The 72,089-nt window shown below is 39.1% G+C and overlaps 3 protein-coding genes across 3 annotated transcripts; all 3 read left to right on the forward strand.

Moving 5' to 3' along the window:
- The first annotated feature begins 29,966 nt into the window (after positions 1–29,966).
- Positions 29,967–32,884, forward strand: LOC110913903. Its single transcript, XM_035984372.1, has 6 exons — positions 29,967–30,111; positions 30,849–30,917; positions 31,017–31,036; positions 31,167–31,262; positions 31,380–31,731; positions 31,830–32,884. The coding sequence occupies exons 1-6, from the start codon at positions 29,967–29,969 to the stop codon at positions 31,937–31,939; spliced, it is 792 nt and encodes a 263-aa protein (XP_035840265.1). The 3' UTR covers positions 31,940–32,884.
- A 242-nt stretch (positions 32,885–33,126) lies between these two features.
- Positions 33,127–34,272, forward strand: LOC110913904 (wall-associated receptor kinase-like 8). Its single transcript, XM_022158722.2, has 2 exons — positions 33,127–33,986; positions 34,076–34,272. The coding sequence occupies exons 1-2, from the start codon at positions 33,152–33,154 to the stop codon at positions 34,270–34,272; spliced, it is 1,032 nt and encodes a 343-aa protein (XP_022014414.1). The 5' UTR covers positions 33,127–33,151.
- A 5,124-nt stretch (positions 34,273–39,396) lies between these two features.
- Positions 39,397–40,639, forward strand: LOC110913905 (wall-associated receptor kinase-like 9). The gene has a single exon (XM_022158723.2). It carries the CDS (start codon positions 39,397–39,399, stop codon positions 40,570–40,572), a length of 1,176 nt encoding a protein of 391 aa, XP_022014415.1. The 3' UTR covers positions 40,573–40,639.
- Positions 40,640–72,089: the final 31,450 nt, after the last annotated feature.

Consider the following 72,089-nt stretch of genomic DNA (forward strand, 5'->3'; position numbering starts at 1 on the left):
ATTTTCGAAAAGTCCTTGATAAACCTTCTATAGAATCCGGCATGCCCTAGGAAACTTCTGATTGCTCGCACGGAGGATGGAGGAGGTAATCGAGATATAGTCTCTATTTTTGCTCGATCAACTTCCATTCCTTCGCTTGAGATTTTATGTCCGAGTACTATTCCCTCTGTTACCATGAAATGGCATTTTTCCCAGTTAAGGGCGAGGTTAGTTTCCTCACATCGGGATAGCATTCGTTCAAGATTATCGAGGCATTGATCATATGAGTCTCCAAAGATGGAAAAGTCATCCATGAAAACTTCCATGGTTTTTTCAATCATATCATGGAAAATGGCGACCATACAACGTTGGAATGTTGCAGGCGCATTACATAGACCGAATGGCATGCGTCGATATGCAAAAGTTCCGTAGGGGCATGTGAAAGTTGTTTTCTCTTGGTCTTCTGGTGCTATCGGTATTTGGAAGTAACCTGAAAAACCATCTAAGAAACAATAAAATTTATGACCGGATAATCTTTCTAACATTTGATCAATGAAGGGCAAAGGAAAGTGGTCTTTCCTTGTTGCTTCATTTAATCTCCTATAGTCTATACAGACTCTCCATCCTGTGACGGTTCTCGTGGGTATTAATTCATTTTTCTCGTTAGTTATTACCGTCATACCTCCTTTCTTTGGGACTACTTGGACGGGACTTACCCACGGGCTATCGGAGATAGGGTAGATTAGTCCGGCGTCGAGTAGTTTGATGACTTCATTTTTAACCACTTCTTGAACATTGGGGTTCACTCTTCGTTGTGGTTGAATCACCGTTTTGTAGTCATCATTCATTAAAATTTTGTGCGTGCACATGGAAGGACTTATTCCCTTAATATCTACAAGCTTCCAAGCGATCGCATTTTTGTGTTTTTTAAGTAGGTTAACTAATTTTTCTTTTTCTATGCTAGTTAATTTAGACGAAATAATCACAGGTAAACTACCATCTTTGCCTAGAAAAGCATATTCCAAACCTTTAGGGAGTTCTTTGAGCTCAATGGGTGGGTCTTTAGGAGACACCTTATTTTGTGGCTCATCTAGATCAAGAACTTTAAAAGTTTGTTCTATGGCTACCTCTTCGTCGACAAAGTGGTCTTCCTCGTGGGTTGTATCGGGTGGCTCAGCTTCATCTTCAATTAGGGGGTCATTGTTGCCAAAAGGATATTTCATTGAGCGCTCAAGATCTATGCTCCTTTTGAATGCCCCTAATTGAAGAGGTAGATTGTTGAATTTCCGGTTTTTCAAAGCTTTGTGAGTTTGTACAAAAGGTTTTCCCAAGACTAGGGGGGCATCATCTAAGATGACGAAGTCGGTTGGGATTACCATTTGATTTGTTTGAACCAAAATATCTTCGACTACACCGATTGATTTCATTACTTTTCGGTCGGATAGAAAAATGGGTATTTGAAGTGGAGTAAAATCACTAATACTTAACTTTTCAAAAATGTAGTTAGGCATTATGTTAACACAAAGATCTTTATCAATAGTGATATTACTAATAAACGAATTTTGAAAGAAACATGGAACCGGTGTGATGTTAATTTCAAAAGGATCTTCCTTTATTAGCGAGGTTTGATCATTAGTCAACTTAACACTTACTAGGTCATTGATTTTAGCATTAGTGTTTAACTCTTTTAAAAACTTGGCATGAGGGGTTATTAAACAATGATTTTCGAAAGTAGGTGACAAGAGAATAATTTCCTCTAAATTAGACTCTTCTTGAATTTTAACATTATCGGACTCACCATTTTCGTTGTTTAACTCATGTGTCTGTTTTTCACTTTCTTGTTCTTCCATTTTTACACTTTCAACTATCTCTACGTTATTATCGTTTTTTAACTCTTCTCTTGCGCGGGATTCTTTTTCCCTTGCGCGAGATTCCTTCATGCAACGTTCGATAGTTTTAATGTGTTCTAATATCCTATTAGTTACTTCGGTGAGATTGAAAGAATTTGGATCCTCAAAGCTTGAATCCGGTTGTTCGATCCTTGGTTCCTCATAGTACTCATATGAAGTAGATGGTTCACACCATTGTTCTTCATTGTAAGCATATGATGGATAAGGGTCGAAACTTTGATCTTCATAGTACTCATATGAGGTGGGTTGTTCACGCCATGGTTCCTCATAATAAGAATATGAAGGTGGTGGCTCATATCTTGAGTCTTCAAAGTATGAGTATGAAGGCTCATACCTTGGTTCATCAAAATATAAGTATGAGGGAGGAGGTTCATACCTTGGGTCTTCATAGGATGTGTATGAAGTTGATGGCTCGTACCTGGGCTCCTCATAGTGGTTGTATGAATTGGATGGTTGATATGAAGTATTATATTGAACCGAGCGTGCGTTACGACAACTAGTGCAATAATTACCCCTATAATCATCCTCATCATAAGTGTAGTTGTAACCTCTTGAGTATTGATCCATAAGAATCACTCAACAGACCACAACTGAGTCTCGGGACCAGAAAACACAAATAAGACGGAAACAGAAGCTGGACACGGCCCCGTGTTGAGTGAACACGGCCCCGTGTTCAGGGTCTGTATCTGGGCGTTTTAATTAAAGTTACTGGTCACGTTGAGCACGGGGGCGTGTTCAGCGAGCACGGCCCCGTGGTCAGACTCTGTATCTGGGTATCTACTCTAAAAGTATGCAGCACGGGGGCGTGTTCAGCGAGCACGGCCCCGTGTTCAGGCTACTGTAAATGCAAAATTAAACTAAAATGCAGAAAAATGCGCGCGTTTTGAAAAGGTTTTTGAAAAACTGATTAGGCCGTCGATTTTAAGCTTTCTTAAAATCCTTGTGTCCCCGGCAGTGGCGCCAAAAACTTGATGCGTGTGTAGTGTAATATAATTTTAGATGTATAATTAAGCCCTTTTTTTTACACTTTTAGCCAAGTTTTAAATTTATAAAACACGATATTTACTAACACTAAACACACATATGGGCAAGTGCACCCATCGTGGACGTAATATAGTGTTGGTAAGATACCGAGGTCGTCCAAGGACACAAGAGCTTTTAATACCGGTTTATCCTCAACGTCTAACCAAATCAAAAAGTTAGAAAAATGTTTTTAAACTAAGAAAAATAAAAACTAACTAAATGCTGAAAAATAAAATAAAATAAAAACAGATAGACAAGATGAATCACTTGGATCCGACACGTGTATTAGTATAACCTTTGATTATTTTCGCACTTTTGCACTTGTTTAAGAGATTATCTTAGTTATTGTAGTAGGCCCCTCTTTTGAAGGCGACGTTACCCTCAACCCAGTAGTTTGAGTCAGCAAGGATACAATCCTAAAGGGTCGGATTATTGAAAGATAATGAATTAAGTTATTAATGCAAATTATGGTAGGCCCCGCTTTTGGCGGTGACGTTACCCTCGGCTAAGTAGTCTGAGTCAGCAGGGATACAGTCCTAAATAGCCGGGTTATAGTATTAATAGTAGTTAGCTTATGAGGGGGTCAAAGAGTTTGGATCCCCGCCATCCAATACCTATGGGCATTGAAGGAGATCCTACTAAATTTGACCCAGGTCCCAAGCAGGACCTCTAAACGCTGAACAAGGGCAAGACCCTTACCAAACCGTTCCCTTAACCCCCGACCAGGTAGCCAACATACCTCCATATAGACCGTGGAGATATGAATGGTGAAAATCTTTTATTTTATATAGACAGTAAAATAATGCCAAGACACCACGGACAAACGATAAGGAAAGATCACCTTCAACATAAGTAACTAGTTATTAAAGTCATTAATACAAAACCAAATAAAAAGTGCAAAAGATTAAAAATAAAAAGTATTATACTAAACACTTGTCTTCACCAAGTGATGTAAGAGACTTAGGCAATCATGGCCTTGATTGTCAAGAACTCTTACGATCAATCTTGGATCCCGAGACGACTCACACACTCTATGATGGACAATGGATGATGGTGGTGGATGATGGTGTTATGGTGGTGATGGGTGGTGGATGAAGTGTGAGAGAGGTGGTGTGCCAAGGGATGAGAGAGAATGAAACCAAGCTCCTCTATTTATAGGCTGGACAGAACGCTGGACACGGCCCCGTGTCCGCTGGACACGGCCCCGTGCCCGTCTGACACTCTCTCTCTTCATTAATTGTAATTGCGAATTACAATTAATGCGCCTGCTGTACTTTCAACACGCCCCCGTGCCCGCTGGGCACGGCCCCGTGGTGGGCAATGGAAGCTTCTACTGGTTTGTCTTTTCTGCTGCTTCCTGGGCACGCCCCCGTGTTCGCTGGACACGGGGCGTGTTCAGACTCTGTTCTCTTCTCTTTGTCTTGGGAGGTGCCGTTGAGGGTCCGGGCAGTCCACTTTTGTTCCTTTTCTTGTATTTATGGTAGAATTAGTGGTCTTTTTGCTTCTTTTGTGATTTTGAGCTCATTTCATCCTGAAAATACAAAAGGAAGACAAAAACACTCTTTTTCCAACATTAGTACTTAAAAAGGGTTAGTTTTATGCCTTAATTGATGTGTTTTATATGTTGCATTTTACACACATCAAATACCCCCACACTTGAACTTTTGCTTGTCCTCAAGCAAAACTCTTTTAATGTGGCTTACACTCCCAAATGGAATAGGTAGAAGAGAAGTTTTTTAACTTGTCCTAGAGTGTCGGGAATCCAAGGCTTGTATAGGTTTTATTTTTATTTTATTTACAATCTTATTCGTCATGGTTTATTTTGAACTTTTCATAAGATAAACTACTTATTTGGGCATAGCATGCCTTATTAAAATTCCATTTATAAACAAGTTCACATACCTCACGGGAGATCACTCAATCACTCGGCCGAAGGTGTATATTTAAGTGAATCGCTCGAGAGCGGCACGGACTTACATTTTCCATATGCTTGCCAAGCGATCAATCCTCCTCCTTTTTAACTTTTTTACCTTTGTAAATATCAAGAGGACTTTTGGGGTGAAGGCTTGGGTTTAAAGGTGGGTGGTTGGTTAGTGGTTAGTAAAAAGGGCGAAAATCGTAACAAGTGTTGGTTTTCATAAAATACCTTATTTTTAGTGACATTTATTTTTGAAGTATTTCTCCAAACAAGCTTTTGTAGCTTTTGTTTGTTTTTGACTTCATTATTCATATATATATATATATATATATATATTTTTTCGTCACGTAGAGGGTATGTTTATGAAAAACCGAGTTTGTTACTAAAATAAAGGTGAAAAAATGAAAAAGGTTTTTGGTGGGTAAAAAAAAAAATTGTTTTGGGGGTAATGAAATGAAAGGTTTAGGCTCAAAGGGGTTTTTCTAGGGGGATTTTGGGTAGGTAAAAAAAAATGAAAAATAATGGTTTTGAAAGAAAAATAGTTAGTCCTAATGCCTCCATCATTTACTTACTTGGGTTTAAGTTGGTAAGGACCGGGAATGTATCGTCGTGGCAAGTTCTAGATTTGTAAAGACCGAGCGGCTATTCACACAAGAAACGAAAAATGAGCATTTAATCTAAATATGTTATTTTTATGCTCAATAAAGGCTCAAAACTCACTTTTTGTGGGAATGGGTTTTTAATGTGACCAAGCATATATAATCGAATTTTAGCTAGACTTGTTATACCATTTCATAATTTTCTTATGTTAGTTCTTTTTATCACGACGCTATCGGTTGTAAGTTTGTAAAAATATAACCCTTTTATAACTTGTTATTCCCAACTTAAACTAAGACAAGTAAATAAAAAAAAATGAAAAAGTTTTTGAAAAAATTTGGGGTGTTTTAGCGGTTCCAATAGAGTTTTGTGTAAGGCTTGTTTTAGGATTTTGCAAAATTTCAAGGTTTTAGCATCCCCCCACACTTAAATTACACATTGTCCTCAATGTGTCCAAAAATAAAGTTTTTGGTTGATTAGAATGTGAAAAAGTGTGTTTAAAAACAAAGATTTGTGTTACTGGCGCTCTGGACACGGCCCCGTGTCCATTGGACACGGCCCCGTGGCGAACTGCCAGTAACGAAAAACTTACAGAGGGTGAACACGGGGGCGTGTTGGGTGAACACGGCCACGTGTCCGGCAAAAATCTGCAGGTCAGTAGCCAAACAGCAGAACTGGGAGATGGACACGGGGGCGTGTCGGCTGGACACGTCCCCGTGTGGACAGTCTGTTAGCCAGAAAAATAGGGTTTTTTCCCGGTTTCTTCATCCTAGGGCTGCGAGTGCTAATGTTTAGCACTCTAACCCTTGCATTGCACCTGTTCAAGCATTCACACGTCCCCAGTGTGAAGGCCTCTAGGCCGACGACCTTCAGGTCAGTTACTGACCTCTCCTTGTCTCTTACACTTGATGCTGTCCGTCTGAGGGCACAAAGGAGCAAGGAGGCTGAAAAGCGAAAACGTGAGGATGATACCTCACGAAAGTCTGGGAAAAAGCACCGTGGAAACGGTGAGGGCAAGGGGGGGTCGGAGGCAAAGAAGGAGGGGCAAGCTGATGGAAGACCTCACTGCAAGGTCTGCAAGAAACCTCACTCCGGGAAGTGTAGGTTTGCGCCTGGTTCGCAGTCGCAACAAAAGACTCCATCCTGTGGGCTATGCAAGTCCAAGGATCACAAGACCGTGGAGTGCAAAAAGATAAAGGATGCAACCTGCTATAATTGTAATGAAAAGGGGCACATAAAGAGTAATTGCCCGAAGTATGCCAAGAAGGCGGAAGAGACGAAGAAATCAAATGCGAGAGTTTTCCGCTTGGATGCAAAGGAAGCGGTCAAGGACGACAATGTGCTTACAGGTACTTTTCTCGTAAATAATATATTTGCAAGAGTACTATTCGATTCTGGCGCTGATAAATCCTTTGTAGACCAGAAATTTTGCCAACTACTAAATATGCCAATCAAAACCCTCGACGTGAAATACGAAGTAGAGTTAGCAGACGGCACGATAGAAACCGTCTCTACTGTTCTAGAAGGATGTGAAATGTCCATTAGGAACCATTCTTTTCCTTTATCTCTACTTCCTTTCAAACTGGCGGGTTTTGACATCGTGCTAGGCATGGACTGGTTATCCCGTAATCAGGCCCAAATCATTTGCGGCAAAAGACAAATAGTTTTAAAAACTCCGAGTGGTGAATCTCTTACCATTCGAGGTGATACGCATTACGGATTGCCCGAAGACGTATCTATGCTGAAAGCTTCAAGGTGTTTGAACAGAGGCTGTGTAATTTACATGGCTCAGGTAATAATTGAAGAACCAAAGCCGAAGATCGAGGATCTTCCCGTCATTTCTGAATACCCCGAGGTTTTTCCTGAAGAACTACCTGGTTTGCCACCAGATAGACAAGTGGAGCTCAGAATTGACATCATACCGGGAGCAGCTCCGATAGCAAGAGCACCTTACAGATTGGCTCCGACGGAAATGAAAGAACTGAGGACCCAGTTGGATGAACTGCTGGCGAAAGGTTTTATCAGACCTAGTTCATCTCCCTGGGGAGCTCCTGTCCTATTTGTAAAGAAGAAGGACGGATCGATGCGGTTGTGCATCGACTATAGAGAACTGAATAAAGTTACCATAAAGAATAGATATCCTTTACCAAGGATCGATGATCTATTCGATCAGCTGCAAGGAGCAAGCTACTTCTCCAAGATCGACTTAAGGTCGGGTTATCATCAACTAAGGGTCAGAGATGAAGATGTACACAAGACTGCATTTAGGACTCGCTATGGTCATTACGAGTTCCTAGTGATGCCTTTTGGGCTCACAAATGCACCGGCTGCGTTCATGGATCTCATGAACCGCGTTTGCAAGCCGTACTTGGACAAATTCGTCATAGTCTTCATCGACGATATCCTTATCTATTCCAAGAATCAAGCTGACCACGAGAAGCACCTCCGTTGCATTCTCGAATTACTACAGCGTGAGAAACTCTACGCCAAATTCTCGAAATGCGAATTCTGGCTACGAGAAGTTCAATTCTTAGGGCACGTTGTGAGTGAGCATGGTATCCAAGTGGATCCCGCTAAGGTAGAGGCAGTCATGAACTGGCAAGAGCCAAAGACGCCTACCGAAATTCGTAGTTTCCTGGGGTTAGCAGGGTACTACCGGAGATTTATTGAAAATTTTTCGAGGATTGCTGCGCCCTTGACTTCCTTGACCAAGAAGAAAGAAAAGTACATTTGGGGCCCAAAGCAGCAAGAGTCCTTCGAAATACTAAAGCAAAAGCTAAGCAACGCACCTGTGTTGACCTTACCTGAGGGTACAGATGAATTCGTAGTTTACTGCGATGCATCACACACAGGCATGGGGTGTGTTCTTATGCAGAAGGGCAAGGTGATTGCCTATGCTTCAAGGCAATTAAAGGTGCATGAAAAGAATTACACCACCCATGATTTGGAGTTGGGTGCCGTTGTATTTGCACTTAAGTTGTGGAGGCACTACCTTTATGGCATTAAATTTGTAGTTTATTCTGATCACAAAAGCCTCCAGCACCTGTTCAACCAGAAGGAGTTGAACATGAGGCAACGCCGTTGGATGGAAACCCTGAATGATTATGACTGTGAAATCAGGTACCATCCCGGCAAGGCGAATGTGGTCGCCGATGCCTTGAGCAGGAAGGAAAGGGTAAAACCCATTCGAATCAATGCCAAGAGCATTGAGGTTAAGAATAATTTGATGGAAAGGATATTAGCTGCGCAGCGTGAGGCTGTGTTGGAAGCTAATTATCCTAATGAAAAGCTGGGAGGAACTGAGGAGCAGTTGACTCTTAGCAAGGATGGAATCCTTAGACTGAACGGACGTATATGGGTTCCGATATATGGAGGACTACGAGATGTTGTTCTCCAGGAAGCCCATAGTTCCAAATACTCAGTCCATCCTGGTGCTGACAAGATGTACCAAGACTTAAAGGCAAATTATTGGTGGATAGGCTTGAAAAAGTCTGTAGCCGCCCATGTAGCAAAGTGCTTGACTTGTGCTCAAGTCAAAGCCGAGCACCAAAAGCCATCTGGCTTGCTACAACAGCCTGAACTTCCCGAGTGGAAGTGGGAATGCGTAACTATGGACTTCATAACCAAGTTACCCAAAACCAGGAAAGGAAACGATACAATATGGGTCATAGTCGATAGGCTGACTAAATCAGCTCATTTTCTACCCATCAAGGAGACGTATAGCTCCGATATGTTAGCCCAACTTTATGTTGATAAGATTGTAGCCTTACACGGCATACCTGTGTCTATTATCTCCGACAGGGATACTAGATACACATCTCACTTCTGGAAAAGTTTCCAGCAATCTTTGGGCACGCGTTTAAACTTTAGTACGGCTTACCATCCATAGACGGACAGTCAAAGTGAGCGTACTATCCAAACACTAGAAGACATGCTTCGTGCATGTGCGATCGATTTAGGTGGTAACTGGGATAAGAACCTACCCCTGATCGAATTCTCCTACAATAATAGCTACCACACCAGCATAAAGGCTGCGCCTTTTGAGGCATTATATGGTAGGAAATGCAGATCGCCTGTTTGTTGGGCGGAAGTAGGAGAGGTCCAACTATCAGGACCAGAGATTGTTTTCCAAACAACGGACAAGATTGTCCAGATCCGGGAACGTCTCAAGGCTGCCCGCGATAGGCAGAAGAGCTACGCTGATCCAAAGCGTAAGGATTTTCACTTCGAAGTGGGTGAAAAGGTATTACTTAAGGTATCACCCTGGAAGGGGGTGATGCGTTTCGGCAAGAAAGGCAAACTGAGTCCGAGATACATAGGACCTTTTGAGGTCATTGAACGGGTCGGATCAGTTGCCTATAAGTTGAACTTGCCTGAAGAGCTCAATGGAATTCACAATGTGTTCCACATCTGCAATCTCAAAAAGTGCTTCGCCGACGAATCGTTGGTGATTCCACACACAGATGTGCATATAGATGAGAGCTTAAAGTTCATAGAAAAACCTTTGTCGATTGAAAATCGACAGGTGAAGAAGCTTCGCAGAAAGCACGTACCGATTGTAAAAGTCAAATGGGATGCTCGTAGAGGTCCTGAATATACGTGGGAAGTCGAAGCTACAATGAAAGAAAAGTACCCCTATTTATTTGAGTAAATCTCGGGTCGAGATTTATTTTAAGGGGGTGAGGATGTAACACCTCGAATTTTTGTGTCCAATGATGTGTTAACACGTGTCATTTGTTTACACGTGGCACCTATAATAAATAAAGGACTAATTTTGACAAACCTTGAAAGTATATAAATTCGAGGGTTATAAATGTCAACAAGGGTAATATACTGTATAGTAACCCTAAATAAATGCTTGTACCTTCAAACGAATAAATCATAAAACGTACGGAAGCGAAACGCGGAAGAAAGTGAGAGATTACGAGCTACAGGGGTTAACTGTGTCAACATGTTTAATATTACCTCTGAGTGACCCTTTAACGTTCCCAAGACTTCGTAACAATATTATACGCTCACTAGAATATACTGTATAACTTCCGCGAAGCTCCATTTTAAAACGAAAGAGTTATACTCAAATTCGTATGAGAAGGGTTAAAAGCGTCAATAATGAAAGTTAAGGCTTTCTGAATAATTAATAAACTAACCGGGGACTTAATAATGCGGGTAAATAACACGAGGCCCCTATCGGTAAATAACCGAGGGCCAAACCGCAAAGTTACCCCTTCAAACCCGAAAGGTCAGGTAAATCATTACGAAAGATTTCGTTATTAATGGCCAGATTCTGTAATCATAACAAAAGATTTAAAAATTCTAAAATCTTAACCTCTCGCGACCCGCGTGAAGGTTATGTTTAAGTTGAGGCGGGCCGCGAGCCACCTCAAATACGCGTCTGATTTCTTAAACTCAAGCGACCCGCGTTAAAGTGCATGGGAACTCCCATGCGGGCCGCGTAAAGTGCCCAGATGCAGAATTGTTGTAACTACTTGGCCTTTGGACCATTTGAACGACCAACAACCAATTAATGGGGCATGGGCACCCTACACTTGACCCATATCACTCAGGGGACATCTACCCATCATCATGATCAGTAGTAGCATGTTGTGTAATGATCTTAGGCCTTGTTCTTGGCTACAAATAGCACCATTGTGCTCACAACATTCATCACACTCAAAACTCACTCATCTGATCATTCCAAGAGCTCTAAAGCATTCCTCTGTGTTCTTAAGTCTTCTCTTAAGCTTCTGTAAGTAATTCAACCTTTGTGGTTCCACATTTGCTTAGTATTTAGCTAAAAACCGAACCGTCGTAAATACGGTTTGACATTAAAATAACTCAGTGATGGTTCAGTCTTATGACGAATCAAAAGTAGTTATAAGTTGGTATTTATGTGGGTAATAAACCTCTAAAAGGGTTCCCTCTGATCACCACTTTAACTATGTCAAATATCGAGTCAAACGTGCGGTTAAAAAGTCAACAGAAAGCTATTTTAGCGATTTATGCATAATCTGTAATGTATATGTTATGGAACCTGTTTTGACAATCATAAAACATGATAATAAGTATATAAACCTGTTTGCGCTCGTTTGAATCGATCATTTACTATATTGAACCGGTTCGGAACCAAATGTCGCAAAAGTTTGACTTTTGCTTTGACTTCAGTTCTGACCCGTTTTAGTGAGGTATAAATATACCTTAGGACGCTCTTAGGACCAGGTCACATGTTGGTATAAACCTCTGTGGTCGGTTCATGAGTTATCCGAGTCTTTTGCGCAATTCCGTCATTCGCCTAAAAGTTGACCGTAACGGCCTTTTAAAATTAAAACGAGTATTTCGGACACGTGAACGGACCAAAACCTTGCTTATTAAATTATGAGCATGTCCTTAAAGTTTCACGTCAATCCGAGGTCTAGAATGAGAGTTATGCTAATTAGCGCAATTTAAATAAACTTTAGTAATTAACGGCGCAATTAGCGTAACGCCTATCTAAACCAAGATTTCGTCACCAAATCTTTTACCCACTGTATTAAAATAATATTTTGGGAATTTTAAGGATTTTTAATAAATTTTACCTCGCTCATAACCTGCGGTTATGGCTACGGTTCGGTAAATACCGAATATGCCCTTTTCGGCCAAAACATGAGTTCTACAAGGTCTTTTGACCCGATTTCAATTGCCACTGGTTTTAAATAATAAATAAAGTATTTTAAGCTTTATAAGCTGTTCGGGAAACTCAGATTTCCTGTAGAACTCGAAAAGCCCTTTCTAAAGCCTTTAAAATGACCGAAAAGTCCCTACGGGGCATATTAATAACTTAAACCCGTTACGGGCGTCACGGAAGGTATCGTACTGATACCAAAATACTTTTAAGGCATATTGACTTAGGAAATAAGCGTAGGACACTTATGGTTAACCGTTTCGCCTATTTGCGCACACGGTACGGCTCATGGAACTAGTTTTCGTGCAATAGCCGATATGGGTCAAATTATATCATTTGAACCCCAAAATCCAGAGTATGAACTATAAACCCATATAAAACAAGTCACTGAACTTGTTGGGTCCAAATCATACTCCATTCTCGGTTTTCGCCTTTTCGTGCGAATTAACCATATCTATGTATCGGAATCAACCGGTTTAAGCTACGGCTAATATAAGGACCGTTAGGATTCTAAGAGGTTAATTAAAACCTTCGTTCCAGATTAGGAGCCCCAGTAAAAGCTATCGGTGACTTAATCTATAAAAATGACTATACTTGCAAAGGTAAATACTTTAACTTATTTCCCCTATATGGGCTTGGGTTACGGTATATTAATACCGCTTGATTGAGCATTATATAATTCCATCGCTTAGGTGGTTAATTGATTAAATATGATTGGCTCATTTAAACAGTTTTGTTGCTTATAAGCCTTTGGGGGGTTTAATGACCGTTGTCCCGGATATCCTTGGCATCATTTTACGAAATGGCCACGACCATCGACATTCCGGTGTAGGCGTACACCCGGTATAAAGTGTCGACATTAAATTTAAAAGACGTAGCCGTTGGTTTCTATACTACGGTTTTACGCAAACGTGGTGCGTCTATAAATCTTTAACCCGGCACGACCCGGGCTACTGAACGCATAAAAGAACATGTAAAACGTTCACAAGATTTTATTATAATTTTCCCAAGTTATAAAAGAGTTTGTGCCTTGTGCATTCAAATCAATTTTAATAAACATTTTCAAATGTGTCAGTTGAATGTATTTACCAGTGTAAACTGACGTATTTTCCCCAAAAGATTAAGTGCAGGTACCTAAACGTAAATTGGCTGGTATTAGCTCCCTAGCGTCGTGATAAGTCTCGCAAGCTTGATTGCAGTATCTGATGGAACAATACTTTATCTGTATTTACGATCCACTGTGGATATTCAACTTCTGTAATACATTGATATTATCCCCAGAGGTTGAAATATATATTTATCTTATGCTTCCGCTGTGCATTATATAATTGTGTGGTTTGACTATATTGTTGCCAACATCGTCACGGTAATCCCCCACCGGGCCCACCGGTGAGACACGTGGAATTCGGGGTGTGACATTAAACCAGTCACACATCATACACTTCCGTAAAATACAGGGTGTGACAGTTTGGTATCAGAGCTTCGATTGTAGTGAACTAGGATTCCTTCTCGAGTCTAGACTACAATCACTAGAGTTCTCTCACGAAAACATTTTACAAAAAAGTTTTCATTGCATTCACGTAAGCGTCAAGATCCACGAGTCAAACACTTTTCAGAAAGAGACAAGGCAAGGACATTAGTAGGGAATACCCTCAAGATAAGGTGCCAATTAAGGCATAGTCTACACGAGTTAGATTTGCCAAAACTAAAATACACTCTTGGTGATAACTAGTACCAAGTAGTGTTTTTGTCGTGAGTCGACAACTAGAAAAAAAATGACCCCCCCCCCAAAAAAAAAAAAAAACGAGAGTTATATGTAATATGATGCATCGAATTGCCTGTAATGCTAAGTAACATATTTGTTTATCAATACATACATACAAATAAGTGTACGGAATAAATATTGACGTGAATACATACGAATAAGTGTATGGAATAATTATTGACGTGAACAAGATACTTTCGACTCTGACTCCTATTACGATACGTAACTCGCACGATGAAGCTATCGACCTCTCGTTCATTGCAAAGATCATAGCTAGAGTGATTACCAAACAAGATTCTGAACTTTCTTCCGTAGGAAATGGCTGCTCTTCCTTCTCGATCGTGAAGGTGCCCGACTACGGTGATGATGACGAGGCAGAGGCGGCAACCTTGAACGAATTCTTAATCAACGGGACGAGATCCCTGCGGCTTATGTGAAGAAAAAATTGACGACACACTTAACTAGACAAGAAAGATGAAGTATTCATCCTGAAGGTGCCCCTCCAACTACTAGGAATTCTCTTTATTCCTATTTCATTTAATCATCGTGCCTATGCGCGCGTAACGATAATGAGTGTTAGCGCGTGGACCATTGCAATGGTCCTTTTCCATAACAGAGGTATAAGGACAGTAGTGTCCCCCTCATTAATTGGTCATCTGCTTGGACGGGAGAAAACTGGGGTAACTTAGCAAGACAATTTATTATTACGGGGGCCCACGTAATAACGATTTGTAGTGCATGGGAATCCTGGTGGACTCTGCGGGTCGAGCTAACGATCACTACACAAAAATAAACTCTAGGTGTTCACACCTTCAAATGGTAAAACCATACCTAGATCAGTGCTTTAACACTTTATAAAGTAGGAAACCTGTCTTGCCTCTTCGTGTCTACCCGTGTACGAGACATTTGAGAAACAATATTTAAGCAAAAGAAGAGGAATAACATTCAGAAAGAAGCAGCGACGTTACACCCTCTATCACCCCTACATGAACAACCCCATCTCTGGGAAATTATACACATCAGTAAAACTAAAGACCTAAGAAAACCAGTGTAGCAGGAAATAACTGAAACTTGAATGACCAAGGCATTATAACCACGAGTTCATTAGTTCCAAATAATAAGCCAAGTTACCAAGCCTATGTGAAGGCTCAGTAATTGTTCCCTCGCTCATACATTGTTGATTATATATACATGTGAAATTGGGTGATTACATGATGGCTTATGGTGCTATGTACCTCATAGACAATTATGGAATGATTGTCTAACCTACTTCATAACTTTTGACAGAAAAGGGATGCCGCCCAGACGTGACACAAACACCAGTACGTTACCAAGAACAGAAGCCGAGCTTCAAGAACGAATCTCACAGGCAATTGCATGACATGAAGCCCTCCGCTCTGAACACAGCGGTGGCACTACCGGAAATAACCCTCCGACTGGCTGCACCTATAAACAATTCCTGGACTGCAAGCTAATGAACTTTGATGGCATAGGAGGTGCTGTTGCATTTTTCCATTGGTCAGAAAAGACTGACTCCATTCTAAGAATGAGTAACTGTTCGCCCCAACAGAGTGTTACCTATATCTGAGGGTTGTTTTTGGATGGCGCACTCTCCTGGTGGAACCTTCATGTTCAGACCCTTGGTGTAGATGCTGCTTATGCACTGAGCTGGGATGAGCTCAAGGAAATGATGGAAAAGAAATACTGTTCTAGGGCTGAAATCCAGAAGCTTGAGGTGGAGTTCTGGAATTTGAAAATGGACGAACTGAAGATTCTTGAATATGTCTAGCAATTTCACGACTTGTCTAGGGTCGTCCCCTACTTAGTCAAACCGGAATTCAAAAGGGTTGAACGATTCATTTGGGGACTTGCACCTCAAATTAGGAGCTTGGTTATTACCTCAAGGCCTCCAACCGTCGCAGAGGCTATCGATTTAAGCGTTACGCTTACTGAAGAAGCTCTACGTTTGGGAAAATTTTCGAAATCTGAGGATAACAAGAAAGAGACTCATGTGGAGTCATCAGGCAACAAGAAAAGGAAGTCTTCAAACCTAAAGATGGGCACACAAGTCGGCTATGGAAGCTCTAAAGCAAACAAAAGAAAGAAAGTGAATCCGCCGCATGGTAGGAAAACTGATGGAGCCACTAATAAGGTCGGTGGAAAATTTTACTCGGGGACTAAGCCGAGGTGCGGGGAATGCAATTTTCACCATGAAGGTCGATGTCTGAGGCCTAAGTGCGAAAAGTGTGGGAAAGAAGGGCACAGCAAGGACGCCTGTTGGGCGAAGGACCCAGATGGAAGAGATAAGAGAGTACCAGGTTGCTACAGATGTGGTGAAGCAGGGCACTTTAGGAAAGATTGCCCTAGGAAGAAACAAGCAAGAAAGGGCCTTCACGATCGAAGCTCGTGAAGCACGCCAGGATCCAGATGCGGTTACGGGTACGTTCCCTATTAACCAACCTTATGCATCTATTTTTGATTAATACTGGCGTCAACTTTAACCTTGCATGCTTAGAACTTAAGAAACTGTTTGGCCTAGTTTCGAGTAAAATAGACGTCCCGTATTCATTAGAAATGGGCATATAGAAGGCTAGTTTAAGCAGACGAAGCAATTAAGGATTGTATTTAGGGACTGAGAAGGCCAAAACCTTCTGTTACCGTTGACTTGAGAAGTCATAATATGATAGTCAGCATGGATTAGATGTCCAAGTATAGAGCTTGAGAACATCCCCATTATGGAAGAAGTTCCAGAAGCCTTTTCTGAAGACTTGCCAGGAACGACCCCCCCCCCCCACAACAACAAGAGGAGTTAGGATAAACCTCGTGCCAAGAACGGAACCAGTACCGAATGACGTCTTACCGAATAGCTTCTCCGCGAAGCATGAGCTTCTGATATAACTGCAAAAGCTGCTAGACAGAGGGAGTCAAGGACACGAGGAGAAAGTTGACAGTTCCATTTTGCATAAATTCCAGAGAATTGAAAATTAGAATCCTTTGCCTAGGATTGAGGACATGAACAGACAAATCGTAAGGTTCTAGTTACTATTCGAATACCGAATTGAGGACAAGATGCCCGCCATTGTGAATACAAGAGGAAAATACCCCTAAAACGACCTTTAGGACTCGCTTCAAACATTACGAGTTCCTTGTCGCACCATTTGGCTTAACACATGCATCGACAATATTCATGGACCTCATGAATCGAACGTGTAAGCCATACCTGGATAAATCATGATTATACTACATTCTTATATGGCCAACGACCAAGGAAGGTCGTGAGCAACAGCTGCAATTTTACCTCGCAACTCTTAGAGAAAGAACAGTATATGCTATGATAACGAAAAGCGGATTTCAAATTCGTGAGGTAAGAACTTTAAGATACATGATGGACAAAGAACGAGATTCATGCCAACCCTGCAACCAAGAGCTAAGGTGTTACAGTTGCAGTTATGTGACGCTTCTCGACAAAGTCTCGAATGCACGTCGATGCAACGAGACCACAACATTGCATACGCGGCACATTGATTAAAGAATCATAATAAGAAACCATGATCTAGATACAGTGATTGCGCGCCACGAATTTGACAACATTACTTGTAAGAAAACACTACACGACCTTTACTGAACACAAGGGTTGCAGCACACCGTTGATCGTAAAAACTTGAATGTTAACATAGAGGGACTAAGCTACTGAACGATGCAGACTGTATGAACACAATAAGTGCATGTGTGATAAACTTTGATAAAAAGTTGGAACACTCACTTGCCCTTAGTAGAGTTTTTCCACAACAGTATTTATCACACCGCCGTCTAAACCGCTTCGTGTGAAGTTTTAGATGGAACATAATAAGTAGATCCCCGTCGTGTTGATCAGAGACCGGGAATAAACAATCTACTGGCCCGAGTTAGCTCGGGAAGAACTAGAGGCAAACCGTTTAGATATGTAAACATATCAAGGCAGCCCGCAGAATACAGAAAGATTGCGCCGATGAGCAGCGGAAATCGTAGGAATTTGAAACAAGAAGTATGGCTTTAATGAGAGCCTTGCCAAGAGAAGGCGTAGTGTGATTTGGAAAACTAAAAGGGTCGAATCCCCGATGTAGGGATCGGAACCATTGTTCACAAGATGGAACTTCCAGAAAAAGATGAGCTGTGATCGCGACACATTCATATGTCTAGTCTTTAAAGGAGTCTGACTCAAGGAACAATCGTAATTCCCACAAATAAGATTCACGTCAATAACAAACGACAAAACACTATAAAACCTGTTAAGGTTTCGGACCAAGAGTCCACAATACTATAAAAACCTGTTAAGGTTACGGACCAAGAGTCCACAAGACACAGAAAAGACATAATTGATTTACTTGAGTACAATAGAATTCATAACATGACCCAGAGTACATGGAAACTTGAAGGCAAATCATGAACCTAAGTGACCACATTCGATTCACAACTCCCCTGCGACCAATGGCATCGCTTGAATTTTGGAATGAAATTCTTTTAACGGGGGGAGACTGTGACAACCGTCACTTTTCCATACATTTCGTACACTAATTAAACAGTAATCTGTGCTTAAATAATTGTGCATGATCTAGTTTACGAGACAAATGAAATTTTGATTACTGTTATATATATATACAATGGCATTTCATGATACAAGACTTTATTCGTTGCTACATGCAACACGAGATAGTTCAGGTGATACACAGAATAAAATTGGCACCATTACTAGACAAACTACATATGCTGACGAAGTTCAGTACATAGACGAACAATATAATGAGGCCCAATATAAGCCAGAGATGATGTATTACACTAGTATAGTGTCTAGGGAAGTAAGGACCACAAAACTGCTTTTCTAGGTGATAGATAAAGTGCCGGAAAGTGCCTAAAACACACTAAAAGTGCAGAATTCTGTAGAAAATAACCAAAATTCAGCTATTTTCAGCATTTAAACTCCAAAATATAATGCAAAATTATGATATAATGGTCCAGAATACTTTCCTAAGTGTCAGGAATCGAAACTGTCATAAAAGACTACATAAAGCACACTAAACTGCGCAACTTAGCACTGTAACAAACAGTAACGAACCGAACAACCGGACATTACCCGAAACACTAAAATATTACTAGAAGCATTGTTTTATTATTTTTGAGCTAGTTATGATCACCAAACACCATATTAGACCCTAAAACACTATAACCCACTTAAACCCCTAACTTAACAATTAAACACTAACTAGTTTATGTAACTAGCAATTGAAACCCAACTAGAACCCCCCCCCCCCCCCCCCATTCTTGATGACCGGTTAGGGACATGGGTCCCACATGAGATTTGATTACTATATTTATTAGATTGTGTCTAGGAATATGCCAACACAAGATACCTTATACCACCTAATTTCTTTTATAAATCTAAAGAATATAACCTACTTTCCATTCATCTCCTTCAACAAAAACACCTTCTTCCTTCCTCCCAAAAGCTACGGCCCAAACCCCACACACATACCCTCCATTTTCAAGCTTCAATCTATCCATTCCATGGTGATTCTAAGGTGCTAGGAGCTAAGTTAGGAAGCTTGGAGGCGTTGGAACTTGAAGGACCTCTCTCTAGTGCTATTAACCACCTCATCTTCATCTTGTGATCATCCCTAGTCTTGAGCTAGTAGTAAGATTATCTACATCCATTTTTACTTCATATTATGTTGGTTAAAAGATGATACAAGTTGTTAAACATAAAGATCATGAGAAACATAAGCATAAACATGAACATAAAGCTAAATAACATGAAAAAATAAGATGTTTAAGTGTATGCAATCTACTTGATGGTTGATTTCTTGTGTTTATGATGTTGATCATCATAAGAATCTTGCTAGATTGTGATTAAACACATGATCTAGCAAGAATGAGGATGATTCTTGAGAAAATCATAATGATCATCCTTTATGTTAAACATGAACTTGAAAATAAACTTGATTGAGTGTATGATGATTTGTGATACATGTTATAAGGCTTGAAAATAAAAGATTTCAAGAATAATATTTTCAAGAAACTAAAGTTATTTACAAGATTTACAAGATCATGACTTTTAAAGAAACTAATCATATTTTTAGTGGTTAATCAAGTCTAGAAATATATATTTAACAAGAAAAATTCAAGAAGAAATATTTTTAGAAAATCATCCTGTAAGTTGTAAAGGACTAGATCTTTCAAGAATGTGATTATTAAACAAATAACCATGTTTTAGAGGGTAACTTAACCTACTAAATAACATGTTAAGTTACTACAACTTTTTACAAAAATTCAAGTTCATGACAAAGTGTAAATTTCATATTTTTGACATATGGTAAGTGTTGAATGATTGCTGATGATTGGTGATGATTTTACAAAAGAAAATGATATGCTTGAAAGCATAGAAACCTCCATTTTTAGGGGAAACTAGGGCAATATTTTCTTAAAATACCAACACTTAGAAAATATTTTCTAAATAAGTGTTTACAAGTGTATTTTTAACTATGATTTTCCATATAAACTTTGCCATATATTTTTGTAACAAAAATACAAGCATTGGAGATTGGTTTTTACAAATAAAAATGGGTAAATATGTATTTAGAATATATATATTTGCATTAAAATCATTGTGAGTTATTATGTGAAATAGTTATATTATTTTAGGAAAAATAATGTAACTTACAAATACCAAGAACTTACAAATCCAAAATAATACCAAAAATTACAACTATTTCAGGTAACATGGTGGATCTTGGATGCAGGTGTCGTAACTAGAAGTTTAGATGTCATCCACTTTTGTTGATTTGTAACCTAGTCGAAGGTTGTGTTTTAAAAACTTGAATAAACAATGTTTGTAATACATAAATTTTATGAATGGATAAACATCGTTTTGATCATGTAGTTGTTTATTACGATTGAATGCAATGATATTAAACCAGTCACACATTATATGCTTCCGGAAAAGACAGGGTTTGACACAGCTAAACCAGGAGCAACAACAAGCTGCTCGAGGGCGAGCGTTCAATATCAATGCCAATCAGGCTCGTAACGACAAAGACGTCGTTAATGGTACGTTTCTCGTTAATAATCTTTACGCTTCGATACTATTTGATACTGGTGCCGACAGAAGCTTTGTGTCCGTAGAATTTGAATCTTTGTTAAACTGTGCACACTCTAAACTACCTAAGTCGTTTTCTGTTGAGATTGCTGATGGTAAGTCTATCCTAGTTGATTCTATACTCCGTGATTGTTCCTTGACTCTTGACGATCACGTTTTTGCTATTGACCTCATACCCATGCAACTGGGTAGCTTCGACATCATCATTGGCATGGATTAGTTGCGTAAGAACCATGCTGAAATCGTTTGTCATGAGAAGTATGTTCGGTTACCTCTTCCATCTGGTGATACTTTGCACGTCTATGGAGACCGACCTTCTAGAGGACTGAAGTTGATGTCCTGCACTCAAGCGAATAAATGCTTACATAAACAGTACTTTGCCTTCTTAGGCCATATAGTGGAACAAAAGGGCAAGAGAAAGAACGTAAGTGATGTTCCAGTAGTGTGTGATTTCCCTGACGTCTTTCCTGAAGATCTTCCCGGTCTTCCTCCTCCTTGATCTGTTGATTATCGTATTGATCTTATACCTGGTTCGACTCCTGTTGCCAAAGCTCCGTATCGACTTGCACCCTCTGAGATGCAAGAATTATCTAGTCAACTGCAAGAACTACTCGACAAAGGATTCATACGTCTAAGTACCTCCCCGTGGGGTGCTCCTGTGCTATTCGACAAAAAGAAGGATGGTTCGTTTCATATGTGCATCGACTACCGTGAACTTAATAAACTCACCGTTAAGAATCGTTATCCTCTCCCTTGTATCGATGATCTATTTGACCAACTACAAGGTGCAAGTTGCTTCTCTAAAATCGTCCTTCGATCTGGTTATCATCAGCTCCGTGTTCTCGAAGAAGATATCCCAAAACTGCCTTTCACACTCGTTATGGGCACTACGAGTTCGTGGTCATGCCTTTTGGTTTGACCAACGCACCCGTTGTGTTCATGGATCTTATGAATCATGTTTGTAAACCTTATTTGGATCATTTTATGATAGTCTTTATTGACGATATTCTTATTTATTCGAAAACTCGAGCTGATCATGAACGACATTTACGCCTCATGTTAGAACTTTTACGTGGTGAACATTTATACGCAAAGTTTTCTAAGTGTGAATTTTGGATTAATGAAGTACAATTTCTCGGGCACGTCGTTAGTAAACAAGGAATTCATGTTGACCCTTCTAAGATCGAAGCAGTGAAGAACTAGAGTACGCCTAAATCTGCATCTGAGATTCGTTCCTTCTAAGGATTGGCGGGTTATTACCGTCGATTCATCTCGGACTTTTCAAAGATCGCCGTCCCTCTTACTTCGTTAACTCAGAAAGAGAAACCTTTTGCTTGGGGTCCTGAGCAAGAGGAATCCTTTCAAACTCTTAAGAATCTTCTTTGTAACGCTCCTGTACTTGCTCTCCCTGATGGTAATGACGATTTTGTGGTATACTGTGATGCCTCGAACCGTGGCCTTGGCTGTGTGCTGATGCAACGGGACAAGGTCATCGCCTATGCCTCTTGACAGCTCAAGATACATGAGAAAAACTATACTGCCCATGATTTAGAGCTTGGCGCAGTTGTTTTTGCGTTAAAGATCTTGCGACACTACCTATATGGTATTAAGTGTGTGGTTTTCACCGACCACAAGAGCCTGCAACACATCTTTAACCAGAAGGAACTTAATATGCGTCAGCGACGATGGGTGGAGTTGCTTAATGACTACGACTGCGAGATTCGCTACCATCCTGGCAAGGCGAACGTTATGGCCGATGCTCTTAGTCGTAAGACTCATGTTAGTAGCATTCTCTGTTCTCATATCACTAGTGATCTACATGCTTGTATCCGCGAAGCTCAGTACTCGTCAGTTAATGAAGGTAGTCTAAACGTTGAAATACGAGGTGCGTCTATTGATCAACTTGAAACAAAGTCTGATAGACTTCAATACTATCTCAATCGTATCTGGGTGCCAGATCACGACAATCTTCGTGAACTCACTATGAATGAGGCTCATAAATCTCGATACTCTATTCATCCAGGTGCTGATAAGATGTACCATGACTTGCGTATGACTTATTGGTGGCCTGGTATGAAGAAGGATATCGCCGCATACGTCTCTCAGTGCCTTACTTGCTCAAAGGTCAAGGCCGAACATCAACGTCCTTCATGTCTTCTTGAACAACCCGAAATTCCTGTTTGGAAATGGGATAGTATCGCTATCGACTTTATAACTAAACTACCTCGAACGCCTGCCGGCCATGATAGTATATGGGTTATCATTGACCGTTTGACCAAATCAGCCCACTTTCTTCCTATTCATGAAGATTTCAAAGGGAGAAACTTGCTCGAATCTACACTGATGAAATCATATGTCGTCATGGTATACCCATTGACATGATCTCTAACCGTGATGGCTGTTTTACTTCTCGTCTTTGGCAAACTTTCCAGTCCGCTATGGGTTCTTACTTGAATCTTAGTACAGCCTTTCATCCTCAGACGGATGGACAGACTGAACGCACTATTCAAACCCTAGAGGATATGCTCCGTTCTTGTGTCATCGACTTTGGTGGTAACTGGGATGTACATTTACCATTGATCGAGTTCTCGTACAACAATAACTATATTTCCAGTATTCAGATGGCTCATTTCGAAGCTTTATATGGTCGCAAGTGCCGATCTCCTCTTAGTTGGCATGAGATTGGCGACAAGCAACTTACTAGCCATGAGATCATTCAAGAGACGACGGATAAGATTCTTCAGATCCGCGATAACTTGATCAAGGCTAGGAGCAGACAAAAGAGCTATGCTGACAAAAGGCATAAGCATCTGGAATTCAATGTTGGAGATCACGTTCTACTCAAAGTATCTAATTGGAAAGGAGTTATACGGTTTGGTAAAAAGGGAAAGCTTGCCCCTTGCTATGTGGGTCCTTTCAAGATACTCCAAAGGATTAGCAAGGTGGCTTACTGACTTGATTTGCCTCAAGAACTTAGCAATGTACATCCAACGTTCCACGTATCTAACCTTCGGAAGTGCGTAGCAGACGAGGAACTTCAAGTTCCCATCGAAGACTTGCAAATAAACGAGACTCTCCATTTTGTGGGGAAACAGGTTGAAATCATGGACCGAGGAACCAAGCGGCTGAGGCGCAACAAAATTTCCATAGTTAAGGTGCGATGGGAAGGAAAGCGTGGCGCCGAATTCACTTGGGAGCTCGAGAGTGAGATGAAGACCAAGTATCCACAGCTCTTCGAGTAGTCTTCCTCTTAGATTTCGGAGAAGAAATTTCCTAAAGGAGGGGGACTGTGACGCACTGCGTTCCTAAACTTTTATCTTTTGGCAAGTCTGGTCCCTGTAAATACTTAATGCTGCTTATTTGAGTCTTAACTATGTTGAACTACGTGAAACTATGTTACTTTTGATACTTTATGCGTGAACGAGTATGAAACTTGATTCTTGTGATACTTGACTCTTGATACTTGACTTTTACGATACTTTGAATCTTGTGATACTTTGAATCTAAACTCTTGCGGTACTTTAAAACTTGACTCTTGAAACTTGACACTTGTTAAACTTTGATAATTGGTTAAACTAGAGACTTGATACTTATTAAACTAGAAACATGGATTCTTTGTTGACAAGAGACTTGATACTTGATGCTTTGATACTTGATACTTTGATACTTGATACTTATTAAACGTGAAACCAGCTTGAACGCAGACTTGAAACACGGAAACTTTTATGTTAATTATATAATTATACCATTGTAATGGTTCCCCATAATAATATGCAACGCAACACTTAATTTAGCTCGCAAAACGAACCAAAGTCGGAAAACTAGAAAACGGGTCTCGGCTGTCCGAATGGACATCCGATCGGATGACCATTCGACCGAATAGCCATCCGACCCAGTGCGCACTTACACCGCCTTACTTGTCACTGTCACCTATAAATACCACACTTATGCTCTCATTTCACACTTTTCGCCTTTGTCATCCGACCACACGCACACCCAAGTCCTTTCAAGCACTTTTCTCGAGATTCAAGCTCAACCCGTAAGTATCTCTTCTAGATTCTTGTACAACTTTAGTCATTTAACACTTCTACACATAATTCTTGATCAAAATCACACGGACACTATAACATTTTCATGAAAACCAACTGACTAGTGGTTTCTTGAAGGTGTTTTCCGCTCAGTTGATGTACAAACTGTTATGGAGCATATTTAATCAAGAACGGCCCTAAATCTTAGGATTTTCACAGTTTTCATACGAAATCTCAAGGAAACTTGCACTTATATCTCAGATATGACGGAATGGCACTTGTTTTCCGGCTCAGATCTGATGAACATCATGTTTTACACTTGATTTTCGAACTTTTCTTCAACTATTATACAAGACGGTAGTGGAATCGATCTCAAACTAACTATTGACTCGTTCCTTAGTCAAAAGCCGGTCTGAGAACAGAACTTCACCGGAAGACGGACAATTTGATGAGTTCAAACATGAAACACACCAGAAACAGTTCATTGGGTTGAGAAGGGGTGGTTCCCAGCTGACCGAACGGGCTGAGTTTGGTACGTTTCCGTTGTTTGACGCGTCGTTGCATCGTCTTCGTTAGCTCGAAACTTAGAAACTTTCACAACACTTCACTCACAGATCGTCTGTCCGGATGGCCATCCGATCGGATGACCATCCGTCCAGAGGATCTGATTATCATGACACTTGTTTCTTTTACAGGACACTATGAACTCAACACTTGAAACTTTATCAGTTCACAAATGCACATTGTTCGAATGGCCATCCGTTCGAATGGTCATCCATCCGGATGACCATCCGATCGGATGGAGTCCATCTGTTTGAATGGTCATCCGACCGGATGACCATCCGCTCAGGTATACAGTTAGATACTTTTACTTGATTTTAGCACCGTTCGACACTTTGTTCCCAACCAGGTCAGCTCTTAGAAGACTTATGACCTGTTCCCCGCACGCAGGCTGATCCAGTGCTCCCTTCGATCCAATCTATTCAATGTTTGATTATAAGCACCTGCTGTGAGTATACTCGATCCCTTTTTTGTTTTAAACACTTTTGGGATGCAACATGTATTCTATAAACAAGACACTTAATACTTGAAACTATTTGAAAACAAACTCTATCCTCGTTAAACATGAAACTTGAAACTTGATACTTGAGACTTTTATGCTATGTGAACGTTTAATCCTTGTGTGTAGTTCCGCCTTAACAATGGTAGCGCTATAGGGGTAATGCACCTCCCCGTTAGTCTTTGGGGTATTGTTAGAATGAGACATTTAACCTCCCGTCAGTCTTTGGGAAAGGCATTTAACGCATTGGAAACTTGGGCTATCACTTGGACTGCGTAAACTAGCATGGTGAAACTTTTTATATGTTTACATGATGGATATGAATTTTTAAACTATTATGCTACGTATTCAAACTTGTATGCTCGTTAACATTTTTGTTGATAGTATTCTAATACATGTTGCAGGTTGATAGTAGTTGAGAAAATCAAGAAACAAGCTAGGATGATGCCTAGAAACTCATCATAGTTAATCAGAAAAATTTTGAACATTATTTGAAGTATGATGTAACTTGACACTTTATGTGGTTGTGGATCGTGTTGACTTTTAGAAAATATTATGAATTTAATTAATCATTATTGAAACAATTTAGTGTTGTGGATTCTCATAAGCAATCTGATTCGCTTAGTGTCGCGCCCCGATGTTTCCGCCATCAATTGGGGTGTGACACTGAGCCATGACACAAAAGATCAATACAAGTCAAACGCACCAAGTATTACACACAAAATAACCAATCAACAACAAGAAACAGATAGGCAACAAACTCAAAACCAACGAAACTATGCAAGTGTCCAGATGGTAGGATCGTCAATCAAACGGTGCCTACCAAAGTCTTTGCACAGAAGCTGTAACCCTAAACAGTCTATATCAACCACAAAAAGTCACAACAAAAAAACTAATAGTATAACAGAACTCACAAGAAACAACTAATCACAGAGAAAATGCAACAGGAGATGACCCGTCCTGTGTCCCAATCAATCAAACCGGTCCAAACTACCCCGACAACAAAATGACTAAGAATGCAAGAACAAAAAAATAAAAGAAAGTACGACAAAGGAAAGATCTCACCAGGAAAAAGAAAGTAAGACAAAGGAAAGATCTCACCAAGAAAGCAAAACCCTCGCACAGGGTTTCTCCAGTTCTTGTTCCAGATTTTACAATCTCAAATGATTGAACTTGAAACAAGAAACAACAACTTCCAAATAAGAGATCTGAGTTTTACAACCTTCAAGGATTAAACTCAGATCTGAAACGCCTTTATCCTTTCTGAAAATCTTCTCACAAACAACAGCACCGAACCGGTCCGATTTACCTCGAAAACACCACATCTGAAGGAAACCCCCAAACAACGAAACCATAATATCAAGATCTTCAAAGGCCTGATCCAACATCGGAAGCAATACCCCAAAGCATCACACACGCTCTAATACCATGTCAAATTTATGGTATCAAAAGCTTAAAGACTCAGAAAATACACAAACCAAATTTTATAAACCCTAAAAGTATAAACTGAACAATACACTCAACGATCCAGATACAAGAGCTCTAAAACCCTCAGAAGATCAGCAACATGATGATCTTAAACTAAACGACTATAGGAAATACCAGAATTGAGAATCAGAATGATTCTCAGTTTACAAACATTAATCGCCTCACAAGAGAGACAAACAAGAGAATTACAAAATATATGAGATAATGTGATACGAGCCACACACTTCTCTTATATAGATCCAAATGACATCAAGTTGACCCAAATAGATAGATAGGTTGTTAAAGCAGTTATAACCTCCTTCTAGTGGTGCACAAATCGGGTTTTCTGAATACTCGATTCCAGGTATGAAACCGGGTTCGGGTACGATTGGGTTCTACAAAATCGGGTATTGACAATACCCGGGTCGGGTCCGGGTTTTATATAAAAAATGTATACCCTATATACCCGGGTTCGGGTCGGGTTTTCTAATACCCGGGTATTATAATACCCTATTTTCAGGTTCGGGTAGGGTCGGGTATGGATGGGGTTGGGTTCGGGTTTGGTTCGGGTATGCCTCGTGTATTCATTTTTTTTTAATAAAACCTTTTTATTTCATAAAACATAGAAATACATGACACCTAAATAATCATTGAACCGGATCGAATAAGATGATGAACATAGATAGTTTCGAATAACTTGATCGTCTTTGTTTATTGTTCGTCATCAAAGACCCCTTTTATAGGATATAGAGATACAATGTAAACCAAACAAATGGTCATAATACACATTCTAACGGCTATATAGCCGTTACCAAGGTACAAAACTCGAAAAAACATAAAAAACGAAAAAACCTGAACAAGGTATTGGTAAACCCGGACCGGGTATTGAAAAAACCTGGTTCTGGGTTCGGGTTGAAACCGGGACTAGTAAAACCCGGGTTGAAAACGGGTATAAAAAAACCCGGTTCCGGGTTCGGGTTTTATAACAGAAATGCATACCCAACCCCTACCCTATGGGTAGGATCGGGTTCGGGTATAAAAAACCCGGGTTTTATAATACCCGGTTCCGGGTTTTATTTTCGGGTCCGGGCCCGGGTTCGGGTTTTTTGTGCACCATTACCTCCTTCACACATGCCTTCAGTCCAAGATGTCCAAGCCCATTCAGTTGTCCAAGTCCACTTGCAGTAATCCAGATCCATTATTCCATTATGTAAAACAAAAGACAAAATATAAACATAAGTAACTCAACCATAATATAAATGAAATTGAAAATGAATGTATTATGTAATATATATTTTTAACACCCCCTCAATTTCATTTCTTAAAAACATCAAAAAGCTTTAACTTGTTACATAATAGTTGGTGTGTTTTGACCAAAACCCCTTTAGTAAACAAGTCTACCACTTGATTTTCAGACTTTACACCAACACATCTCACAGTTCCTTTTGAAAACAAGTCTCTTAAGAAAAAATAAATCAACCTCAAAATGTTTGGTCTTATTGTGAAAAACTGGATTACCCGCAATATAAATTGCAGCTTTATTATCACAAAATAAACTAATAGGAAATGTTATATCTACTTGTTGGTGATTTGATACGAAAAGAAATGGGAACAGAAAATCTAATGGATCACTTCGAAGATCTTTCTTTGTTAAATTTATCAATTGATAGTACTGTTTCTATGTGGAATTTTTGATTAAAAGATATTTAATTGATTTAAATACCGGCCCTATCTAATATATTTTCAACACAGGTAACGTATATGACATTGATACGATCAGTTAATAAATGCAACTTCCCTTGTCAAAAGAACTACTGGTCCACATGGATATTTTGATCCATCTTTTACTTAATTAAAAAATTATATGGATGATATCTATATAACTATATAATACATCTCCTATGTACTCAAATGTAATTTCACCTTGAAATTTTAAGATGGCATATGAAAGGTTAACTTAAAATCCTAATTTTTTACCATTTTATTCCCATTCTGCCCTTCTCACATAAAATATCACATAAAATAGACACCTTATTAATCAATCACTATTAATCCGAAGAAAACACGTTTCAATCCTGCATCTAGGGTTTCAGCCAAATCGCCTCTCTCTAAGAAACCTAATCGACCTCTGTAGTTGATTTGCATTTAATCTCATCGTTACTTCACTTCATCTTCCTTCTCTGTATTCAATTCTCATTATATCTCCAAGGCGAGACAGAAGCTATGGAACCCTAATATAATAGCACGTAAATGAAGTGCTTCAGTTAGATCGTTTCAATTCCTTTAAGACACGCCCTTCCTCACGAATAATCTAACCCTTCGTTCCAGTCTCCACCCTTGAATTGAATCCACACACACATGAGAGCGAGAAGGGATCCAAAGGAGACGATGACAATGATTCAACGGCGGTTAAGGATCAAACGGTGGCGACGATGGTTTCAATGATTCAACAGTTTGAAGTGTTGTATCTGGATATGGTGGGACGTCAATACGATTGCTTGATTAACCCTCTCGGGGCCGTCCGATCAACGTTTGAGAAGGTGGTGGCAACTGGTGCAGATCCGACATCATTTGACGGTAAAGATTGGGGCGTACCAGATCTATTTCGAGAATATCTTTTTCAAAACGAAGCCGTCAGTTAGGTGATTCTAGGGTTTATGAATTTCAAAACGACGAAGTTCTAGGGTTTATGATTGTGACTACTTTTTTAAATCACTCTGCTGTTTTGCGGGTGCTGATTGATTTGAGTGTTTGATGATAATTTTTTAGGTTCCGATTCTGACTCATTCAACGGTTAAATGGGCTGGATAGATGAACAACCTTTCGCTGCTACTAAGTCCGGAACTGGCATTGTTATTGCTGTCAAAAAGCTTCATCAAGAAAGTTTTCAAAGTCACAGGGAATGGCTGGTGAGACTCTTTGGTTTTTTTTTTGATAGGTAAAATATGTAAAAAAAATTAGATAATATATCGCTTAAAAAATGGGTCGAATCAATTTTCGGCTTAAAAAATGGGTCGAATTCTTTTTCGCTTAATAAGAAACGGGTTGAATGCTTTATCGCTAAAAAAGAAGCAGGTTAAATGCTTTATCGCTAAATAAGAAGTGGGTTGAATGCTTTATCGCTAAAAAAGAAGCGGGTCGAATGCCTATTCACTTAAAAAGAAACGGGTCGAATGCTTTTTCGCTTAAAAAGAAGCGGGTGGAAAAGAACTACAAGACCACTTTTTTAACGTTTGATCTTACAGTCTTGAATTTCGTATATTTGATTTTACAGTCTTGAATTTTGGTTTTCATATCTTTTGACATCTATGTAGATTTGAGTATCCACAACGTTTCAGAAATTAATGAAAGAGAACTGCATGGAGCCTTTCTTTGTCTCTCAGGTTCAACATTAAGAAAAATATTTTAAAAATGATAGCTTTAGCATGTGCCTGTGTTATTTGTTTTTCAAAAAAGCAGTTATTGTTCTCTTTGATTTGTAGGTCTTCTGTATGGGACTTTGGTGTCTAGATGAAAAAACCAAATGGTAAGTTATCTATTTTGTAACCACTTTTGGTATATTGTTTATCGACTGTAAATAAACGTTCGTGTATTTACTTTTATTCAGGATACGGGTGGCGACCTAATAATAACGAAGAAGATCTTGCGAAAGTAGTTCAGGACGATCGTCATTCTTTGTGATCGACTATCTCGCTCGATTCGCCGTCGATGAACACAACAAGAAGCAGGTATCATCTATTTCTTTTATATGTTAGTCTATGCATGTGTAAGATTGAGGATTATGAATTAATGTTTTCATTTAGAGTGTGTGTAAATACTAAGAAACTGATGTCTTATCTATGTAGAATACCCTGCTGGAATTTGGTAAGGTACTGGATGCAAAGGAGCAGTTAGTAGCTGGTACATTGTATTTTATCACACTTGAAGCAACTGATGGTGGTGTCAAAAAGACTTACGAAGCCAAGGTTTGGGTTAAGGAATGGGAAAACTTCAAAGAATTGCTGGAGTTCAAGCCTGTTGATGCTGCCACCCCAGTTTGTGGAGGAATTACAGAAGTAAAGGACTTTGCAAACAGCCTTGTGATCGACGATTTCGCTCGATTCGCCGTGGATGAACACAACAATAAGCAGGCATCATATATCTCTTTGCTATTTGGTGCTGTAGGTACTGTGATATCGATCACCATCATTTCGTTTGGTACACACTCAACTTCTTCACTTTAATATATATCCCTTTTATCTTTTTTTTTTATAATAACTTTATGTAGGTTTGTATAACTTTTAACTTCACTACAGGTGCTATACACATTTTCAAAAGAATGAATGTCGGTTCTCTTGACCTCGGATATTTTCTTGGTATCGCTTACTTAACTCTTTTATGTCATCGCCTTTCTAAATATACCTAAAGTTCCTGTTCAAACCAGTCTAAATGAGCAAAAACAAATGTCTCATTGACATACTATTTGTTTAGGTTTCTCACTTTCTTGAGCCGGTTAAAGCTAGGTTCACAAGATCACAATTTATTTAGAGACGCTAAACATCTCTGATGGTACATTGGTGGTTGCTATATAGATGCATTTAAGGGTCTATGTAATCGTTCAGCTAATAGAGCTTGAACTCGAGCTTTCATGTTTCATACTCAAAGCTCAAGTGTGGCTTGTGAGAATTTTTTATAGCTTGACTTGGGCTTAGCGTGTGTATTATTTATTATATTTATCTAAGTATGTTATTTATATACACATTTAATTATCTTATATATAACAGGATTCATATTATTTGTTTATTTTTGTCATGATAATATATACTTATTTTTATTATGTAAGATATGTATAATTGTTATATGAAATAAAAATTTTACTGTTTATGTAAATTTCTCATACAGGCTTGCATTAGTCAAGCTCGGTATATGAAACTCGGGTTCGTTTATTAAATGGGCTATTTTTTCAAACTCAAGCTTCGGCTCGGGGGGGTTACGGACATTATATGGGTGTTATCTTTTTTTGGTTCACAGGCTGCTGAATAGGTTGGTTTGTTTTTGTTGTAGGTATGTAAAAAGTTACCAGAAAAGAGAGAAGTTGGAGCACAGGTACTAAATCGTCGTTTGGCCTTGGGATTGATTACAAAGGAAGAATAATGTGTTGTAGTCAATGATGGATTTGTTTTTCTTGGTTTTGTAGTATATTTATTCATTACAAAGTGTTTTTCCCCTCCATCAAAGAACAAAAGAAAACACAAGATACTTTTTTTTTTTCCTTTTTGAGTATATACTTGTTGAAAACCAACCAGTTGTCATTTTCTACGTTGTGATCTTCAGTGGCGAAGCTTGAGATTTCCGACCGGGGTTTTTAACGTTTTTAGGTGTGAATTATGTTCTCGGCCCGTATTGTTAACTCCGCTGCAACGCGCGGGTTTCCCACTAGTATAATATAGAGAGACCAAATAATTGATTACTTTTTTATTTATTAAGAGCATAGAACTAGTCCTGATTATGCCAAATATTCCACAATTCGACGTATGAGCACGGGTCTTTCGTTGTTATTACGTAGTAGTTTCCACCCAGGCCCCAGCTACCATTATAAACATAAACCCTCCCTTCTACTTTTTGGTTGTGCACAAAAATGAAGTTATTTGAAGCTTACTGTTTAATTGTCTTATTTTCATTAACCACAATAGCAATAGCAGAAGCTCCAAGATACGCCATGTCAGGGTGCGATGATATGTGTGGGAACGTGAGAATTCCATACCCTTTTGGAATCGGTGCCAATTGTTCTATCAACAGTTGGTACATGGTTGATTGCAACTCCTCGAGGCCATATCTATCTGCACTCAAGCAGTTAGAAATCTTGAGTGTAAACTTGGAAAATCAAACGGTAACAGTTAATACACCGAAATACTCTGATTGCCAAAACCCAGTTCCAAATAGCATCAATCTGGGTAGCAGCCCATTTCTGTTTTCCAAATCACACAATAAATTTATTTATGAGGGGTGTGGTAATGCTGTCATGATGGACAGCGGAAGTGAAGTGCTCACTGGGTGTTCGACTTATTGTCACAATGAAAGTCGTAGCACTAGAAACAGCTGTTTTGGCATCAGTTGTTGCCAATCCATAATTCCTCACTATCTCAAGTCGTACACAATTAACATCAGTAGACAGGATGGAGAAGATAGAGGTTGTGGGTCTGCCTTTATAGTGGATGAATATTATTCATATGTTGAAGGTAGGTTTTCAGAGAATAACAACTCTTATGTTCCAGTATCACTTCTTTGGACCCTTCCACAACTAAGTGACATCTATCAAGACCTTTGTGTTGGTTTCTACTATACATTAGCTATAGTTGAGGTAGATCTGGGAAATGGTAATACAATGAAGTCTTGGAAATGCTTACGTGATCCGAGAGTACTTGGTATATGGCAATTAGCTGGAAACCCTTACATATACGACGGAACCACTGGTATGAAAATTAAAGTTTATTTGCTCAATTTTAATATGTATTCGGTTTTTTTCCTAACATGGACCTTTCTCTCCCATACGTGATTTTAGTTATAGTCAGAGAAGAGTGTGTAAGCTGCAGAAGTAGAGGAAATTACTGTGGCTATGACCCAATATATGATGCTGATGGCATATTATTCAAATACAACCTCACTTGTAGTAGTATCGATTTTCAGCCTCCTGTAGAAGAAAGCAAAATGTCATTGGGTGTTATTCTAGGTAATGCTTGTACTCTCTACTTAAAATAATACCATGAGACTATGTGTACTAGTTAAACAAAATAATGCCCCCACCAGGGGGCATTATTCGACATGTGACAGTCCAGTCAGCATGGGGCGTTATTGCAAAAGTGGCGTAGTGGGAATAATGCCTGATAATGCCCCTTCCAATTATTAAACAAAAAAAAGCAAACTATTTTCTCATTGGTGGGTCAAACCCAGTCAACCATTCCACAAACCATGTTAGGCGTTTTATATATAATGCCCCACCAATTTTTTTTCAAAAATAATGCCCTATAATGCCCTATGTAATGGGGAAGGGGGCGTTTTTTTTGCCCTATAATGCCCCACTACACATGGTCTGAGTAGGGCATTTATTATCGAGGCGTTAATTAGTATAGTGCCAAATGAGGAAAAAAAATTGGAAAATAATAATTAAATGGACACTAAGTGACGTTAACCGTTACACATTCATTGAAGAGACGTTATAATGCTGATGTAACGAAAAATCTCCATTCAGAGGCATTAACACATTCTTTGGAGGGGCATTAACCAACATCCAAGACTTATTTTAGATTTTTTTTAAATGAATCAAACGTACTCTAAGTCCAAGCGTAGTGGGGCATTATAGGGGCGTGAAGAGGTTTGATAACGTCTCTACCACCGCCCTCTTGGGTGTTATAGGGCCATGAAGAGGGAGGGACGTTTCTAGTATAATGTTTAATGGAGAGAAAACAAAACGGAAAATAATGATTGAAAGGGCGTTAAGTGACGTTAACCATTACACATTTTTAAGTGTGTTATGTTGCTGATGTGACAAAAATGCCCTTAGAAGCATTAACCATTACGAATGATCTAATGTTTAAGGTTGTTTACTTTTAATGAGATGTCTGGGTCTAGAGGTGTATATTATATGAAATTGATTCAAGAAACCCGAAATTCAAATCGAATTGAATTTGAACAATGCACTTGATATCATATTTCGAATATTTGAAACCAAATTTGATTTTCAAATGGAACCCGATTCTATGAATTTCAAAACGAATTGACCTGATTATTCAAATTCGAATACACACTATTTATTTTATTTTTTCTGATTCATATTTCGGGTTAAAAGTTTATTTAGGTATGGTTTTAGAAACCAGATCGTACACGGGCCGGTTGGAGTTTGTTTATCTCTGGTTTGGTTTAGGGTATGTTTGGCAAAAGTGGCTGGAAGCTGGTGGCTAGAAGCTGTTAGCTAGTAGCTGTAGCTATTTAGATATATTTGGTGTTTGGCAGAGTAGTTGGAGTTTTTAATAAAATGTATAAAATGACCAAAATAGACATAACTAAAAATTTAAAAAGTTTGTGCATTAAAAAGTTTATTATCTTTAGAGGTTAAAATATTCATTTTTCCCTAAAAGCTTGTAGCTCCTTCTAAACGCTACTAGTAGTAACGTTCAACCAAAAGCTTCAAGTTCCTAACATAAAAGTAAAAAGCTTCAAACTCCTTCAACCAAACAAAGCTTTTTATTGAGTAGGAGTTTTTTCTTAAAAGACTAAAATTATAAGCTCCTAAAAGCTACATGCCAAACATACAATTAATACAATTAACGTGTAATAGGTATTTTGGGGTCTAATAAAAATTCCTGAACTAAGGTTACATACTTTTAGAAAATGTATACTTTGCTTATTGAATAATTAATGATATGGTGACCTGGCAAACTGTAAAATAATTAGGGTCGTTATGAGAATCCTTAACTATTTTGGGCCTGGGAAAAATAGGAAAACCTGGTCTTATAATATAAATTTAATAATCATATATTAAAAAAACATGATATGAAAAAATAATTGTTATAAATTTGTAGTGGGTTTTAATTGTTCGGGGTTTTTTATTTAGTTGTTTAACAATTTGACTAGTTGGACCTGCTTTACTTTTAGTTTAAAATTCTATTTAGGTTTAATTGTTTAAACTAGTTGGTACTTATATTATTTGAGATTTAATATAATATAATCTATATATATATATATATATATATATAGGGTAGGGATCCTAAGAGAAGTCCACCCTATTTGAGAAATTTGAGAAGCATTCTGCACCACGCATTTTTTTAAGCTTCTCATAATATACACATATGTATAGTTTGAAATTGACTATATACATATATGTATATTGAATTATACACATATGTATATAGTCAATTTTAAACTATACATATGTGTATATTACGAAAACCTTAAGAAAACTGTGTGGTTCAGAATGCTTCTCAAGTTTCTCAATTAGCCAAGTGCTTCTTACATGATCCTAACCCTATATATATATATGGTAAGTTATTGTAAAAAAGGTTAAAAGTGTGAGAAAGGTGAGAAATATTGTGGAGATGACATGTGTCCTAAATCTAAATTAATTCAAAAGGGTAAACAAGTAATTTTATTATTAATTCAATTAATTAAAAACTTTCCATAACCGCCACCTTAATTATAGGAACTGGATTTTTTTTAAAAGATCTCTATAAACACCATTCGGCAAGTATATAACACAATTCAGTAAGTATATAGCATCATTCAGCAAGTATATAACACCATTCAGCAAGTATATAACACCATTCAGTAAGTATATATAACACCATTCAGTAAGTATATAACACCATTCAGCAAGTATATAAGACCATTCAGTAAGTATATAACACCATTCAGCAAGTATATAACACCATTCAGTAAGTATATAACACCATTTAGCAAGTATATAACCAGAGCCGTCCCCGAAAACTTTTGAAAAAATTTAGGCCTCGGGCAACGAAAAGAATTGTGCCCAAAATTATGGTTAAGGGTAAATGAATTACAAAAAAAAAAAATAGTGTTGAAGCAATGACTCGAACTTGAGACCTTTGCATTATTTTGAGATGGATTTTGCCACTACACTACCAATATTTTTTCCATTCTAATCGGATTAATATTCTAAATATATAATTTAATAAATATATACAAGCTTATAAAGACTTTTCGGGCCCTTTGAAATTTTGGGCCTCGGGCGTCGGCATGGGTTTGCCGGGCCCAAAGCCGGCCCTGTATATAACACCATTCAGTAAGTATATAACACCATTCAACAAGTATATAACACCATTCAGCAAGTATATAACACCATTCAGTAAGTATATATAACATCATTCAGCAAGTATATCACACCATTCAACAAGTATATAACACCATTCAGTAAGTATATAACACCATTCATGGACTAAACATCTGATCGAAACATATTTTTTCTCTATATAAGTATAGCAATATGGTACTCATATTAAAGATAAAAAAACGCTCGTTAGTTATTATGGTGTAATTTTCTTTAAAAAAAGTTACGTATAAAAAGTTATTGACGTTTAAAAAAGACGAGAGGAAGTTACATGTGCATTAATGTTAGTTTCTTAATTTAAATATGTTAAAGTTACCTATATACCCTTAATCTTGATAATTAATATGTTTAATAGTAAACATTATTTACAATTTTGCCATTATGATCCCAACCATTAGATCAATGATCTAATGGTGTAGATTCTTTCTTACCTTTCACATAAAAAACTTTTTTTACAGTATATATATATATATATATATATATATATATATATATAGGGTGGGGCTCTAGAGTGAACCCTAATGTATTTGCGAACTGAGTGAACAACTCCTGGCCATTGATCTACACACGTGTATGGCCAGGATCTCATCATCAAATCGTAAAATACAATAGTGTATTTCTACATCAAATCCTCGCCATTGATCTACACACGTGTATGGCCAGGATTAATTCACTCAGTTCGCAATCTACGCTAGTGTTCACTCTTGAACCTAATCCTATATATATATATATATATATATATATGGTAGGGTTTTAGAGTAAACACTAGGTTGAGAGTGAAGTGTGTGAACTAATCTGGGCCGTTGGATTACATCATCTAGAGATTTTTAAACGATGGTAAGATTGTAATTATAATTTTGTAACTTCCCTTTAAAATAATTAATAGAAGGGTATTTGCGTTTTTTGTAAATAGTATTTATTAAACAATATAATCAAAATCCCTAAAATCTCGCTAGTTTCTGTATATACAAGATAAACAACTGTTAGTGTATACACATGTGTATAGTCTCATTAGTATCAGCTTATACAAGATACACAAATGTTAGTTTATACACATGTGTACAGTCTCACTAACTATTAGTTTATACAAGATACACTGCTGTTAGTTTATATACACATGTGTATAGTCTCGCTAACTATCAGTTATACAATATATACAACTGTTAGTTTATACACATGTGTACAGTCTTTTATACATCTGTGTATTATATTTAGAAATGGTAACATATGTGTATATCAACAACATAGAGTATATTATGCATGCACACTAGTAGATTGATAAAAAAATATGAAATTAATGAAAATGAAACGTATCACATATATGAAAAAATAAATAACTTCATCACATATTCAAAAAAAAAGTTAATGCCAAAAAATAATTACAATTTCTCAGAGAATTTTTTTTAATATTTATTGATATAAAAAGGTTAAAACAATGTATTCATATACGGATAATAAAAGAAAAACAATATTCAACTTAAAATTAAAAGAAAATCTATGGATAAAAAAATGATGGAGAAATAATTAAAAATGAGAGAGAGAGAGAGAGAGAGTTAAGGTATGAGAAAATTAAGAGATTTTAATTAAACATAGTTGGTTAATGTCAATCTTACCCTTTTAATCTAAAATGATCAAGGGCCAAGATTAGTTCACTCAGTTCAGTCTCAAGAAGTTGTTAACTCTTGATCATAATCCTATATATATATATATATATATATATATATATATATATATATATATATATATATATATATATATATATATATATATATGCGCTAGGAGTTGGCTACACAATCCAAAATTTCTAAAATATGTAAAAAAGTTGAAGACTATAGGTGTTATTTTACAAAACCACAGAAAGTATCCGTGCATTTTACTCTAATAAATACTTTTCAAACAATACATATATGGAAAAATACTTTTTTCTGTGTAAAATAACTGAAGTTCTTTTTTTTTTTTGTATTTTCTTTACAAGATGAAACTTTTTAAACACATATATGGAGAAGTTTTGGTTGTTTGCTAACTTTCGTTTTTCGTAATGTATGTTTGTTATTCACTCAGGTATTACTATAAGCATGGGTGTACTATTTCTTATCACGACTAGCTATATATTGTATAAACTGATCAAGAAAATCATAGAGAAGAGACGACGAAAGAAGTTTTTTAAACGCAATGGTGGTTTACTCTTAAATCAACAAGAAGAAGCTAACCCCTCTTTGGTTGATAAAACCATAATTTTCACATCACGTGAGTTGGAAAAAGCCACAGATAACTTTAATGATAACAGAATTCTGGGACGAGGAGGCCAAGGTACAGTTTATAAAGGGATGTTAGTGGATGGAAGGATTGTGGCAGTTAAGAAATCAAAAGTAATTGATGAAAGCCAATTAGAGCAGTTCATCAATGAGGTAGTTATTCTTTCCCAAGTCAATCACAGGAATGTGGTCAAACTATTGGGATGTTGCCTAGAGACAGATGTTCCTTTGCTAGTTTCAGAATTCATTCCAAATGGTACTTTGTATGATTGTCTTCACAACGAGACCAACGAGTTCCGAATTTCTTTGAACATGAGATTACAAATAGGCACAGAAGTTGCAGGAGCACTTGCTTACTTGCATTCAGCAACTTCCATTCCTATTTACCACAGGGATATCAAAACTACTAATGTACTTTTGGATGATAAATACAGGGCCAAAGTTTCTGACTTTGGAACTTCAAGGTTTGTAGCAATTGATCAAACTCATTTGACTACCTTAGTTAAAGGTACATTTGGTTACCTAGATCCCGAGTATTTCCAATCTAGCCAATTCACAGAAAAGAGTGATGTTTATAGCTTTGGAGTTGTTTTGGTTGAACTCTTGACCGGTGAAAAGCCAATTTCCCTAACTAGATTTGGTGAACATAGAAGTCTAGCTACGCACTTTTTGCTGGCTATGGAAGAAGGACGCGTTATGTCTATTTTTGATTCAATGGTGATTAAAGAGGGTACAAGAGATGAACTTCTGGTAGTGGCCAACCTTGCAATGCGATGCTTGAATCTGAATGGAAAGAATAGACCAACTATGAAAGAAGTAGCTATAGAGTTAGAAACTATAAGAACGTCTCACGTACCCTCTGTGGTTCAAACTAGCATCAGACCGCTGATGTGTGGGGATGCATTAACATATGGTGAATCATCTTCAACGTTCTTGAGTTTCAATGATGGTATTAGTCAATGATGGAAAAAGTTCGGTCATGTTCATTGGTAAATAAATTCATGTTGTATGTCATACAACATATTATGTAAGAGAACTATATATAATCTTAAATTTCTTAAGTTTAAGAAACAGCAACATGTTTGCTTTCTGTTTTCTATTGTAGCAAAGTATTTCATTTTCTTAATACAACTATGTACATTCATTTTTATACAAGTGGGTATGTGCAAAGTGTACGCGATATATTGCCTAAATGTCGTCATATGAATTACGTCTAATGAGCCATTTTCTAAAAGTGGGGATGTGCAAAGTGTATGGGATATATTGCCTAAATATTGTGATACGGCTACTTGGTATGGGTGAGGCTCATCCTTGGAGGATGATCCTCCACGTCAGTGCCACGTAGCATGAGTTAGAGGATGAGACAAAGAGGATGGATCTAAGGAAATGGAGGAGGGCCTAAAATATATATGTATATGTTGTATGTATATGTGTGTGTGAGCCCTACCCTGACGTTCAAGACGCCGACGAGCCACCCGGAACATTGGCGAAGTTTGGGGCGTCGATTTTTTCCAATTCTAAGGGGGTGAAAACGTATATGCCTAAAAATTTCTATACGAAGGTACTGTTCATAACACTACGAGTCGAAAAGTTCGGGAGGGGGGGGGGTGGCCAGGCCTGGACGACCCCCACACCGAGTAGCCTAAGAGGCTTGGTTTTGGCTATTTACGTCTAATGAGCCGTTCAATAGTGAAGTAGTTATTCTTTCAAAAGTTATAAGATAGACAAGCACTCGACTTATGTTGATTAGAAAACAGATTTGTTTGGTAGTTTCGGAAATCATTTCATATTAGACTCTCTGTTAGGGGAGGGGGGTGGTCACTAGTGACCATTTTTCCATCACTCACAATATTCAATCATGTTCCGCCATGTCAGCAACCATTTTTCCATCACTCACAACCTTTTTTAGTGGGTGTGGTCATCACTCACCACCACACCTAACAATTTCCCCCCAACCAACAATTACACTCACAAAACTAAACAATAACGTGTTGAAAAAATAACCGAAAATCGATTTCGTGAAAATATAACGCGTTGACATTTGTTGTGGGGGTGGGAGAATGGTTTCCATCACGCGTTATAGATCATTCCGTTATACAATAACGGAACCGCCCCGTAGCCTCTTATGATGCTCGTGATGAGACTCGGGAGCTTGCAGCTTGATCAGATGAGTTTGGTTTCCAAATTTCTTCGAACACATGCTATTTATTGTTATAATAATTATCAAAATATGTCTATAGTTTGAGTTAATTAAGCTATCTAACACAAGTAGATTATTTATATCCATACTCAAATACTAAACACACAACAGGCAGTAGATTAGTTGGTAAATCTCAATGCATGTTGTATTAGAGATCTCAGGTTCGTAACTTAGAACAATCTATAAATTTTCAGTTCTTTGTGATCAATCACCCATCCCACCTCAAGTGATAGCTTTCTGATTTTCTTCCTTAGCTTATAAGATGTATACTTCGTTCCTCACCTTCTCTTCAACCTTAAAACTTTCTTCAAAGCTTTTAAAATGTAGATTTCTGGTGCAAGTTTATCTAATCTGGTTTCACTAAAACCATCCGGTTTGGTTCATATTTTTTAAATATTGTATTTTTACACAAAAATGTGTGCATTTATGTAGATAAATGCCCATCAAACTAATTTCTTTCTTGTTTTAAATTTAACTGGTATGATCAGCAATACGGTTTTCATAACATTGGTAAGAAGTGAAGAACAAGTGCACAAAATTAAGAAAGTGTTGGAAGTTTGGGTGTGTGTGAATGAAAGTCTTAAATGGTAAAACACCTTGTCCCACATTGGTGTGGGAACAAAGGCATTGGTTGTTTGTAAGGTAAAACATTTACCAACCAATTGTATCTTTATGACATGTTTTACCACAAGTCATACCCACGCGCGCTTAGGGGGGCTGCAAAAGTTGAGTTTCGGAACTAAAATTTAGTTGAACTCGATTTGGTCTTAATTCGCTGGAATAATGGCCAGAATTCAGTTATGGTTCTGTGACTATAAAACCAGATCAAGCTAAACAGTTTAGACACACCAGTAACATCTTCTCCTCTCTCAATCTAAGTCCGGCAGTGCGCTCACCAGCGTATCCTGGGAACAGACCGCGAATCTGTTTAAGGGAACTGTGTCAAACACCCTGTTCACTGTTACTGTCTCTTTTGCTTTGTTTATTTTTTGTTGCAGATTCTTTTCGTATTCAGATTACTAACAAACTTAAATAGATTATATTACTGATTGTTCCTACACTGTTTCATTTCATAATGGAATCCCAGCCCATGAACACTATTGTTTCTGGGATCATGACTTATGCTGTTGCTGTCACAACTAGTTTGGTTGCACCATTGCCTAATGCAGTGACTTCGCATGCTGAGAAACCAGAGAAATTCACCGGTGTGAATTTCAAACAGTGGCAGCAAAAGATGTTCTTTTATCTGACCACATTGAACCTAGCAAGGTTCTTGACTGAAACCGTTCCCCATGTTGATGAAGGGGATATAGATGCTCAATTAGTGAGCGCTGTTCATGCTTGGAATCATTCAGATTTCTTGTGCCGCAACTATCTTATGAATGGTATGGTGGATACACTCTACAATGTGTATTGCAAAGCCAAGACTACCAAAGAACTATGGGAGTCTTTGGATCGCAAATACAAAACAGAAGATGCGGGCACTAAGAATTTCGTGGTGGCTAAGTTCTTGTACATTAAAATGATAGACCCTAAAACTGTCATTGGCCAAGTCCAAGAATTGCAAGTTATTCTTGATGATATTCATGCGGAAGGAATGGTGCTCAACGAGACATTACAAGTTGCTGCTATGATTGAAAAGCTACCACCAAGCTGGGTTGATTTCAAGAACTATCTCAAGCATAAGCGAAAGGAAATGACCATTGAAGATCTTGTTGTTCGCCTTCGTATTAAGGAAGATAACAAACAAAGGGGCTCTGAAAAGGATTGATGGTCCAGAAATAGCAAAGGCCAACGTTGTTGAACATGGTCGATCTTCAAAGGAAAACAACAAGAACAGTGGAAAGGGTGGAAAGAAGAGTCATGGGAAACACTCCAACCTTGGTCCTAAAGGGGGAGTTGGGAAAAAGAAGTTCCAAGGAACTTGCTACAATTGTCAAAAGCAAGGCCATAAGGCTAACGATTGCAAGCTTCCAAAGAAGGAAAATGCTCGACAAGTGAACATGGTTCATGAGGTTGAGAACCTCATTGCTATGATCACGGACCTCTCGATTTTGGTCACGGAAGTTAACTTGGTTGGGCAAAACAACAAGGATTGATGGGTTGATAAAGGGGCTACCCGTCAAGTGTGCTTTGACAAGAATCTGTTTAGCACCTTCAAGGAGGTGACTAATGGAGAGAAGGTTATTATGGGAAATTCCGCCACGGCCGAAATTAAAGATGAGGGGAATGTGGTTTTGAAATCTAGAAAGGAACTCACTTTGTCCAACGTGTTGTATGTTTCAGAAATTCGTAAGAACTTTATGTTGGGGTGGAAATTGAATAAGTTTGGTTTCAAAATTGTGATTGAGTCAGACAAGGTCGTGTTGACAAAAAATGGTGTGTATGTTGGTAAGGGCTATGCCCTCAATGATATGTATAAACTAAATGTAATCATTGTGAATGGAATGAAAGAATCTACTAGTTCTGCTTACTTGTTTGAGTCTTATAATCTTTGGCATGGTAGACTAGGTCATGTTAATTTTAATTCCGTACGTCGTTTGATTAAACTTAATTGCATACCAACATTTGATATCGACTCAAGTAATAAATGTGAAACTTGCGTAGAAGCAAAACAAATGGGATCATCATTCCAAAAGGTTGAACGAATCACCGAACCCCTCGAGATGATCCACACGGATGTGTGTGATCTAAAAACAATTCCTACTCATGGTGGGAACAAGTACTTCATCACGTTCATTGATGATAGTACAAGGTATTGCTATGTGTACTTACTTAAGAGTAAGGACGAGGCTATTGATAAGTTTATCTTGTTCAAAGCCGAAGTTGAGAATCAACTAAATCAGAAAATCAAAAATCGTAAGGAACGACCGAGGAGGTGAATATGTTTCACCTTTCATTGATGTGTGTGTAAAAAATGGAATGATACATGAACTCACGGCTCCTTACTCCCCCAAATCAAATGGCATAGTGGAACGCAAAAATCGCACTTTGAAAGATATGATGAATGCCATGATGATAAGTTCTAGGATAAGCCAAAACATGTGGGGGAAGCAATCTTATCGACAAATTATGTCTTGAACATGATACCCAATAAAAAGAAAGATGTAACGACATACGAATTATGGACAAGAAAGACACCACCATATAAATACTTGAAAGTGTGGGGGTGTCTAACCAAGGTGGTGGTCGCACCACCAAAACGCCTAATAATAGGACCCAAAATAGTGGATTGTGTATTTATTAGATACACCCGTCCTTATGGTCCATATCGTTTTCTTGTGCATGATTCTAAGAACCCTGGAATATGCAACAACACCATAATAGAATCTAATGATGCATCATGGTTTGAACATGTGTTCCCATGCTTAGGTAAAGATGAACTGAGTTTCACTAGACCGGTTGAGGAAATTGTTCCAGAGAATGAGTTTGAAAATAATGAACCTCGAGAACAATCTAAGACTGAGGAAGTTAAAATCAGAAAGAGTAAACGGCAAAGGACTGAAAAATCCTTTGGCCCTGACTTTCTTACCTATATGGTAGAAGAGGAGCCTCAAATGTACCAACAAGCGGTGAATTCCTCAGAAGGACCTCAGTGGAGGGAGGCCATAAAAAGTGAGATAGAACCTATCTTACAAAATCATACCTGGGAACTAGTGGATCTTCCTCAAGGATGTAAACCACTAGGATATCAATGGATCTTCAAGAAGAAGATGAAACCAGATGGAACCATCGATAAGTACAAGGCAAGGTTGGTGATCAAAGGATATAAACAACGAGAAGGTTTAGATTACTTTGATACATATTCGCCAGTTACCCGAATAACATCCACCAGGTTGGTGCTTGCCATTGCCGCCATTAGAAATTTGGAAGTTCACCAAATGGATGTGAAAACAGCTTTGTTGAATGGAAATCTAGAAGAAGAAAATTCACATGGAACAACCTGAAGGCTTCACAGCCACTGGGCAAGAAAAGAAAGTGTGTAAACTTGTAAAATCCTTGTAAGGATTAAAACAAGCTCCAAACAATGGCACCAAAAGTTTGATCATGTCATGTTTGATGTTAGGTTCAAAATCAATGAATGTGACAAGTGTGTATACATGAAGGACACATCAGATGGATATGTCATTTTGTGTCTATATATAGATGATATGCTCATTGCTGGAAGTGATAAAAAAATCATAAAGTCTACCAAGATGGCCTAAGCCGGCATCGGCCATTTGTATACATCGTGATAGCCAATTGGCAATTGGCAGAGCTCATAACACAATGTATAATGGCAAGAATAGACATATCAGACGTAGACATAATACGATACGATAACTAATCTCTACAGGAATTATCACTGTTGACTACGTGAGATCAAGGGATAATATCGTGGATCCGCTAACAAAAGGTCTAAGTAGAGACTTAGTTCAGAAGTCGTCCATGGGAATGGGACTGAAGCCCATGAAAAAATAAGTTCATATGAAGGAAACCTAACTCAATAGACTTGAGATCCAAGAAATGAGTTTAATAGGAAAACCTAATTGTATGAATGAGTCAGGTCACTGTGGGGGATAACCCTACGTATTTAAAAAGGCAGTTTATTACAAATCTTAGTAAACTTCCTAGTCCATTCCTAAAAGTGACAAGTGTGAGGCTAAGCCTATGGCTTTTAATGATTCGACTAAGGTAACCATACATAGTGAATCACCTATGTGAGAGAAAAGTGGGGTCGCTTCGAAGGGTATTGTTGGGGCACAATACATAATGTCTCTCGCAGAACCAGGCTCATGTTCATGACCATAACGAATATGACTTTGAGGACTTGACTTTGTCAGGGAGAGTCTTATGTGAATTGAATTGACGTCTACACAAACGACAAACGAGTTCAAAGACATTGATGTCTACTCAGAGCCAGTGGGCTACGTGCATTTCATGAGCGAAGGTTCAAAGGGTAACACCTACCTATCGTATGCAAAACTCAACTGCTGAAAACTAATTGGAATAATGTTGTTTCTGAGATCGACCTCCATTCATACGGGGGATTGTTGGAAGTTTGGGTGTGTGTGAATGAAAGTCTCAAATGGTAAAACACCTTGTCCCACATTGGTGTGGGAACAAAGGCATTAGTTGTGTAAAACATTTACCAAACAATTGTATCTTTATGACATGTTTTACCACAAGTCCTACCCCCGCGTGCGTAGGGGGGGGGTGCAAAAATAGAGTTTCGAAACTGGAATTTAGTTGAACTCGTGCGTGCCGCACGTTCTGCAGACACGAATGCAACTCCGATAACCCGGGCCCGCGTGGGGCAGTTTTTGCACTCGAGACTCATAACTGTTATTCTTTTTAATGAGTTTTAAAACTAAAATGATTATTTAGTATTGATGATCATTATTTATTTTCGGTTTTAAACCATTATTATTATCAGTCTTAAAAATCATTATGATGATCATTAGTTTTTGGACTAATGACCATTATTTGGTCTTAATTAACTACAATAATGGCCAGAATTCGATTATGGTTCTGTGACTATAAAACCAGATCAAGCTAAACAGTTTAGACACACCAGTAACATTTTCTCCTCTCTTAATCTTTGCAACATCTCTCCTGTTTCTTTTCAGGCAAGTATTCAAGTCCGGCATTACGCTGTTACTGTTTCGAACCGGCGTAGCCTAGGAATAGACCGCGAATATGTTTAGAGGAATTGTGCCAAACACTAGCCCTGTTCACTGTTACTGTCTCTTTTGCCTTGTTTATTTTCCATTATAGATTCTTTTCGTATTCAAATTATTAACAGAAAGAACTCGTAAATTACCCGCGCGCATTGTGGCTCTAGTATATCAATTTGGTGCTTTTTGCAAAAAAAGAAATTAGAGATAACTATTGATTGCTTTAACATTCGAACTACATCTTAAGTAAGAGTAATAGTCTTATAGATATTGCAACCATGGATTACTTTTCCATATTTATGCCATCTCTTCTCCATCTCTCTCTAAAAACATGACAAGAAGAAAAGTGAGTTTCAGCCTAGACATATATTGGAAATCAGGCCCTTGATCGAACACAAGATTGAACAACTTGTTCGACTCTTTTTATTATCAAACCAAAGCACACCAAGGGGATGGTTCATTGGGGAACACTAAAAAAGTGGGGAACAGCGGGGAACCGTCTCAAACGAACTCCGATTGGACTCATTCCAGCGCATTGGAACCGGCTCGTCGAACCCTAACTAGGATCTCTTAACCCTAAACCCTAAACCATAACCCCTAAACCCTAAATATATTAGGGTTTGGCTTTTAGGGTTTAGCTTTAGGGTTTAGCTTTAAGGTTTAGCTTTAGGGTTTAGCTTTAGGGTTTAGCTTTAGGGTTTAGGGTTTAGCCTTTAGGGTTTAGCTTTTAGGGTTTATAGTTTAGATTTTACGGTTTAGCTTATATTTTAGCCTTAATTTTTAGCTTTAGAGTTTAGGAGTTAGGATTTAGAGTTTAGGGTTAAAAGATCCTAGTTAGGGTTCGATGAGCTGGTTCCAACGCCGCTGGAATGAGTCCAATCGGAATTCGTTTGAGTCGGTTCCCCGCTGTTCCCCACTTTTTTAGTGTTCTCCAATGAACCTTCGCCAGCACACCAATACAATAACCTTAACCTTGTATTTATACTAAACTTTTTCTAGTCCTAACCAGACTCAAGCTTTATTTATATAGATAAAATAATCAACTAGATAAACCTATCTTACTAAATCTAACAGTTATCCCTAAAATAATTTACCAAGAATCATCTATAACCATTTTTTATCTTTATCTCGTTAATTCATGATTAACATCTTCATTCTCCCGCTTAATCTTGAATTAGACCCGTTTCTTCACATCCGCATCATTATCGAGAACTCCAATCCCTTAACCTAGTTTGACATCCCTCTTCCCGGATCACCAGAACAACCTCGTTCTTGACCACCGATCAAAGAAAAAAAAGCTCCCCTCTTTTTCCGTTTTCTTCTTTCCTTGCAAGGCGCAAAAAGATTCAAAGCCTCCCCGCTTTAACGAATCTTCTTCCGACCGTCTATCCGCAAATTCCGATCGTACTTCAGCCAAAAAGAACAACCTACACCGGTTTTTTTCATTCTTATCCTTGGCTAGAAGGACATGGTCTTGATCTAACCTGGATTGAAAATTGCTATTGTTATCAAGTTTACCACCATTAAACGAACTGAATTGATCACCTATCACTACCGTTTTCCCAACGATACTCCCCGTGACATCCGCTGACCCGAATCACTGTTCGCTTTAGTTTATATAAAACAGATTGAACCCTTCTTGATCGTAGTTTTACCACTGTCACACCCTGGCTTTTCGGAAGCGTGGGTTTATTTGGTGTGACTTCTTAATACCATAGCTTAATCACAACAAAGCTATATGAAAGTAAAACCATGAATATCATCCATTGTTTCAAGTTTTAAAGACAAAATACCACAACATTGTTTAAAGTTGACACATGCAACGAGTTACAACCCAACAAATTAAAAACATTGTTCAAAAGACACAACCACAAACATAAAAACAAACACAGCTTAAGACTTGCGACTCGTCCAGGCAAGAGCCACAACCCCTAAACTTGGATGACCTCATATTCCCCTACGCAGCGTGTAGACATAACATACCTCGCCAGATTCCTAATTCCCTGAAATACATGTAAGTTGAAAAATCAACAAAAATTGTTGAGCGAGTTCATGTGAAGTAAGTATGTAAAACCTTTGTAAGTATGAAAATCCCTGGTATGTAGCAGATAAGGAAATAAAGATATCACCAACGGTTTGCAAGGCCATTGATATGTGTGAAGTGCAGTAGGAAGACTCAAACCTAGCAGATTTTTGCGTCGGGTACCAAGTCACCCCGAGGTCCGTTCTGTTGGGCCTGGGGCTGGGCTCGCTACACCCAGATAGATCTACCGCTAAAGACCCTTGGTCCTACAATGAGGATTAATGGCCTCCAGTTCCCGCCTACCCACTCACATGATCTAAGTAGTAACCCTCCTTACGCTAACCTTACCATGTAAAAAGTATTCGTAAACATTGTAACATGTATTTCACCCCCGCAGTATAAAAACTGAAAACAGTTAAAGGAAAAGGGGGACATGAACTCACCGAAGTGCGTCTCGAAATAGTAACTCCCAATCAACCTGCTGCGTGACGACCTACACGTACTAATTTCTACTAGACGGACGGCCGTGCCTTGGCTTAAGGTTTAAGTTTTTGGGAAATAGTTAGGCAACTATTTCGTATTTACACTTCTTAATTATTTTGTAAGTATTCCTTCCAAAGGATGGGGGTTTTAATACATGTGCGTTTCTGTAATTCCAAAAATATATTATTAAGTCTCACTTAATAAAACATATTTTTATTCATTTGTCTAAAATATTCTATCTCCAAAATATACATATTTTTCTCAAAAATATTATATTTTATACCTTACAAATTCCAAAATAATACCTTGTCAAAATACACGTTTATGAGTATTTTGCGAAATTACATAAGTTACATTTTATGATTCGTGTGGTAATAATAATACCAGTGTAACTTAAATATTTATTCGTGAAGGCGTTGGTATTATTTTGGAAGTCGTAACTTCATGATATTTTCCAGGTTATATTATTTTTACTCTAAAAATAATATATTTATTTCACAAAATAATCATAAAATCACACAACGTCTTACTACGAAATATATATTCTAAATATATATTTAACAAGTTTTATTTATGAAAATCCACCCTCGATACTTGGGAATTTTGTAATAAAAATCATGGCGAATTTTACTTGGTAAAATAAGTTAAAAATATATTTTTAACTACTTGTCACAAAATATTTCTAAGTATTATATTTTTGGAAAAATTTCGCCAGAGTTTCCTCTGTAACTGGAGGTGGCCACGCTTACGAGCGTATCATTTTCTTTTTTTAAAAAATTCAATCAACAATTTCCAATTATCAATATACAATATTCAAACCATCAAACTAGTAAAAAATAAGCATAAATCGCAAACACATGAACTTGTAAGTTGTGTAAAAGTATGTAGTAACTTTCCAACATTTTTAGTAGATCTTTCTATCTTTAAAAATAAAATCGGTTTCTTGGAAACTTTATTTTTAAAGAAAATGTAACTTTACAACTTCTTAGTCAAAAATTACGAAAATATTTCTTTGTTAAATCCTTTTGTCACACAAGTGTTTACACATGTGTTTGTTCACAAAAATGCTTTTAGTTCATGAAAGATCCGGCTTTTAAACATGATTTGCATCTTACACTTGGTTCTTCGAAAATACCACTTGTAGATCTTTAGATCTACTAGTTTAGAACTCCATTTTACAAGAAAACCTATTTTTACACAAGTTCATGTTTATGTATGAAAGGGTTCGTCATCTTGTATCTTTCCTACTTAACATATTGCTAGTTCATGTTCCATGAACATGATCTAGCGTGGTTAGATGACGATCCGTTCCACTACTAGCAACCAACAACATAAAATAACCATAACTAAACAAGATTCATAGGATTTACACCATTTGTTTTTCTTTAACCATCAAGTTCATCATTCTAGCAAGACTTTAAGTTTTGATCTTTAGTGTTCTTGATTTTTATCCATTAAATCTCTTATTAACCACTTTAAACATGAACAAGAGAGTGATTAGAAGCACTTACAACTAGCTCAAGGCTAGGGAAGAATCAAAGCGAAAACTAGGTGGATAAAAGCAACGTAGAGAGGTTCTTGAGATTCCGAAAGCACCGGGTCTCCTTGTATGAGCTCTTACACCTTAGGATGTTTGTGGAATAGCAAGATCGAAATTTGAAAGTGATGGTGGGTGTGTGTGAGCTTTCGGCCGAACACAAGAAGGGACGGAGAGAGAGTGCAATTTTGTTAAGGCCATGGGGTATGGGGCTTGGGTTGGGGCGTGGGTTGGCTGAAAATGCCCAAGCTACCACCCCGGGGGCTTGGGTTGGGCGTGGCCCCCATTGGCGTGGGTTTGAAGCCGGGCATGGGGCGGGCTAGTAAGTGACATGGCAGGCTCTCAATGGCCAAACCAAACTCATGCCCCCCAACCCAAGCCCCCAACCCAAGCCCCACCATACCCCATGGGCGTGGGTTTGAGTGGTGGTGGGGGGGGGGCTCCCATTCCACGTGTCAACCAATGCCCCAACCCAAGCCCCACCATACCCCATGGTCTAAGTGTTTGAATGAATGGAATGCTTGATCTTGTGGTGATACTTATAATCCAACTCTTACCATTAACCCTGAGGTAAAATGTTACCAAGATATTAGACAAGCCAAATAAAATATTCAAAGACGTAAGGGGTGTGTCCCCTATGGGGGACCGATCGATCAAGGGGGGGGGGTATTTAGTTTGATTTGAATGATATAGTTAGTAACTAGTTAGGTTAGTTAGAGATTTAAGTTAGTAGTGTGTAGTGTATAATAATGGGTGTTAGGGTGTTCGGGGACTGACGTGATGTCGTGGTCACAATCAAATTTAATCCCAAAAACAACTATAGATAGTGGTAATAGGGTATCGAACTCAGGGAGTATGTGGAAACTATGTCGATTGTATAGCTTTGCACTTAAACTAAAATTAGACTAAAATGCAGAAATTAAAACTCAGTGATTTGATTGTTTTGGTTTTAATAACTAAAGTTAACTAATTAAATTGCAAATCAAAGACGTAGTTTGTAAACAGATTAGGAACAAGCGACCATCCTAAATTTCCGGTTTGCTTTGGACAATTGTGTTTAAATTCACTAGAAAGAATCACATAGACATGATTCGTGTGTAAGTGTTTGTTGTGATAAAAGGGAATTAAGTACTCGGATTATGACAATGCGAGGTTGTTACCCGATAACCAATTAACTAATATCCAACCCTAACCCCTCCCGTGATATCTCGATTGTCAACGACACCAAGAACGTACGGTTTAGAATATGAGTATAACATCAATCAACAATTTACAAACAAACATCCACACACCATAATAAACAAACAAAGATTGCAAATCTATTATTCTAGAAATACGAATCCAAACACAAAAGTCTTAGACAAACCTTCAATTCAGGATGATCACCATGAGTTTAGCCACACATAGCTTGGTGAATCATCATAGCATAAAGTTTAATGTTCATACGGATCGAAAACACAAACGAAATGTTTAGACAATGTTTTCAACCAAGCAAGATCACCAAAATCGCCCCTAACAAGCTCCCAAAAACGTCCAATGATGAGAATACCTGAAAAGACATCATAAAACTGCTTAAATGAGGCAGTTACACTTTGGATCGCAGCCACCACCGTAAATTACGGCTCCACCGTAATTTACGGTGGACTTGATTTGTTTACGGTGGCAAGAGACTGATTTACGGTGGCCACCAATTGATTCTCAGGTCCACCGTAAATTACGGTGAGACCGTAATTTACGGTAGTGACCTGAATGTTCTTCTTTGTTTCATCTCTTGTTCCACGCTCGACCCGTTCATCTCCAAACCCTCCAAAGCTGCATTTAATCCATCTTTTAACTCCCGAACCGCACCTGAAACATAGGCAACAATAGTTATCTAATTCAAGATAATTACACAATTAAGTGAAGGATTATTTCGTCTTTTAACATGATTAAGGGTTGTCCAACGGACCACCCGTCACATCCCCACACTTAACCGTTGCTTGTCCCAAGCAACTCATCAAATCAATTTCAAAACAAGTGATCAAATTAACCCAAGCAAAACATGCAATCTTTTTACTAACCACTTTTTAACTCCCAACCAATGCACCCCTCTCTAAATCTCTCCTCTCGGCTACAAGTGAAAACTAGCAAAGATAAGCTAGACACACACACTAGGCAAACGAATGGTTGCACAATCATAGGCTTGTACCTAAATCGATCATTCTCCTAAAATGTGTCAAACATAAATGCAAATCAAAGGGACTTTCAAGGTTGTAACACGGCTGGGTGTATGGGTAAGAAATGGAATATATATGAAGTAGCGAAAATTCGACCCGGTCTTTTTATTACACAAATAACCAAAATAACAACTACCAAACTAGCTACTAAATACAAGGCAACAAACATCCTTTCTTTTCATTTTTCATATATTTTTTTTTTAACAAGCACCATGCAATAAAGCATCACATATCTACGTTACATTACTACAACTACTACTAAAGCTAAAAGACCGGGTCAAATTGGGCAAATTTTTAGGTAAGTGACTAGGGGTAACAATTGATAGGCTTTTAGGCACAAAATTGGGCAACTAAATGACCAAACCCCCACCCCTCTCACTACCATGCTCATATATATACTTATGAGGTCCAATCCCCCAAATCCCACACTCACTCACACCACGACGAGGCTACCTAAATGCCCTTATCCTTTTTGCATTCATGTCTAACTAAGGACTCAAATCGCATTCAAGCACAAGTTCTAATGCACCCCCACCCGTAGCCACTCTCATCAAAGACAATCATTATTTATGTACAAGTGTGGCTACAACTCTCACCAAGAATGAAAAAAGTATCAAGGGTTGCCGGTGCACCAACTTGGGGTTAATCTAGGGTGTTCAAATTTTCACATCGTTTCGCTTGACTCAAAATTTTTCAAAATCTTTAAAATTTCCCCCCATCCCCACACTTGGGATACATTGACCCCAATGTATGGTTTTAGGAGGCTTTGACCACTACAATTCTTTCCAACATCAACAAAAGCTTCTTCACTCAAACCACAAATTTCTTTTTGTATTTTTTCATTTTATATTATATATATATATATATATATATATATTTAACACATGACACCACCAACAAGCACCAACCCAACAAAACAACACAATCATACACCACCCAACCGCCCAACCATAATCAAAATAAAACCACAAATATGTACAAATTATACAAAAGAGAGAATACCACCTGATTAATAGTAGCGCGGTCCTGGAGGTCCAAAAATGGATGACATCATGTCATTCCATTCTCCGAATCCAAACGCGCCGCTGCTACTCCCTCCTTGTTGTTGGGCTCCCTCTTGCAGCCTGGGGTCAAGCCCTTGAGAATGGTGAAGTTGTGGAGTCGGATATGAAATGCTACCATCATAAGGCGGTAACGAGGCATAATCCACATGCTGTGGATCCTCAACAACCGGCCTTCCAGCATGCCAATCTGCATGCATCCTCCTCGCTTGATCGTCATGATATCTATTATTCGTTTCCACCTCTCGGGAATACACCAATGTGCGGTTCCACGACTCTTGGCGATCAAAGCTATGTTTTAACGACCGCTCTATACTTGCACTATTCCTCGTGTTTTGATCATACAACGTCCTCTCTGACCCCGACCATGTATCAAAAATAGATGCCGAAGGACGTTGACTTTCAATCACTTCTTGCATTGTACCGTTATAAGCCCAACCCGGCTCATAAGACTGTTGCGCATAATCGTAAAACATACCACCGTAACCTCCACCATGACCCCCTTGACCCACATTCAAGTTCACCCCGCCTTGCGGTTGCTCCTCATAATCTTCATCCCCGCTTGGGATCTCTGCTTCACTCTCGGGTTCATCCTCTTCACCCGGTAACAAATCTCTCGCATTCGCCTTAAGAGCTCTCCACCTTTGGCCTTCCGACTTTAACTTGTGATAACGCTCCGTCTGAGTATACGTCCAAACATTCCCCAACTTATCCAACGTAAAAGGCTGGTGCCTTTTTGTTGCTCCCCGATCTTCAGATGTTATCGCCTTCTGTTGTTTCATCAATCCCGTAATTATTCGACAATACGGGACGATGTCTCTTCCATACGTAGGCAGATCCATAAGTGGTTCATGATAAGATAACGTATCGGGAAACGTGGAGCCCCATGCATTAACAAATAAAGAACGGGTACCTCCGGAAACCTCACCTGCTCTTTGTCTCCCCTTCTTGGAATGATATTGAGAAGACAGATTGTATGCAACAATTTAGCTTCTATCTTCAAATTCTTCCGGTATAGAATACCACTGTATTTACCGGGTAAAAATATTGCTGCCAACATATCATTCCATCGAACATGTTTCTCCGGTTTAAGCAAGAGGTCATCGAGAGTGGGAACCATGTAATCACGAGCCGGGAGACTATCATACTTCCCGAGCTTCTTTAACGTGTCAAATGACATCTCCACCGGTACCCCGTGCACCTCACCAATCAACTTCATCTGTGACGGCTTGTTAAAATTGTGACATTTCAAGGTCGCCATCCATTCTTGTATCTCGGTCATAAATAAGTTGCTTTTGTCTTTATCGAAACATTTAAGCGCCGATTCCCATCCTAACGCCCGAAACTTATCAAACACCCCAAACTGTTGGAACTCCACTTCCCACACCTCTCGTTCACAAATGAAGGCCGCTGCCTTGTTCTTCAACTTGTTCATGCAGTCATGGTAGAGTGTCGGTTGCCACTCCTCTGCTTGATCATCTAATGGACCCGAATTCCACAACGGCTTATCACTTGGATCCAATTCCATTTCTTCTTCGCTCTCACTTTCATCCACCCGGCCCAAAAATTTTCTCTTTCTCGGTTGTTGTTCCACTTGTTTGCCTTTCCCTTTTGATGATGATGAACTGGATCCCGCTTTTTCTTTTGTCTTAACCATTTTCCTACACACATGAGAACAAACAACACAAGCAAACAAAACAAATTTAGGCTCCTTTCTCCAAAACATCCCCACACTTGCTTGTTACTATGGTTGTAGATGCTAGTGAACCAAAAGTATATCAAACATTTTTCAAAAATCGGGCATGGTGTCTCTACAATGTAGAGATCCCCCAAAGTTCACTACTTTAACCACAAATCCTACATCTACAACCATATCCATGTTCAAATAACCCATTTCATAATCATATCTAAGAACAAGCAAGTGGGTATGGGCAAATAACCTAAATAACCTTACTTTTCACAATGTAGCATCAAAATACAACAAATAAGCTTTCATACCTTTGCTTGAAGATGCTAAAGTGCTTGTGAAACAAAAGCTCCAAAAACCCCAAAATTTTTCGAACTAGGGTTTAGAATTCGGACCCTAAAACTGCGTTTTCTCTTAAGTTTCTTAGCAAAAGCAGAATCTACGTGAAAAATTAGTCAAGATAGACTCCGATTTCACTCAGTTTGGTCAAGAATTGAAGGAGTAATGGAGGTTTGAAGGTTGGGGAAGAAGATGGCTTGTGGGGCTTGAGAGAGATGAAGATGGATGGTGATAGAGGGAGTAAGATTGTGTGGCCAGGGTATACTCACGTGATATGCTTTTGTGTTTTTATTATATTTTTTTTATATACATACGGAACCCAGAACGACGGATCAACATATTCACAAAAATTGCGTACCGTAAATTACGGTCATACCGTAATTTACGGTATGATCTGAACATGAATTCTTACCGTAAATCAGGAGACCTATACCGTAAAACTCAACAATTTTCATAACTCACCGTAAATTACGGTATGACCGTAATTTACGGTGAAACCTGAACATGAATTCTTACCGTAAATCAGTAGAGTTTTACCGTAAAGACCAACCATATTTCCTTTCCACCGTAAATTACGGTATAACCGTAAATTACGGTGGATACTGGGCGATCCTGATTCGTGCAAAATGCTGTTTTAAGGTATCATTTTTTTTATGTTTTTCAATTTTTTCGATTTTTTTATGGTTTTTTAAATTTTTTTTTTAAAAACATGTAAAATCACCCTACCCCCTCAAAAATCCCGTGTTGTCCTCAACACAATGTTAGAGTACTTCGTGACCCGAACATCCCCACACTTGTTTCAAACACGGATTTCGAGAAAATACGGCAATTGTGCAAATTATACAAAACAAACAAAACAAAACACTACTATGTACACTACCAAACCTGGGCCTCTCATGGTTGTTCTTCATCGACCGGGCGCAAGATGTAGCCCGCTTTGTCAAGCTCCAAAGTGTTGATGTCATTCCCATCCAAATACGGCTTTAAAAGGTGACCGTTCACTATTTGTTGTTTCAATGTTTGCTCGTCTTGGATGTCTACATCACCAAATCTCCTCAACTCTCCGAATGACATACGGACCCATCCATTTGCTTTTGAGCTTGCCCGCAAACATCTTCAATCTTGAGTTATACAACCAAACTTTTTGCCCCACTTCGAATGTTTTCTTTCTCAATTTCGTATCATGCACTTTCTTGAGTTTATCTTTATAGGCCGATGCACATTCGTACGCCTCATCCCGAATCTCTTCTATCTCGCTCAATTGCAACTTTCTCAACTTACCCGCCTCATCATAATCCGCGTTAACCGTCTTAATCGCCCAATGTGCCCGATGCGCCAACTCCATTGGCAAGTGACAACCCTTACCATACACCATCCGGTAAGGCGTTGTGCCAATAGGAGTCTTGTAGGCCGTTCGGTAAGCCCACAATGCATCGTCTAACTTGCTCGACCAATCCTTTCTATCCGTTCTTACCGTCTTCATGAGAATCTCTTTGATTTGACGGTTGGACACTTCGACTTGTCCACTTGTTTGCGGATGGTAACGTGTGGCAACTCGGTGGTTCACGCTATACCTTTTCAATAATTTCCCGAAATAGAAGTTCTTGAAATGCGAACCACCATCACTTATAATAACCCGCAGGATTCCAAAGTGAGAAAAGATGTTGGATTGAACAAATTTACAAACAACCGAATGGTCGTTCGTTCGTGTTGCAATAGCCTCAATCCACTTCGAGACATAATCCACCGCTACCAAAATGTATAAGAAGCCATTCGAATTCGGGAAGGGACCCATAAAATCTATACCCCATACATCAAATATCTCAACAACCAAGATTGGTTGTAATGGCATCTCATCCCTCTTCGATATACTACCCATCTTTTGGCAATTTATACAATTTCTAGCAAATTCACACGCATCCTTGAAAATGGTGGGCCAATAAAACCCACATGAAAGAACCCGATAACCTGTTTTATGCCCACTAAAGTGACCCCCACATGCGGACGAATGGGCATGGGTCAAAATTTCCAACACTTCCGTTTCGGGCACACAGCTTCGTATAACTTGATCCGGTCCAATCTTGAAGAGATCCGGTTCATCCCAAATGTATTGCTTTACTTGGACCATGAATTGCTGTCGACGCTTTTTGGTCCAATGACTTGGGATGGCACCCGTGGCTAAATAATTGACATAATGAGCATACCACGGTGCAACGAAAGTGGAAACGGCTAAAAGTTGCTCATCAGGGAAACTTTCATTAATTTCACTCACATCATCGGTCCCTTCCACCGGAATCCGAGACAAGTGATCCGCTACTACATTCTCACTTCCCTTTTTGTCTCGGATTTCTAGATCGAATTCTTGTAACAATAATACCCACCGAATCAAACGAGGCTTCGCGTCCTTTTTCTCCATCAAGTACCGGACCGCACTATGATCCGAATAAACCACCACTTTGCTCCCCCAAATATACGAGCGAAACTTATCCAAAGCATACACCACCGCTAGTAATTCCTTCTCGGTTGTGGTGTAGTTAAGTTGTGCTTCGGATAAAGTTTTACTCGCATAGTAAATCACCACCGGCTTTCTATCAACCCGTTAACCCAAAACTGCACCAATAGTCGTGTCGCTTGCATCACACATTATCTCAAACGGCTTTGACCAATCCGGTGGTTGCAAAATAGGAGCTTTGACCAAATGTTCCTTCAAAACAGTGAAAGCTTGCATACACTCGTTAGTAAAATCAAATGGGACATCTTTTAATAACAAGTTGCATAAGGGTTTGGTGATAACACTAAAACCCTTAATGAAACGTCTATAAAAACCCGCGTGTCCCAAGAATGACCTTACCCCCTTAACATTTTTCGGAGGTGGCAAAGATGATATTACCCGTATTTTTGCCTTATCCACCTCCATCCCCCTTTCAGAAATCACATGACCCAACACAATGCTCTCTTGCACCATGAAATGACTTTTCTCCCAACTTAGCACTAAATTTTTCTCAACACATCTTTTTAACACTTTTTGTAATTCATTGAGACAAGCATCAAAACTAGTGCCAAAAATGGAGAAGTCATCCATAAATACTTCGAGCGACTCTCCAACCATGTCCGAGAAAATACTCATCATACATCGTTGGAAGGTTGCCGGAGCATTGCACAAGCCAAATGGCATTCGCCTAAAGGCAAAGGTGCCATATGGACAAGTGAAGGTGGTCTTGTGTTGGTCATCCGGGTGTATGGCGATTTGGTTGTAACCCGAATACCCATCCAAAAAATAGTAGTATTTTTGACCCGACAGTTTTTCAATAATTTGATCAATGAATGGTAGCGGGAAATGATCCTTAGAAGTGGCGGCATTCAATTTTCGGTAGTCAATGCATACACGCCACCCGGTAACCGATCGGGTGGCAATTTGTTCACCACTTTCATCCTTGACTACTTGAATGCCGGCCTTCTTAGGCACAACTTGGGTGGGGCTCACCCAAGCACTATCCGAAATTGGATAAATAATTCCCGCATCCAACCATTTAATTACCTCTTTTTTAACAACCTCCCGTAGGTTCGGATTCAATCGCCTTTGAGCCTCTCGTGTCGGCTTCGCATCTTCAGTGGTAATGATTTTATGCATGACAATGGATGGACTAATTCCTTTGAGGTCGGCAATCGTCCATCCAATAGCTCCCTTGTTCTCTTTTAAAACCTCCATCAACGCTTGCTCTTGTGCCAACTCCAAATTAGAGGCAATAATGACCGGTAAGGTGTCATTATCCCTTAAAAACACATACTTCAAGTGGCTAGGCAAGTCTTTGAGCTCCAACTTTGGCGGTTCCTCCAATGATGGTTTCGTACCCGAATCGATCTCCACCGGTAGACCTTCAAATTGATGAGTCCATGGCGGTCTACCTTCTTTCAACGCCATCGCATCTTGCTTTTCCTCTTCAAGCCGGAGTGCATAAGCATGTACCTGTTCAGAAAAATCACACAGGCAAATATCCAAACCATCCTCCTCATACTCATGCGGGTTGCATCCGTCAACTATATCTGCCATGAAACACTCATCAACACCATTAGCATTAGAATTGTTAGTAAAAACATTCAAACGCATTTTTCTATTTCCAAAAGTCATATCAACTGTACCAAATCTACAATCAATAATAGCATGTGCGGTGCTTAAAAACGGCCGACCCAAAATTATATTTTGTTGTTGCTTAGGGTCCGCCGATGAGTAATCCAAGACTAAAAAGTCAACCGGGTAATAAAACTCATCAATTTTCACAATTACATTTTGAACCATACCCCGAGGTAACTTATGAGACAAATCGGCCAAAACAACCGTTGTCTCCACCCTTGCTAACGGACCAAAGTCATATTGGTCATATAAGCCCCCCGGTAAAATGCTAACTCCGGCTCCAAGATCTAGCAACGCCTTAGCCATTTGAAAATTACCAACTTGTATATTAATCAATGGCGTGCCCGGATCTTGGAGCTTAGGAGGAAGCTCCCCATTCAAAACCGCACTCACTTGCCCGGTTAAATCCACCCGCTTAGGCACTTTCTTTTTGTTTTGCCTTTTTTGCGTACATAATTCTTTTAAAAATTTTGCATAGGCGGGGACTTGTTTTATTGCATCGAGGAGTGGGAGATTTATTTTCACTTGTTTAAACATGTCCCGCATCTCCTCTTTTTGAGGACCTCTCGACACAATAAAATTTTTCTTTCCCGGGTCAAGTAAGGCCGATGGAAACGGGACTTGACTCGGTTCACCCTCAACTTTTTCATTCTTTTCGTTTTCACCCAAACCCGGTTTTTTAACAATTATTTCTTTTGGTTTAACCGGTGAAACTTCATCATCACTTTTATTACCCGTGACATCCTCAACTACCCCCTCAACCAATTCGGGTGACAAATTGGCTTTGAACTCTTTTCCACTTCTCAAAACACTAACATGATTAATATTAACATTACCTCGTGACGAACCATGTGAAGGGTTTACCTTAGTGTCGCTTGGAAGTTGACCCTTACCTTTCTTCAATTCCGCCACATCGGTTGCTAATTGACCCATTTGGGTTGTTAGTGATTGGATGCTTTTGTCACGAACCTCATCCTTTTGCATTCGCACTTCATCAAGTTGGTTCCGTTTTTGCATCTCCATTTGCATACTCTTTAGCATCTCCATCATCTCGTTTCCACCCGAAGACCCCCTTGTTCTTGACCCGTTTGATATTGTTTTTATAGCGTTGGTTATTTCCGCCTCGGTATCCACCTTGGTTATTGTAAGATTGGCGTGAACCAAAGTTACCTTGGCTACCTTGAAAGTTCGGGTTGGCTTGATTTGAAGGGTTCCCATACCGAAAATTCGGGTGATTCCTCAACCCGGGGTGGTAGGTGTTAGAGTTCATGTTATTGTAATTCCTACCACCTCCTCCTTGACCTTGACCTTGAACCGCATGGACTTCTTCGTATTGCCCTTCCAACATCCCTTGGCAATTTTCAGCCGCATGACCTATTTCATTACACAAAGCACAAACATCATAAATTTGGTTAGTGGTTTGAACATTACCATCATCTATGGCGTGCACTTGAGGTTGGGCAATGGCTGGTCGGGCTCTTCTTGAAGCTTGAACTTTCCTCTTTGATGTAGTTGCCATGCTTTCCAAGAACTCCCAATCATCGTTCTCATAATTTGTTCCAAAAGTCCCACCGGTAATGGACATTAGATCACGTGCATCTTCGGCACTCAACCCCTCGTGAAAGGCATTCATCAACTCCCACAATTCAATTCCATGGTGAGGGCAATTCTTTATCATCATATTGAAGCGTTCAAACGCCTCGTGAAACATCTCACCATGTTGTTGTTGGAAGCTTCTCAACCCCTTTCTTGCATCGTTAGTCTTTTGGGCGGTGTAAAACTCATCCAAGAAAGTTTGTTGCATCTCCCCCATGTATATATGGATGCCGAAGGTAACGTGTAAAACCATTTCTTCGCCCTATCTTCCAAGGAAAATTGGAACAAAACCAATTTAATATCGTCGGCCGAAAACCCTTGACTCCCAAGAGTGTTGCAAATCGAGTCATAAGCCTCTAAATGAAAGTAAGGCTCCTCCGTTGCCAACCCCTTGTACTTTGGTAAACTTTGCAAAGAGTTGGTCCTTACTTCAAATGTTCGCCCTTGATCATTATGAGGAATGACTACCGGTGAAGGGTTTTGAGTGATTTCCGGCCGAAAATGTGCTTCGATGCCCCTCACATTTTCTCTAAGGTGTCTCCATGGTACACCAAACCTACCCCTTGGCCGAATAGGACCCATTGGCCTTGGTACATACCCTTGTGGTGCATTTGGTTGTTGAAATTGCTGTTGCGGCATCGGTGGGCGTTGAATTTGCCTTTGGAATTGTTGAACATTAGGTTGTACATTTTGTGGCCGGACTTGTTGCAATGGGATAGGTTGTTGCATTGGTGGCCCTTGTGGTCTTGGCCGAATTTGTTGTGGTATGAGTTGTTGTTGAGGCATTCCACCAACACTTGCCATCCCTTGGGATTGACTTTGAACATACCCAAACTCCCCTTGATCACCATAACCTCCATAAAAATACCCATCCTCATCATACCCCTCAAAATATTCAAATCCCTCATCATAACCATCTCCTTGAATTCCCGAAGTTTGCCCAAATGGGATGGTCGAATACTGAAAACCCGATTGTTGTGGTCTAAAAGATGAAGTAGTATGCACAATAGTTGAATTTGGTGCAATTGTGAAAGCGGATGATGATTGACCCGTAGTTGGGGGAAAGAAGTGGGATAATGGTGGGATTGTGGTGGATGGGTTATAGGTGATGGCGGGTTCAGCTTGAGTGGTGATTGGTTGGGTGACATTGGATGGTGTGAATTTGGCGGTGGTATTAGGTAATGTGGTGTTTGGTGATGGTTGGGTGGAAGTAGGTATAAAGGATGAGGATGATTGACCCGTTGTAGGTGGAATTTGAGAATCAGCCATGATGTTTCTCGGTGTGATGGGTGAAGTGGGTGAACCAATGATCTTGTTTTCTCGTACTAAAACTCTGTTTTGTCTTAGCGTTCTTTCAATTTCTGGATCAAACGATAGCGGTGATGACCTGTGAGAGCCCCTAGTATGCATACACCTGAAGTACCTGCACACTAAAACACAACCAGCGTAAACCCGAAAATAACAAAACAAAACTATTAAACTAACACACGTTGCGCACTACTCCCCGGCAACGGCGCCAAAATTTGACGTGATGTCGTGGTCACAATCAAATTTAATCCCAAAAACAACTATAGATAGTGGTAATAGGGTATCGAACTCAGGGAGTATGTGGAAAGTATGTCGATTGTATAGCTTTGCACTTAAACTAAAATTAGACTAAAATGCAGAAATTTAAAACTCAGTGATTTGATTGTTTTGGTTTTAATAACTAAAGTTAACTAATTAAATTGCAAATCAAAGACATAGTTTGTAAACAGATTAGGCACAAGCGACCATCCTAAATTTCCGGTTTGCTTTGGACAATTGTGTTTAAATTCACTAGAAAGAATCACATAGACATGATTCGTGTGTAAGTGTTTATTGTGATAAAAGGGAACTAAGTACTCGGATTATGACAATGCGAGGTTGTTACCCGATAACCAATTGACTAATATCCAACCCTAACCCCTCCCGTGATATCTCGATTGTCAACGACACCAAGAACGTACGGTTTAGAATATGAGTATAACATCAATCAACAATTTACAAACAAACATCTACACACCATAATAAACAAACAAAGATTTCAAATCTATTATTCTAGAAATACGAATCAAAACACAAAAGTCTTAGACAAACCTTCAATTCAGGATGATCACCATGAGTTTAGCCACACATAGCTTGGTGAATCATCATAGCATAAAGTTTAATGTTCATACGGATCGAAAACACAAACGAAATGTTTAGACAATGTTTTCAACCAAGCAAGATCACCAAAATCGCCCCTAACAAGCTCCCAAAAACGTCCAATGATGAGAATACCTGAAAAGACATCATAAAACTGCTTAAATGAGGCAGTTACACTTTGGATCGCAGCCGCCACCGTAAATTACGGCTCCACCGTAATTTACGGTGGACTTGATTTGTTTACGGTGGCAAGAGACTGATTTACGGTGGCCACCAATTGATTCTCAGGTCCACCGTAAATTACGGTGAGACCGTAATTTACGGTAGTGACCTGAATGTTCTTCTTTGTTTCATCTCTTGTTCCACGCTCGACCCGTTCATCTCCAAACCCTCCAAAGTTGCATTTAATCCATCTTTTAACTCCCGAACCGCACCTGAAACATAGGCAACAGTAGTTATCTAATTCAAGATAATTAAACAATTAAGTGAAGGATTATTTTGTCTTTTAACATGATTAAGGGTTGTCCAACGGACCACCCGTCACATCCCCACACTTAACCGTTGCTTGTCCCAAGCAACTCATCAAATCAATTTCAAAACAAGTGATCAAATTAACCCAAGCAAAACATGCAATCTTTTTACTAACCCCTTTTTAACACCCAACCAATGCACCCCTCTCTAAATCTCTCCTCTCGGCTACAAGTGAAAACTAGCAAAGATAAGCTAGACACACACACTAGGCAAACGGGTGGTTGCACAATCATAGGCTTGTACCTAAATCGATCATTCTCCTAAAATGTGTCAAACATAAATGCAAATCAAAGGGACTTTCAAGGTTGTAACACGGCTGGGTGTATGGGTAAGAAATGGAATATATATGAAGTAGCGAAAATTCGACCCGGTCTTTTTATTACACAAATAACCAAAATAACAACTACCAAACTAGCTACTAAATACAAGGCAACAAACATCCTTTCTTTTCATTTTTCATATTTTTTTTCTTTTTTTTTCTTTTTTTCTTTTTTTTAACAAGCACCATGCAATAAAGCATCACATATCTACGTTACATTACTACAACTACTACTAAAGCTAAAAGACCGGGTCAAATTGGGCAAATTTTTAGGTAAGTGACTAGGGGTAACAATTGATAGGCTTTTAGGCACAAAATTGGGCAACTAAATGACCAAACCCCCACCCCTCTCACTACCATGCTCATATATATACTTATGAGGTCCAATCCCCCAAATCCCACACTCACTCACACCACGACGAGGCTACCTAAATGCCCTTATCCTTTTTGCATTCATGTCTAACTAAGGACTCAAATCGCATTCAAGCACAAGTTCTAATGCACCCCCACCCGTAGCCACTCTCATCAAAGACAATCATTATTTATGTACAAGTGTGGCTACAACTCTCACCAAGAATGAAAAAGGTATCAAGGGTTGCCGGTGCACCAACTTGGGGTTAATCTAGGGTGTTCAAATTTTCACATCGTTTCGCTTGACTCAAAATTTTTCAAAATCTTTAAAATTTCCCCCCATCCCCACACTTGGGATACATTGACCCCAATGTATGGTTTTAGGAGGCTTTGACCACTACAATTCTTTCCAACATCAACAAAAGCTTCTTCACTCAAACCACAAATTTCTTTTTGTATTTTTTCATTTTATATTATATATATATATATATATATATATATATATATATTTTAACACATGACACCACCAACAAGCACCAACCTAACAAAACAACAAAATCATACACCACCCAACCGCCCAACCATAATCAAAATAAAACCACAAATATGTACAAATTATACAAAAGAGAGAATACCACCTGATTAATAGTAGCGCGGTACTGGAGGTCCAAAAATGGATGACATCATGTCATTCCATTCTCTGAATCCAAACGCGCCGCTGCTACTCCCTCCTTGTTGTTGGGCTCCCTCTTGCTGCCTCGGGTCAAGCCATTGAGAATGGTGAAGTGGTGGAGTCGGATATGAAATGCTACCATCATAAGGCGGTAACAAGGCATAATCCACATGTTGTGGTTCCTCAACAACCGGCCTTCCGGCATGCCAATCTGCATGCATCCTCCTCGCTTGATCGTCATGATATCTATTATTCGTTTCCACCTCTCGGGAATACACCAATGTGCGGTTCCACGACTCTTGGCGATCAAAGCTATGTTTTAACGACCGCTCTATACTTGCACTATTCCTCGTGTTTTAATCATACAACGTCCTCTCCGACCCCGACCATGTATCAAAAATAGATGCCGGAGGACGTTGACTTTCAATCACTTCTTGCATTGTACCGTTATAAGCCCAACCCGGCTCATACGACTGTTGCGCATAATCGTAAAACATACCACCGTAACCTCCACCATGAACCCTTGACCCACATTCAAGTTCACCCCGCCTTGCGGTTGCTCCTCATAATCTTCATCCCCGCTTGGGATCTCTGCTTCACTCTCGGGTTCATCCTCTTCACCCGGTAACAAATCTCTCGCATTCGCCTTAAGAGCTCTCCACCTTTGGCCTTCCGACTTTAACTTGTGATAACGCTCCGTCTGAGTATACGTCCAAACATTCCCCAACTTATCCAACGTAAAAGGCTGGTGCCTTTTTGTTGCTCCCGATCTTCAGATGTTATCGCCTTCTGTTGTTTCATCAATCCCGTAATTATTCGACAATACGGGACGATGTCTCTTCCATACGTATTCCGGCAGATCCATAAGTGGTTCATGATAAGATAATGTATCGGGAAACGTGGAGCCCCATGCATTAACGAATAAAGAACGGGTACCTCCGGAAACCTCACCTGCTCTTTGTCTCCCCTTCTTGGAATGACATTGAGAAGACATATTGTATGCAACAATTTAGCTTCTATCTTCAAATTCTTCCGGTATAGAATACCACTGTATTTACCGGGTAAAAATATTGCTGCCAACATATCATTCCATCGAACATGTTTCTCCGGTTTAAGCAAGAGGTCATCGAGAGTGGGAACCATGTAATCACGAGCCGGGAGACTATCATACTTCCCGAGCTTCTTTAACGTGTCAAATGACATCTCCACCGGTACCCCGTGCACCTCACCAATCAACTTCATCTGTGACGGCTTGTTAAAATTGTGACATTTCAAGGTCGCCATCCATTATTGTATCTCGGTCATAAATAAGTTGCTTTTGTCTTTATCGAAACATTTAAGCGCCGATTCCCATCCTAACGCCCGAAACTTATCAAACACCCCAAACTGTTGGAACTCCACTTCCCGCACCTCTCGTTCACAAATGAAGGCCGCTGCCTTGTTCTTCAACTTATTCATGCAGTCATGGTAGAGTGTCGGTTGCCACTCCTCTGCTTGATCATCTAATGGACCCGAATTCCACAACGGCTTATCACTTGGATCCAATTCCATTTCTTCTTCGCTCTCACTTTCATCCACCCGGCCCAAAAATTGTCTCTTTCTCGGTTGTTGTTCCACTTGTTTGCCTTTCCCTTTTGATGATGATGAACTGGATCCCGCTTTTTCTTTTGTCTTAACCATTTTCCTACACACATGAGAACAAACAATACAAGCAAACAAAACAAAATTAGGCTCCTTTCTCCAAAACATCCCCACACTTGCTTGTTACTCTGGTTGTAGATGCTAGTGAACCAAAAGTATATCAAAAATTTTTCAAAAATCGGGCATGGTGTCTCTACAATGTAGAGATCCCCAAAAGTTCACTACTTGAACCACAAATCCTACATCTACAACCATATCCATGTTCAAATAACCCATTTCATAATCATATCTAAGAACAAGTAAGTGGGTATGGGCAAATAACCTAAATAACCTTACTTTTCACAATGTAGCATCAAAATACAACAAATAAGCTTTCATACCTTTGCTTGAAGATGCTAAAGCGCTTGTGAAACAAAAGCTCCAAAAACCCCAAAATTTTTCGAACTAGGGTTTAGAATTCGGACCCTAAAACTGCGTTTTCTCTTAAGTTTCTTAGCAAAAGCAGAATCTACGTGAAAAATTAGTCAAGATAGACTCCGATTTCACTCAGTTTGGTCAAGAATTGAAGGAGTTATGGAGGTTTGAAGGTTGGGGAAGAAGATGGCTTGTGGGGCTTGAGAGAGATGAAGATGGATGGTGATAGAGGGAGTAAGATTGTGTGGCCAGGGTATACTCACGTGATATGCTTTTGTGTTTTTATTATATGTTTTTTTATATACATACGGAACCTAGAACGACGGATCAACATATTCACAAAAATTGCGTACCGTAAATTACGGTCATACCGTAATTTACGGTATGATCTGAACATGAATTCTTACCGTAAATCAGGAGACCTATACCGTAAAACTCAACAATTTTCATAACTCACCGTAAATTACGGTATGACCGTAATTTACGGTGAAACCTGAACATGAATTCTTACCGTAAATTAGTAGAGTTTTACCGTAAAGACCAACCATATTTCCTTTCCATCGTAAATTACGGTAAAACCGTAAATTACGGTGGATACTGGGCGATCCTGATTCGTGCAAAATGCTGTTTTAAGGTATCATTTTTTTTATGTTTTTCAAATTTTTTGATTTTTTTATGGTTTTTTAAATTTTTTTTTTAAAAACGTGTAAAATCACCCTACCCCCTCAAAAATCCCGTGTTGTCCTCAACACAATGTTAGAGTAATTCGTGACCCGAACATCCCCACACTTGTTTCAAACACGGATTTCGAGAAAATACGGCAATTGTGCAAATTATACAAAACAAACAAAACAAAACACTACTATGTACACTACCAAACCTGGGCCTCTCATGGTTGTTCTTCATCGACCGGGCGCAAGATGTAGCCCGCATTGTCAAGCTCCAAAGTGTTGATGTCATTCCCATCCAAATACGGCTTTAACCGGTGACCGTTCACTGTTTGTTGTTTCAATGTTTGCTCGTCTTGGATGTCTACATCACCAAATCTCCCAACTCTCCGAATGACATACGGACCCATCCATTTGCTTTTGAGCTTGCCCGCAAACATCTTCAATCTTGAGTTATACAACCAAACTTTTTGCCCCACTTCGAATGTTTTCTTTCTCAATTTCGCATCATGCACTTTCTTGAGTTTATCTTTATAGGCCGATGCACATTCGTACGCCTCATCCCGAATCTCTTCTATCTCGCTCAATTGCAACTTTCACAACTTACCCGCCTCATCATAATCCGCGTTAACCGTCTTAATCGCCCAATGTGCCCGATGCACCAACTCCATTGGCAAGTGACAACCCTTACCATACACCATCCGGTAAGGCATTGTGCCAATAGGAGTCTTGTAGGCCGTTCGGTATGCCCACAATGCATCGTCTAACTTGCTCGACCAATCCTTTCTATCCGTTCTTACCGTCTTCATGAGAATCTCTTTGATTTGACGGTTGGACACTTCAACTTGTCCACTTGTTTGCGGATGGTAAGGGGTGGCAACTCGGTGGTTCACGCTATACCTTTTCAATAATTTCCCGAAATAGAAGTTCTTGAAATGCGAACCACCATCACTTATAATAACCAGCGGGATTCCAAAGTGAGAAAAGATGTTGGATTGAACAAATTTACAAACAACCGAATGGTCGTTCGTTCGTGTTACAATAGCCTTAATCCACTTCGAGACATAATCCACCGCTACCAAAATGTACAAGAAGCCATTCGAATTCGGGAAGGGACCCATAAAATCTATACCCCATACATCAAATATCTCAACAACCAAGATTGGTTGTAATGGCATCTCATCCCTCTTCGATATACTACCCATCTTTTGGCAATTTATACAATTTCTAGCAAATTCACACGCATCCTTGAAAATGGTGGGCCAATAAAACCCACATGAAAGAACCCGATAACCTGTTTTATGCCCACTAAAGTGACCCCCACATGCGGACGAATGGGCATGGGTCAAAATTTCCAACACTTCCGTTTCGGGCACACACCTTCGTATAACTTGATCCGGTCCAATCTTGAAGAGATCCGGTTCATCCCAAATGTATTGCTTTACTTGGACCATGAATTGCTGTCGACGCTTTTTGGTCCAATGACTTGGGATGGCACCCGTGGCTAAATAATTGACATAATGAGCATACCACGGTGCAACGAAAGTGGAAACGGCTAAAAGTTGCTCATCAGGGAAACTTTCATTAATTTCACTCACATCATCGGTCCCTTCCACCGGAATCCGAGACAAGTGATCGCTACTACATTCTAACTTCCCTTTTTGTCTCGGATTTCTAGATCGAATTCTTGTAACAATAATACCCACCGAATCAAACGAGGCTTCGCGTCCTTTTTCTCCATCAAGTACCGGACCGCACTATGATCCGAATAAACCACCACTTTGCTCCCCCAAATATACGAGCGAAACTTATCCAAAGCATACACCACCGCTAGTAATTCCTTCTCGATTGTGGTGTAGTTAAGTTGTGCTTCGGATAAAGTTTTACTCGCATAGTAAATCACCACCGGCTTTCTATCAATCTGTTGACCCAAAACTGCACCAATAGTGGTGTCGCTTGCATCACACATTATCTCGAACGGCTTTGACCAATCCGGTGGTTGCAAAATAGGAGCTTTGACCAAATGTTCCTTCAAAACAGTGAAAGCTTGCATACACTCGTTAGTAAAATCAAATGGGACATCTTTTAATAACAAGTTGCATAAGGATTTGGTGATAACACTAAAACCCTTAATGAAACTGTCACACCCCCAAAATCCACACGCGGAGTACCACCGCTTGGAGGCGTGACATGACCAGGATCAAGCCACCAATCATATTGAACATATAAATAAATAGTAAATGTTATCCATCAATACGAAAGGTGTTTATCAAAACCAATGTAAGTAAGAGTAGCGGAAGCATTAATGTAAAACCCAACATAAGTATTAATGTTTGAAACGTCATAAGTGTTAAATAAGTAATCACGATCCATGTGCCCACAACGACCTGCTCCTCCTTGTGCAAGCTCCAATAGTACCTAAGGTCCTGCAAGGCATGCAGCAGAGAGTCAACAACTAGTTGAGCGAGTTCACAGAAAGTAAGTTTAGTAATAGTAATCGTATGGGTCGCATCATGTTCGTTCGTTGTTCATGTATAGTATTGGTTTCCATCGCGGGCCCTTTCGGCATGTATGCGAAGATTAGGGGAAATATTCCCAAATATTCTAGACTATGTATATTTGTATCGCTGGCCACCCTGGCATGTGTGCGAAGTTTAGTATGTATAGTTCGCGGCCTTTCCAAGGCATGCATGCGAAGATTAGTCATAATATCGCGGCCAACCCCTGGCGTGTATGCGAAGATCAGTTCAACCGGTATACTAGTCTAGCCGTATCTTATCATTTAC

The sequence above is a fragment of the Helianthus annuus genome, chromosome 15, assembly GCF_002127325.2.
Source record: "Helianthus annuus cultivar XRQ/B chromosome 15, HanXRQr2.0-SUNRISE, whole genome shotgun sequence".
NCBI lineage: Eukaryota > Viridiplantae > Streptophyta > Magnoliopsida > Asterales > Asteraceae > Helianthus > Helianthus annuus.

Coding starts and splice junctions, on each gene's coding strand:
- LOC110913903 (XM_035984372.1), top strand. CDS start 29,967: ATGGTTTCAATGATTCAACAGTTTGAAGTGTTGTATCTGGATATGGTG. Junction 30,918..31,016: donor AGCCTTTCTTTGTCTCTCAG/GTTCAACATTAA, acceptor TTTGATTTGTAG/GTCTTCTGTATGGGACTTTG. Junction 31,732..31,829: donor GATCACCATCATTTCGTTTG/GTACACACTCAA, acceptor ACTTCACTACAG/GTGCTATACACATTTTCAAA.
- LOC110913905 (XM_022158723.2), top strand. CDS start 39,397: ATGTTTGTTATTCACTCAGGTATTACTATAAGCATGGGTGTACTATTT.
- LOC110913904 (XM_022158722.2), top strand. CDS start 33,152: ATGAAGTTATTTGAAGCTTACTGTTTAATTGTCTTATTTTCATTAACC. Junction 33,987..34,075: donor CATATACGACGGAACCACTG/GTATGAAAATTA, acceptor ACGTGATTTTAG/TTATAGTCAGAGAAGAGTGT.